Below are 60,948 nucleotides of genomic sequence, written 5' to 3'. Positions count from 1 at the left end.
TCAAATCATGCAGAGATTATTGCTCTACATGAAGCCGTACGTGAATGTATATGGCTAAGGTCTATAATTAGACATATCCGAGGAAGTTGTGGTTTGAAGTCTACCACAGATGAACCTACATGCATTTATGAGGATAATGCAGCTTATATTGAACAAATGAAGTTAGGTTTCATCAAGGGTGACAACACCAAGCATATATCGCCTAAGTTCTTCTATAATCAGCAACAACAATCACTTCTAAAGATTGAAGTGAATCAAATCCGATCAGAGGATAATGTAGCGGACTTATTCACTAAGTCGCTACCTAAATCCACCTTCGAGAAACATGTGAAGAGCATCGGATTGAGAAAGTTATCCGAACTCCCATGATTGTAGCAATCAGGGGGAGATATCAACATCAGGGGGAGTTATGATGTCTACATGTTCTATCTCGAAGAGTGAAGGACGTGTTGTGCTCTTTTTGTCCTTCGACCAGGGTTATTTTTGTCCCACAGGGTTTTTGTTACCTGGCAAGGTTTTTAACGAGGCAACGGATGAAGCGTCACCACCAAGTTTGAGCGGCACAAGGGGGAGTGTTGAAGGAATATCGATTTGGTGTGCCTTATCAAACTAGGAGTAGCAATAGGAGAGAAGGTTTTAGATTTCCCAATCCTACACGGATTGGTATTCCTTGTAACATTAGAACTAGTACTTTGTAATCCCTATATATAGGGCTCCTATTCTCAATAATATGACACACAATTCTCTCATCAATCTCTCTCAATACACATATCCTTAAACATGTTGAGATTTATGACAATCCCAGGTGCTTGTTCTTTATTTTATTATTTTTTTTTTTTATAGAGGCTGGAAGTCTGAAACTTCTTATTTCCAAAAGTGAGCCTCACTGATCTAGTCTCTTTGAATTTTACAGTGGTGCAGTTCACTTTACAGCCTCAAGTAATGATTGTGGAGTCAGAGACTTTGACATGGAGGCATTTCAGCTTTCTAACCATTTCCATTTTCCTTGGCCAGTGAATGTGTGTTTCCTACTTTCCTTCATGCTATTTCCGTTTGGTTAAAATTATTGGATGTCAAATTGTTATTTAGGATCAGCCTTTTTTCTTGAATTGCAAATCTCAAAATGCCTTTCTTCATTTCAACCAATGCTGATTTTTGGTTGGCCACATTGAACGTCTAGATACCTAGTGACTAATAGCTTCTTACATACTCTCAACTTTACTAAACTGCCATACACTATTATACATTGTAAGTGTGGAGACCTAGTCACTAGATGCTCATTATACTGAACTTTACTAAACTGAGATACGCTTTTTTGTTTTAGTAGCATACTTCTCTGAGTCCCGATGGTAAACTTCTTGTGGTAGTTGGTGACAATCCGGATGGGATGTTGGTCAATGCTCAAACTGGAAAGGTGGTATTTACTTCACAGTTTTGTAAACTGACTTTGGAGCCAGGAAATGAAGGTTTACTGATATGGATGAGATTCTTGTAGACGCTGACGCCTTTATGTGGACACCTGGATTCCTCATTTGCATCAGCGTGGCATGCATCCTGATGGTGTCACCTTTGCTACTGGGAACCAGAACAAAACCTGTCGGGTTTGAGATATTCGAAACCTATCCAAGTCATCAGTTGCTGTTTTAAAGGGCAACCGTGGAGCTATTAGGTCAATCCGTTATACTTCTGATGGTCAGTATTGATAAGCAATGAAACTGATGCAACTGATTTACCTTGATTTCTCCTTCTGTATTGATTACACATTCCTGATATCTGTTTATCTTGATGATTGCTTGATCTTAGCATGTCATGATCTAAACTGAAAATCTCTAGAATCTAAACTGATCAGCAGTACTTCAATTGTATTCATTGTAATGACTGATCTTTAGGAACAAAACTGATCAGCAACCATGTATATATGATTGACATACTTCAATGAGAAATCAAGGGAAAACACTTTACTCAAATCTGCTTCATGGTATCAGGAGCCTTTGTCTAAACGACATCTCCTAAACTTTCCTTACTCAATTTTTTTTTCTTCCCTCCTCTCTTCCTTCCCATGGCTACTCCCACCAACACCACCACCTCCACAACCACCTCAAACTTCCTCACCATCAAACTGGACCGTACCAATTACTCCTTATGGTTAGCCCAGATAACCCCCCTCCTCAAAAGCCGAAATCTCATGGGTTTTGTTGACGGAACAAAACCTTGTCCTCCTGCCTTTCTTCGGAATGCAGCTGGCGAATTGACTGAGAATGTGAATCCTGCCTATGAGGAATGGATAGCCACTGATCAAATGATCCTTGGCTGGATCAATGGCTCCCTTACACCTTCTGTCTTGGCCACCGTTTCACGCTCCATTTCTTCACACACTACTTGGACGTCTCTTGCACGTCGATATGCCTCACAGAATCACAATCACATTCTCCAACTTCGCAGCAACCTCCTCCGCACCACTAGGGGTAATCTTTCCATCTCTGATTACTTAGACAAGATTAATCAGGTTGCCGACACCCTTGCTTTATCTGGGCACCCGGTTGATGACTCCGACTTGATTTCAATCATCATGAATAATGTTGGCCCTCTCTATGAGAACACCATTAGCTCCGCTCAAGCCCGTGACACCCCACTCCGATATTGGGAACCATCATGAAGAGGAGTGCCATCGGTGAGACTCAAACGTTTGCCAGTAGCTGCTGGAGTTGAAACAGGTTTAGCATCTGTCATGTTGGTGCGGTGTAGAAGATCTAAAGTGTACTTCGTCTGAGTTAATGCAAGGCCATGAGAGGACCGCACAGCCTCAATGCCCAAGAAATAGTGTAATGGACCCAAATCTTTCATGGAGAAGAGTTTACTCAAATTGGTGATAAGAGTAGTGATGTGATCAGCATGTGTGCCAGTGACGAGGATATCATCCACATATATTAGTAAATAAAGCTTGATATTCCCTGAATGATAGACAAATAGAGAAGTGTCTGCTTGTGATGCTGTGAATCCTAAGTCCTCCAAATAAGTAGAAAAACAAGAAAACCAGGCCCTAGCAGCCAAGCAGCAGGAATGGCGTTCCGCCATGAGCACAGAATTCAATGCTCTCATTCAAGCAGGTACATGGCAACTCGTTCCCTATTCCCCTTCAATGAATGTCCTTCCCAACAAATGGGTCTTCCGCATCAAACGGAAACCAGATGGTTCAGTGGAACGATACAAAGCTCGCCTCGTTGCCAAATGCTTTCGGCAGCAAGAAGGCGTTGACTATGGTGAAACATTCAGTCCGGTAATTAAACACTCTTCTATCAGATTAATTTTAGCCATAGCAGTTTCTTTTGGATGGACCATTAGACAATTAGATGTTCAGAATGCATTTCTTCATGGATATTTGTCAGAGGATGTTTATATGCAGCAACCACAGGGCTTCATTGACCCTCAATTTCCTACCCACGTTTGTAAGCTCCAACGTTCCCTCTACGGCCTCAAACAAGCACCTAGGGCCTGGTTTTCTTGTTTTTCTACTTATTTGGAGGACTTAGGATTCACAGCATCACAAGTAGACACTTCTCTATTTGTCTATCATTCAGGGAATATCAAGCTTTATTTACTAATATATGTGGATGATATCCTCGTCACTGGCACACATGCTGATCACATCACTACTCTTATCACCAATTTGAGTAAACTCTTCTCCATGAAAGATTTGGGTCCATTACACTATTTCTTGGGCATTGAGGCTGTGCGGTCCTCTCATGGCCTTGCATTAACTCAGACGAAGTACACTTTAGATCTTCTACACCGCACCAACATGACAGATGCTAAACCTGTTTCAACTCCAGCAGCTACTGGCAAACGTTTGAGTCTCACCGATGGCACTCCTCTTCATGATGGTTCCCAATATCGGAGTGTTGTTGGCGCCTTACAGTACCTAACACTCACTCGCCCTGATATATCATTTGCAGTTAATCAGGTATGCCAGTTTCTGCATTCTCCAACAAATGTGCATTGGGTCGCTGTCAAACGGATTCTCCGTTATCTCAAACACACACCTACCTATGGCTTGTTCTACACCCCAAGCAACTTTAAATTGACAGGTTATAGTGATTCTGATTATGCCGGGGATCCAGACACACGAATCTCAACAGGTGGCACTTGCATCTACTTGGGTACAAACCTCATTTCATGGAGTTCAAAAAAGCAGAGTGGGGTATCTCGTTCTAGCACAGAAGCGGAGTATCGCCAATTGGCCTACACTGCTGCACATGTTTCTTGGTTTCGGACTCTATTTCGGGACCTATGCATTCCTCTTCAGTCCCCCACCTTATGGTGTGACAACATTAGTGCCATCTCTCTTGCTTCCAACCCGGTTTTCCATACGAGAACAAGACATGTTGAAGTTGATTATCATTACATTAGGGAAAAGGTTGTTCGCAAGGAAATTCAAGTTGCCTATGTATGCTCCCAAGATCAACTCGCAGATATCTTCACCAAGGGTCTGAGTTCATATCGCTTCCACTATCTTCTACCCAAGCTTCCTGTCCGTGCCCGGCCCATCAGCTTGCGGGGGGGGGGGGGGGGGGGGTGATAAGCAATGAAACTGATGCAACTGATTTACCTTGATTTCTCCTTCTGTATTGATTACACATTCCTGATATCTGTTTATCTTGATGATTGCTTGATCTTAGCATGTCATGATCTAAACTGAAAATCTCTAGAATCTAAACTGATCAGCAGTACTTCAATTGTATTCATTGTAATGACTGATCTTTAGGAACAAAACTGATCAGCAACCATGTATATATGATTGACATACTTCAATGAGAAATCAAGGGAAAACACTTTACTCAAATCTGCTTCAAGTATATGATGATGGCAGAGCCAGCAGACTTTATGCATGTCTATGATGTGAAGTGCGGGTACGAGATTTGGTGCGATATCCGGCATATCATTCAGTCCAGACACAGAGTCGCTTTTCATTGGAGTACGGGATCTTACGTATGGTGGTCTTCTCTAGTATGGAAGACAAAAGTGTGTTGCTTAAGAGATCCTGATATTTAACTGATCGTTTCTTACTTTCTTATCATATTTTTTTATCTTTTCGTTTTGTTAGCTCAATGTCATATTTGTTGGATGTAATTGTGTAAATAAGTGCTGTTTAGCTTGTTTGATTTGAGGTCTTTCTTTCATTGAAATTCTCTACCTGTTACTGTTACTGTTCCTTTTGGGGGTCCTTGCTGGTTAATCTTGGGTGACTAATAGGTGCTAGAGCATCATGTCGAGTGTAATATTTGGGAAAACTTTTCTTGCTACATCAAGAGAGGAATTTAGAATTATCTTTGAATCAGTTGTTTTCAGCTTCTAGTGTGGAAGAGGAAATTTGAAGACATGCTCTACATTTCAAACAAGACTAGCTGTTCATGGACTCTAATCACATATCTGGTGTTGGCTGTTCCAGTTTCTTATCACCAAAAAGGCACAGCCCTGAAATGGTGCCGGCAATTTGGTTAGGCAGCTTTTTGAATTGTAAAATGGAGTGTTTGAGTCTGTAATAATCAGATATTATGTGCCTTTTTTGGCTACTATATATATTGGGTACCTGCATACTAGCTAGTTATCAAATTCTACTCGAGATTTTTGCAATTGGTGTTTCCATGTTTTTGTTCTAGAACTTCAGAAGTTCACCAAGGTTATTCCATATATCGTTTCAAATATAGTTCAAGAGCAATGTTTTGGTACATCCTTTAAACGTTCTGAGCTCTAAATTACATAGTTTCATACAAAGTAAGATTCTAGCAAAGACAGTAGATAAGATGTTGGTTCTGGCATTTCAAGATGAAGCTTGTTCTGAGTGGCCCTGAAGTTCACGTGTCAGCTCCTTAAAACCTAATCAAGTGGCAGCTCTACTTGGTAGCACCTGAAGCAGCTCCAACGATTTACTTGAACTCCTACAGGTGGAATCTAGCTCTAATGTTGAAGAACCGGCTGGCCTATCATACCTATATAACTGGCCGCGGAGAACTGGCTGGTCACCCCCTCACCACCAGAGACAAGTTAGCCATGCATTTACAAGAATTAAACTTGACATCTGATAAGTCGAAGGCCAGATTGTTTTGAATTTGCCGGAGTCAACCTAAAACCGGCCTAATATATGCATATATCCGGTTGCAGGATAGCTTGCGGCCCAAGTCTTAAAGAAAAGAAAGCATCCAAAATTGAGATTGAGAAGAATGAAACAAAATCGACAAGAGACTATCTGCATCTTGATTATAATAGTGGACTCACTGGACTGTTTGCACAAGTCTCACATAAGAAATGATTTTCCTTTATTCCATTTGGTGTACAAATTAGTAAAAGTTGAAAGTAGATCCCTTGAATTAATCGGATTGGACTCGCAACCAAATTGGTTGATTTGTAGGACAACATGTCCCTCTCATAATCATGATAAAGACACATCCAGCCACTGCTTTCAAGCCTAAACAACAAAATATTCATCGTTTATGTTTACTTTTACCATCTTTGGTGAATGAAAAATATTAGTATCAATCGTTAATGCATTCATAATCATCAAAAATAGACTTTCCTAAACCGTGAAATTTCTCAGCATATCTCAAGTCTCGGCCCAAATCAATATCTCAAGGAGGAAAATTCTAGCACACATACTAACAACCTCGTATGTATATATGAAATTGCTCAACAATGCTTTATGCCCAAGTGTAGAAACAAATTGTTTGACTACTCGTTCTTTAAAGTAATTCAAAGCAAGTGAGTGTGAGCCTCTTCATCTCTGTTCCGTAAAGAAAAAAAAAACTTGAATCCGTTACCATAAATCAAGATAAAGTATGAAGACGTTACCTTCTACCTTATCGCTTGCCTAGCTAAAGTATGAAAGACGTTATCGCGACTTCTCACTCAAGGTGCATTCAATTCTCTCTACAAATGCCTAAACCCTATTGTATTCATTATTCACACAGCCTACGCACAACTTTTTCCGTCAACCAAAGTAGAAAATATTTGACAGGACTTGTCCCGAATTTCACCCTGAAATCGGGGACTAGTAAATTGGTAAATTTAGTTTCAGGACATTTACAATATTAGTGTTCTTATCGACAAAAATGGGCAAAGGAAAGAAACTAGGTAGATCTAGGGTGGACATATAATGTCTGTCCCAAAATAGAAAATCACCGAGGGAAAGGGCACAAAATATAATCGACTCTAAAATTGTAACCGACTCTCGTACAAATCCAAATACACAAAAAAAAAAAAAAACGAGATGATACGTATCCAATACATTCAACCAAAAATAAATTCACGTTCTTTTCGTAAGGTTCCCTTCCACCTTTCTCACTCGCACGACAATCCGAAAAAACCAGTGGATAGAAGATGGAGAGATAAAACAAATCCCCCAATTTCTCAATTTGGTTTTTCCCCAATTTCGGATTTTCAGATCCGGACTGCTGCTTGTTCAATTCCCATCAGAAAAAAAAAAAAAAAGGTGAATTCTTTGGTTCTATCTGGGGTTCCTCTTTTCAATTTTTTACTTATTTAACCCATTTCCCCAATTTCTGTTTACTTCTGGATTTGATTTTATTGACATGAGTTATTAGCCTTTTGATCTCTGTTTTTACACAACGTTGAGCATTGAGACTTCTCCAGTACTTTTGCTGCTTCATAATTCTGTGCATTTTGGTAAAAGCTTTATTCTTTATGGAATTGGGTCATGGTGGATTGTATTAGATAATGAGTGGAAGTAGTGTTATGAATCGATTAAAGCTTGTTACTTTTGCAAGAAATGTGGTTGCTTTATGTACTGCTGTTCTAAGCTTGGTTCTGGGTTTTTTGGATTTGATTCACTCTAGGCATACCAATAAGCTATGGCGCTGAGGAGAAAAGTGGGGGAGAGTTCGAATTTCAGTTGCAAAATGATGTTGAGCTTTTCGAGGTATTACAGCTCAAACAAAGTGGACTTAAAGAAGCTGAGGCCTATGATTCTGAAGAGAATCCAGGACCGAGCTAAGGACTATCCGGTGCAGAGCATGATACCAGTGGCCGAGGAGGTCCTTAATTCCCGGAGGCTTCTTATTCAAGGCGTCTCTACCCTCCTCAAAGTGATCCCAGTTGTGGCCTGCAAGTAAGCCCCTCACCTGCCAAGGGTAAGGGTGTTTTTTTCTTGAGCTGTGGGGATGGGAATCTGTACGACTTTTTAAGTTTTGAACTACTTGGCATTGAACTTTGACTATATTGCATTTTAACATGTTTATTTCATCGAAGAAGATCAATCAAGTCTCTGCATTTTTATACTCAATGCCGATGTTGTTTGGCAAGTCCTAGGAACTGTTGGATCATTGAATCAAGAAAATGGCTGTCGTTTAGTTGAATAAATACCTACAAGGGGCATGTCTGGGTGTTTTCGTTACCTTTTCAGTACTATATTCATTTTATTATCTTAAGTTTAAGCATTTGGTGATTGAAAAGCTCTAAACTTTGCAGATTCTGTCCAGAAGTACACATTAGCGATAAAGGTCACTTAATTCAGACTTGTTGTGGTTTCAAACGTCGTGGCAGAAATCGGGTTCATGAGTGGATGACTGGTAGTTTGAAAGATGTACTTCTTCCAGTAGAGGCATTTCACTTGAAGCACATGTTCCAGGGTGTTATCAAACATAACCAAAGGTTTGATTATGACCGTGTTCCTGCAGTTGTTGAGCTGTGCTGGCAAGCAGGGGCAAATGATGAAAATCTGTATTCTGGTACTTGGAACCCAGAAAGTGATTGTGTTGCTGTTGAAGGAGCTGAGTCATTGTCACCTGCTGAACTCACTCTGGTTGCCAATGGAACTTTGAGGGCCTGGGAAATACTTAGAAATGGCGTGAAGAAATTGTTGATGGTTTATCCAGCAAAAGTGTGTAAAGACTGTTCAGAAGTCCATGTTGGGCCATCTGGGCATAAGGCGAGGCTTTGTGGACTTTTTAAGTATGAGCATTGGCAAGGAACCCACTTTTGGAGAAAAGCATCTGTAAATGATCTTGTTCCTCCAAACATTGTATGGCGGAGGCGGCGTCAAGATCCTCCTGTGCTTTTGAATGAAGGAAGGGGCTATTATGGGCATGCTCCAGCAGTAGTAGAACTATGCGCACAGGCAGGTGCTATTGTGCCTTCAAAGTATCGTTGTATGATGAAAGTGGAGGGTTTAACTTCAGTTGTAAATCAAGGTTTACCCCCTCCGCCATTTAACCTGACAGAACCATACAGGTTACTCCATCCGAAAGATCATGTTTAAATGCAGTTGATACTGTCCGTGGGAAGTTGACACTAGCGGAAGCTCCCTTATGTAGAATTACATAACTGAGATGGATAGTAATCTAAAGTCGGAAGTTGAAGCCTCAAAGAAGCTCCATATGACATTCTGATATTGATTATTCACACTGATTGTAGCCATCAGATGAATGGGGATGGAGTCTGAAATATGATCCACATCTATATTGTTTTTGATTACCTTGATGATTGGTCCAGTCACCTTCTTGTGTTTAACACAGTTACATGAGCGAAGAATTGAAGATTCTATTAACAATCACATGAGTCATGAAGATAGCTCAGTGAAAATGGCCAATATTGCGCCATTCACTTGGAGCATGTAAGAGCTGAGAAACTTATAGTTCCGTTCTTTTTCTGAGGGATGGTTTTTTGTAGGCAAGTTGCTCCAGAAAACAATGAGCCGAGAGAAAGGAAGGCAGGCTATACATTGGAAATTAAAGTAAGCCTCTTGTACTTTGGTGAGATTATAGATGGTTAATACAAAATGATAATAACCGAAATACTTATTGCAGTTGATGTAATTTTTACTGTTCTGGTGGTTTTTAATTATAACTAGTCCCAAATTTTGATTTTTATCTTTTCCACTCTACTCTTCCTGAGTATTAGTATCCACTGCGATAGACAGTCCCTTTAAATACATATATAGAATCTCCATCTTCTACACCATGCCACTTGAGGCTACAATTGTCACGCATGGTCCTCTGCTTGTGTATGAACAAATAATCATCAGCAGGAAGAAATTTACTGCTCAAAAGTAACTGCATCAATTCATTAACTGTGCTTGCATCCTCCATTTTCAAAGGAATACTTGCTGAATTAAGTAAACTCAAGGAAGTTTGTACCACTATACTCAATCTTCTGGACGGAGGGCCGTCTTTGAGATAATTCATGGTCTTGAGGAACAAAGCGATCTCAGAAAATTCACATATCCCATACTCACTTAATTTGTGAAAATCTTCTTCCAACTCAATTCCAGAAAAGAAGAGAGACATTCTTTTGATCGTTGTACCGTCAATAGTGTGGATTTTTTCTTTTAGGCTACCAACTGTCTCTGTTCTGAATACCTCTAACTGATGCTGAAGATTTTACGATAATCTGAATCTGAGTGGACTGGTTTACATGAGGTTCCATGCATTTGATGGTGAGGTCAATTTTCGTACCTTCAGTGACAATTGGATAGTCTTCCATGTCTAGTGTCTCTTCTATAATGAGGTTTGGATACGATGGGTATATGTAACTAGTTCTCTGCAAGTGTGCATATAGAATTATTTTTTGGAGTTCTCTATACATTTGCTACTGTCATAATTCACTGGAGTTCTGCAGCAACTTTCAAGATACACTTCCAATGCTAGAGGCCACCATAGCAAAATAAAAGATTCACACGCACACATATTCGAAAACCAATTCACACATGAATAGAAATGACTACTGAAAAAGCTAAATCAATAACATCCACCTCACGCACATTTGTATACAATTAGTTCTCTTGAATAGTTGCGTCATAGCACTGGATACACTCGTTTGTATGTAAGAATTTCTCGTCAACGGGAATAAAAGTTGGGTCGTCCTCATTGTAGACCAAAGTTGAGACTTGAGATGGGAAAGTCCCCAGCATAATATAGCTACTTCTGAGTCCTAAATTTCCAGTATAACAAAAGGTGAGCTCTGATGGTTTTCTTTTTCTTCTTCTTTGCTTATGTATGTTCATACAGTACCTGATTGTTATGGTTACGCTTATGTTTTTGCTAGTATAATCATTGTCTCTCCATTTTCCGTTTTGTTATCTGCTTGATGTTATTGTCCAATGATTGAAAGTTTGAAACAATTTTGGCAATCAAGTTGGTCCAATCATGTGAAATGAATTGTATATGAATGTTTTATGTGCTGGTGAGAAATTGCAGAAGATTGCTTAACTCAGAAGGTAAATATGTGTGGTCTAGGGAAGAAATAAAAGTAAATAAAAAACAGCTAGGGTTTTTGTCAAGTTGCCTCCGTTAAAGTCTCAATCTTTGGATTTAAGAAACAACTCAGCTATTCTTGTTCTGGATTCCTTTGAGCTGCCTTTGATGGTGTCATGATGTGTGCTTTTGGTAACTCAGTGACTCGTGCATTATAGTGAAGGTAAAATGCACATTATAGATAAAGTACTTTTTAGTGATTTGTGAATTGCAGTCAAGTCCACAAGCTGATGATTACTGATATGTATCTCATAAATTATGTTTTGGTTATTTATGAGTGAAATTTGTTTCTAATTATTTTATGGATAGCTGTTCATACCTATTCACACCTTGTAGGTTGATTTGTTTCTTTGCTGATTGTTATGTAACTGACTTAAATACTTTTCGTGCTAGTTGTGGCATTGTTGATGAAATGGAAGATGTTCAAGATGATGTGGGTGGCGAACTTCGTGGTAGAGAATTGGCTAGCTTGGAGTCTGATGCTCATGAATCGGACTATGTGGTATGTGGATAATTTTATGTTCTGTGAGAACACATCAACTTAATATTGACTTTCATATGTTCAAATTTCTAGACTTTTGTATTAGCATTGAACCTTTGCTTGTTTCTCTCTGGTTATCTCATGCAGAATAGTGAAGTAGATGATACCACTGATGCTCAAGCAAGTAGAGCAGAAGACACCCAAGGTATTCCTTGGGATAGACTTAGCATTACTAGAGAGAAATACCGGCAAACTAGGTTAGAACAATACAAGAATTATGAAAACATCCCTAATTCCGGAGAAGGGACAGGGAAGGTAAAAACCGCTATTGTCTTCTTTTTGTTAGTTGTTTACTACAGTGAAAATTTCAACTGACTCGTAAGAGTATTGGATCATGATTTTCCTCTCTATGGTAAACAGGACTGCAACATTTCAGAAAAAGGATCTTTATATTATGAGTTTCAATGCAACACAAGATCAGTGAAACCAACTATCCTTCATTTTCAGGTGTGCTGAGATGAACATATATTGTTACTTACCGGCTAATGTTTTCTGCATATGTTGTGAATCCTGTCTCATGCACATACCATCTAATTATTAATTATGTTTTCATTGATATCTTATAAGTAGCTTAGTTGGCTCAAATGATTTAACCCTCATTATTGCCTTAATAACAAAAATTTATGGAAGTCTATAACAGTTGTTTTACATACTCCGGGTCTTTAGGTAACCTTAACTAACTAGCCATCCCCTCTAAAATGCAGAGAGTGCATTTTCAAAAGTTGCAAGAGGAATACCAAAATGCTTGAGTTGTAACCTGTTAGAGAGATTTCCTCTCCTATTCAAAACTGATTGCATAACTGCACATCAGTTTTGTAATCATAGCATTCAGTAGTGTTTATAGCATTTGTAACAGCTTGTAATCTTTACATTGAAAACTGTTATAACTCTTGTAACAGTCGGCCATATGTTAGCTATATATATCTGTAAATTGTAATCCTATTAAATCAATGAAAACCATTTTCTACATGGTATCAGAGCGGGTTATCCCACGTGTGCATGCCTCACGGCCACACGAGCTCCACGTCACCCAAAGTTGTCCACTTGTATGGCTTGAAAATTCGCCACACGTGCGGGGGCGTGTTGAGAGTACATACATCCCACATGGGAAAAATGGGACCTTGCTAGTGGGATAATCATGGCATTTTCTTTGGACCTCAGCGCCAACCTGCTTCTCTTGCTGCCTATGCTGATGCGGATTGGGCTGGCTGTCCCGATTCTCGTCGCTCTACATCCGGATATCTTGTCTGTCTTGGCACCAACTTGGTCTCTTGGTGTTCTAAAAAGCAGCCCACCGTTGCTCGTTCCAGTGCTGAGTCTGAGTATCGTTCCTTGTCTCATGCTAGTGCTGAGTCCACTTGGTTAGCTTTCTTGCTCTATGAGCTCGGTGCTCGCATTCAGTATCCTATCCTCTTGCATTGTGATAACCTTAGTGCTACATATATGGCCTCTAATCCCGTGTTTCATGCACGCACTAAGCATATTGAACTTGATTATCACTTTGTTAGTGAGAAAGTGGCTCTTGGAAGCCATCGTGTTTGCTTTGTTCCCTCTGTTGATCAACCTGCAGACCTTCTCACCAAACCTCTTCATAAGCACCGTCATGTCTTACTCACACGCAAACTTGTCGGTCCCGGACCGCCAAGTTTGAGGGAGGGTGTTAGAGAGATTTCCTCTCCTATTCAAAACTGATTGCATAACTGCACATCAGTTTTGTAATCATAGCATTCAGTAGTGTATATAGCATTTGTAACAGCTTGTAATCTTTACATTGAATACTGTTATAACTCTTGTAACAGTCGGCCATATATGTTAGGCTGTTAGTTATATATATCTGTAAATTGTAATCCTATTAAATCAATGAAAACCATTTTCTACATAACCAAATATTTTAGAATTATATAGTTTCATTGTTAAGATTCTGTCTACCCACAACAAGAAATTGACTTGAGCTAGGCTGGCGTTGTGGTAATGGAACCGCTTGATGTGGTTCTTTTGATTAATATCTCTCTTATTTGCTTGTTGTTGCAGTTGCGTAACTTATGTCACATTTTTCTGTCATTCCTGTCTTCATCAAGTTGCGAAGCATCTGAGGTTCTAAATGTTTCAGGACATGTCACACCATCAGAGGTGAGTGATTTTCAGATCACGTTTCTTTGACAAGAAAATTTAATTAGTCGGAATTGATGCTTTTATATATATATATATATATATATATATATATATATATTATCCCTTGTAGAAACATCCTGGAAGTCTCTTGGAAGGATTTACACAGACTCAAGTTAGTAGTCTTGCAGTGAAAGATAAGTTGCTAGTTGCCGGAGGATTCCAAGGAGAACTTATTTTCAAGGTGAGTTACAAATGGTTATATGAAGTATAGTAAATTAAATTATGAATGGATCATATAGAACAGGAGTGCTTATTCAGCAGTTGCAAACCTCTGGTATTCGGTATTCCCGAAGATTCCCTTTTACTTTTTCCTTTGGAAGAACAAATGAATTATATAATCTTTGACTTGCCTGCAGCATCTTGATCAACCTGGAGTTAGCTTTTGTTCGAGGACAACTGATGATGATAATGCCATTACAAATGCTATTGAGATTTATGACAATCCCAGGTGCTTGTTCTTTATTATTATTATTTTTTATTTTTATTTTTTAATAGAGGCTGGAAGTCTGAAACTTCTTATTTCCAAAAATGAGCTTAACTGATCTAGTCTCTTTGAATTTTACAGTGGTGCAGCTCACTTTACAGCCTCAAGTAATGATTGTGGAGTCAGAGACTTTGATATGGAGACACTTCAGCTTTCTAAGCATTTCCGTTTTCCTTAGCCAGCGAATTTGTGTTTCCTGCATTTTATTTCCGTTTGGTTAAAATTATTGGATGTCAAATTGTTATTTGATAATTGATAGTTATATTCCTTGCACTTCCTCCATGGGCGGTTGTGTTTTCATTTCTGCACTTGATATGTCATTCTTCTTGAACTGTGAATCTCAAAATGCCTTACTTTATTTCAACCAATGCTGTTTTTCGGTTGGCTACATTCTACGTGTAGAGACATGGTCACTAATAGCTTCCTACTCTCAACTTTGAAACAATGCTGAATTGCCATACAGTATTATGCATTGTACGTGTGGAGACCTAGTCACTAGATTCTCACTATACTGAACTTTAGTAAACTAAGATACGCTTTTATGCTGCTTCTTTTTTTGTAGCATACTTCTCTGAGTCGTGATGGTAAACTTTTTGTGATAGTTGGTGACAATCCAGATGGGATGTTGCCATGTTGGTCGACTCTCAAACTGGCAAGGTGGTATTTACTTTACGCTTTTGTAAACTTACTTTAGAGGCAGGAATTGAAGGTTTACTGATATGGATGAGATTCTTGTAGACGGTGACGCCTTTATGTGGACACTTGGATTTCTCGTTTGCATCAGCGTGGCATCCTGATGGTGTCACCTTTGCTACTGGGAAGCAGGACAAAACCTGTCGGGTTTGGGATGTTCGAAACCTATCCAAGTCAGTTGCTGTTTTAAAGGGAAACCTTGGAGCTATTCGGTCAATCCGTTATACTTCTGATGGTCAGTATATGATGATGGCAGAGCCAGCAGACTTTGTGCATGTCTATGATGTGAAAAGTGGGTATGAGAAGGAGCAGGAAATCTATTTCTTTGGTGAGATATCTGGCATATCATTCAGTCCAGACACAGAGTCGCTTTTCATTGGAGTGTGGGATCGTACATATGGTGGTCTTCTCGAGTATGGAAGACAGAAGTGTGTTGCTAAAGGGATCCTGATATTTAACTGATCAATTCGTATCATATTTTGTGATCTTTTCGTTTTGTTAGCTCAATTTCATATTTGTTGGATGTAATTGTGGGACTTCTATATCCTGTGATATCCTTGCAGATCAGTGAAGTGAAAACTATATCGTGTAGACAAGTGTTGTTTAACTTGTTTGATTTGAGGTCTTTCTTTCATTTGAAATTCTACCTGTTACTGTTACTGTTCCTGGTGAGGGTCCTTGTTGTTTAATCTTAGAGTGACTAATTGGTGCTAGATCATCATGTCGAAGGTACAATTTGGGAACCTTTTCTTGCTACATCAAGACAAGTTTTCGTTGAATAACTTGTTTTCAGCTTGTAGTGTGGAAAAGGAAATCTGAAGAGATATGCTCTGCATTTTGAACAAGACTCGTTGTTCATGGAGTCTCATCACATATCTAGTGTTAACTGTGCCAGTTTCTTATCACCAAAAAGGCACAGCCTAGCTGAAATGGTGCTGGCAATTGGGTTGAATTCCTAATCTGGAATGACCGAGTCAAGTAATAATCAGATGTGTGCCTTTTTTGGCTACTATATTGGGTTACCTGCATACTAGCTATATGTACCAAATTCTGCTTTAGATCGTTGCAATTGGTAATGTCCGTATCTTAGTTCAAGAGCATCAAATAGTAAATGAAGCAGCAATGTTTTGGAGCATCCTTTAAATGTTCTGATAGTAAAGTTCTTAAGGTTTTAAGGAGCTTGTCCAAAAAAAGGTTTTAACGAGCATCCTTATTATTTTTTTTTTTTGAAAATTTTAAGGGCATCCTTGAAACTTACATGGTTTCGTACAAAGTATAGTTCTTAGCAATGATGGTAAATAAGATGTTGGTTCTGGCATTTCAAGATGAAGCTTGTTCTGAGTGGCCCGGCCCTGAAGTTCATATGTCAGCTCCTTAAAACCTAATGAAGTAGCAGCTCTACCTGTTAGCACCCGGAGCAGCTCCAACGATTTACTAACTCCTACAGGTGGAATCTAGCTCTAACGTTGAAGAGCTGGCTGGCCTATATATCTCATAATATTGGATACCAGTTACCCTCGTTGTGGTGAACTGGCGGGTCACCCCCTCACGATCAGAGACAAGTTAGCCATGCATTTACAAGAACTAACTTGATATCTCATGATTGAAGGCCAGATTGTTTTGAATAGGCCGGAGTCAACCTAAAACCGGCCTAATCTTCATTTATACCTGGTTGCAGGAAAGCTTGCGGCCCAAGTTTTTAAAGGAAAGAACAATATATATAGGGGAATCAACATCCAAAATTGAGAATTGACAGGAATGAAACAGAATTGACAAGAGACTACCTACATCTTGATTATAATAGTGGACTGTTTACACAAGTCTCACATGAGAAATGATTGCCCTTTATTCCATCTGGTGTACAAATTAGTAAAAGTTGAAAGCAGATCCCTTGAATTAATCGGATATGACTCGCAGCCAAATTGTGGTTGATTTATAGGACAACATGTCCCTCTCATCATCATAATAAAGACTCTGATGTTGTAAAGGAGTTTCATACTAGTGGTTTGGTACATTGTTCAACTCTGATGTTGTTGTAACTTCTGTTTTTAGAATGGCCAACTGCAACTTGTGAGAGTGGCGAGTGCAAATTACCAGAGAGCTGGTATGTTTACTACCAACTTTGTAACTTGTTGCGAGCACTTTCCGAAATTCACCTATGAGACTCGAATATATCATTGGATCTTGTTGTCGGCGCGAACAGTTAAGTTGATCTTTTATATGGGACCAAGCTTCATTAGAGGTAACTACTTATGGTGGTGTTGTCGCAAACATTTTATCAATGGCATTAAGAAATCAATATTTATCAAAAGAAATTGATGTATTCATTTTCAACGTACAGTCATTGGGGATTGAAATCAATTTGCTAAATGGGACTTATGTTTATGTTTTGATCTATGTTTACGTACTGTCAATGGTAGTACTTTCAGATACAATGATGGATTTGTGTACGTGTCATATCTCTTTTGGTTGTAGTCTCGAAATTTGGCAAGAGGAGAAAATTCAAGCCAAGAGAAACAATAGGCCGGGTATTCAGAGCAAAGTTGGCCGGCGCATATTAGTTATATTAGCATGCAATTACATGAACAAAATAGTTTCCTAATATCCCAAGGAACAGTTGAGATTAGGCGATTGTGGGTTATCCTTGTGCAAAGATTAATAATTTGATCGACGGACAATGAGAAGTTATACTGTTGTTGAATCCCATAATACAATTAAATAAATCTGCCATTCACCCTTTACGTACAGCTCACGCCATTGTCATTCCAACAAAATCTGTTCAATTGATTTGAGTCATTTGACATAATAAAAGATTCTCAAGTTGAACGCTAGTCAGGTTCAGCTAAATTTCTTCGTACTAGTTGATCTGGTAGAGATTGATTCGTAGGAATAAGAGTTGAGCAGCACCACGTTTAGAAATTAAAAAAGAGAATAATAAATCTATAAAAGAGGAGTCAGCTTCAAATCACTTGAACAAAAGAAAGAGTTTGCTCTTCTCACCTTTCCCCAAAGTCTGTCGAACATGCAACAAGTAGAGCAAAAGCTCCGTCCATAATATCTGAAATTCCTTATGTATTAAAATTTGTTAATCTATAAATCCATACGAAAATGTCTCAAAAGTCTAATTCTCCCACATTTGTTCCTCCCAAGTGACAATTTTCCCAATAAGTCTGTGTTTCCCCCTTTTTATTTCCCAATTAAAAGTTTTTTTTTTTTTTTTCGTTTTTATTCCTCCTAACTAGAAGTTGGGTCATCCGCATTGAAGACCAAAGTTGAGACTGAGATGGGCAAAGTCCCAGCATATGAAGCTACTTCTGAGGGTCATTGTCTACCTGTTACTGTTACTGTTCCTTGTGAGGGTCATTGTTGGTTAATCTTGGGCGACTAATAGGTGCTAGAGCATCATGTCGAAGGTAAAATTTGGGAAACTTTTCTTGCTACATCAAGAGATGAACAGAGAGTTTCAGCGAATCAGTTGTTTTCAGCTTCTATGTGGAAAAGGAAATTTGAAGACAAGCTCTTCATTTCGAACAAGACTAGCTGTTCATGGACTCTAATCACGTCCAGTGTTGGCCGTTCCAGTTTCTTATCACCAAAAAGGTACAGCCCTGACGTGATGCTGGCAATTTGGTTAGGCAGCATTTTGAATTGTAAAATGAAGTGTTTGAGTCTGTAATAATCAGATATTATGTGCCTTTTTTGGCTACTATATTGGATACCTGCTTATTAGCTAGTTATCAAATTCTGCTTGAGATTTTTGCAATTGGTGTTTCCATGTTTTTTTTTTTTTTTTTTCTAGAACGTCAGAAGATCACCAAGGTTATTCCATCGATCGTTTCATATATAGTTCAAGAGCAATATTTTGGTACATCCTTTAAATGTTCTGAGCTCTAAATTACATAGTTTCATACAAAGTAAGATCCTAGCAAAGATGGTAAATAAGATGTTGGTTCTGGCATTTCAAGATGAAGCTTGTTCTGAGTGGCCCTGAAGTTCACGTGTCAGCTCCTTAAAACCTAATGAAGTAGCTGCTCTACATGGTAGCACCCGAAGCAGCTCCAACAATTTACTTGAACTCCTACAGGTGGAATCTAGCTCTAATGTTGAAGAACCGGCTGGCCTATCATACCAATATAACTGGCCGCGGAAAACTGGCTGGTCACCCGCTCACCAGCAGAGACAAGTTAGCCATGCATTTACAAGAATTAAACTTGATATCTCAAAAGTCGAAGGCCAGATTGTTTTGAATTTGCCGGAGTCAACCTAAAACAGGCCTAATCTTCACATATATCCGGTTGCAGGATAGCTTGCGGCCCAAGTCTTAAAGAAAAGAAAGCATCCAAAATTGAGAATTGAGAAGAATAAAACAGAATTGACAAGAGACTATCTACATCTTGATTATACTAGTGGACTCACTGGACTGTTTGCACAAGTCTCACATAAGAAATGATTTCCCTTTATTCCATTTGGTGTACAAATTAGTAAAAGTTGAAAGTAGATCCCTTGAATTAATCGGATTGGACTCGCAACCAAATTGGTTGATTTGTAGGACAACATGTCCCTCTCATAATCATGATAAAGACACATCAAGCCACTGCTTTCAAGCCCAAACAACAAAATATTAATTGTTTACGTTTACTTTTACCATCTCTCTGGTGAATGAAAAATGTTAGTGTCAATCGTTAATGCATTCATAATCATCATAAAATGGACTTTTCTAAACCGTGAAATTTCTCACAATGTCTAAAGTCTCGACCCAAATTAATATCTCAAGGAGGAAAATTCTAGCACACATACTAACAACCTCGTATGTATATATGGAAGTGCTAAACAATGCCTTATGTTTTGCCTTTTCTCTCCCCAGTGTAGAAACAAATTGTTGGACTACTTTTTCTTTAAAGTAATTCAAAGCAAGCAAGTGAGAGCCTCTTCATCTCTCTTCCGTAAAGAAAAAAAATTTGAATCCGTTACCATAAATCAAGATGAAGTATGAAAGTCGTTACCTTCTACCTTATCTCTTGCATAGCTAAAGTATGAAAAACGTTACCTCGACTTCGCACTCAAGATGCATTCAATTCTCTCTACAAATACCTAAACCCTATCGTATTCATTATTCACACAGCCTACGCACAACTTTTTCCGTCAACCAAAGTAGAAAGTATTAGTGTTCTTATCGACAAAAATGGGCGAAGGAAAGAAACTAGGTAGATCTAGGGTGGACATAGATGTGTGTCCCAAAATAGAAAATCACCGAGGGAACGGGCACACGTATAACCAAAACCCTAAAATTGTTACCGACTCTCGTACAAATTCAAATACACAAACAGATATAAAATACAAAAAAAAAAAAAAACGACATGATACGTATCCAATACATATGTATATCAGTATATATACACACAAACAAAAATAAAGTCACGTCCTTTTCGCAAGGTTCCCTTCCACCTTTCTCACTGGCACGACAATCCGAAAAAACCAGTGGATAGAAGGTGGAGAGATAAAACAAATCGCCCAATTTCCCATCCCATCCCATCTCTCTCTCTCTGGATCTCAATTTCTCAATTAGATTTTTCTCTTCGGATTTTCCCCAATTTCGGATTTTCAGATCCGGACTGCTGCTTGTTCAATTCCCATCAGAAAAAAAAAAAAAAGGTGAATTCTTTCGTTCTATCTGGGGTTCCTCTTTTCAATTTTTGCTTCCGAATTCGAACTTGAATTTTGGGGATTGGATTGTGGATGTGTTATCTGTTGTTTGAATTTGATTTTGGATTTTGGGGTTTGCTGGTTCAATTGTGTTCCCCGATATTGGTTTTTGATTTGTTGGGTAATTTTGATCGGCGGCGAGGGAAGCTTGTTAAACGTCGTCGTTTTCCCTGAAGTTGAACAAGTCGTTCGTATTTGTTTTGATAATTTTGGAGTGTTTAATTTTTTTTTTTTTTGTGTGGTGTTGTTTTGATTTTTGAGTGCAATTGTAAAATTGAGGAATTTTTTTTCCTGACTTTTGGATTAGGGTTTTGGTTTTCGGATTGATTTTGTTCTCTAATGGTTAAAGTTTGTGTGCAAATGAGTTGTTAGAACCATGTGAAGCAGTGAATTGTGTTTGCATGTTTTATGTGCTGGTGGGAAATTGCAGAGGATTGCTTAGGTCAGAAGGTTTATATGTGGTGAGGGAAGAAATGAAAATGAATAAAAATGGGGGCTTTGTTGAGTTGCCTCCATCAAAGTTTCCATCTTTGAAATTAACAAGTAATACAGCATTGCTGGTTAAGTGTTTATTTGAGCTACTTTTGATGGTGTCATCCTGTTTGTTTCATTCCGTAAGTATATCATGGATGAGATGCATGTTTGAGTGCTCGATTTTTCTTTTTTTTTTATAGAGAAGTTTTTGTCACTGTTGAACGTGGAAGAGCTTGTTTCTTTGTAGCTTGCGTAGTCCAGAAACTTCATTATAGATTGACTTGTGTGTTGCAGTCAATTGCACATTTAGAAAATTACCATTACATATGAATAAACTACTCCATTAGACATGTTTTGATTATTCAGTGGTGAAACTTATTTCTGAGTACCTTATGGATAGCTATTAGCAACATCACAACATGAGTAATGTAGTCATTAAGTTTAGCTATTAGCCAGTAAACCTTTTCACACCTTCCTGTTTATAATGTAGGTTGATTTATACTATTTCTTTCTTTGCTGATTGTCAAGTAACTGGCTTGAATATTTTTTGGTGCTAGTTGTGGGTTGTTGGGAAGAATATGTCCCACTACGCTGGTTACGTGGAAGATGAATATGAAATGGAAGATGTAGATGATGATATGGATGACGAATTTCGTGGAAGAGACCTGGCTGGCTCCGAGTCTGATGTTGATGAATTTGAATATGCGGTTAGTGATATATATTTATGTTCTATGTGATATATACAGATAATGACACTTTAAAAAAGTTTGCTATATATATCTTACTATTTTTGCAATACCCTTTTATATGGTCAAATTCGAATTTTGTATGAGCAGTGAATGTTTCTTGTTTCTTTGTGGTCACTTATCTATTTGGAAATATTTTTGTTGATCTTCTGCAGAATAGTAAAGTAGCTGATACAACTGCTGCTCAAGCAAGAAGAGGAAAAGACATCCAAGGTATTCCTTGGGATAGACTTAGCATTACTAGAGAAAAATACCGGCAAACTAGGTTAGAACAGTACAAGAATTATGAAAACATCCCTAATTCCGGAGAAGGGTCAGGGAAGGTAAAAACCATTTACCATTTTTCTATTGATTTATTTATTTTCAAAGTTCTTTGGTTATGTGGAAGTATCAACTTTGGCTCTTACGAGTAATTTGATCATGATTTTCTTCTCTTGGGTAACAGGATTGCAACATTACAAAGAAGGGATCTGTATATTATGAGTTTAGACGTAATGCAAGATCAGTGAAATCAACTATTCTTCATTTTCAGGTGTGCTGAGTTCAAGCATGTATTATTACTTGGGCTATGCTTGCTTTCTGGTAATGTAGCCTATTGATGTGGTTTGTTTGACTGAATGTTCTTTCACTCGCTTGTTGATACAGTTGCGGAACTTGGTCTGGGCTACATCAAAGCATGATGTCTACCTTATGTCACATTTTTCTGTCATTCATTGGTCGTCATTGAGTTGCAACAAGTCTGAGGTTCTAAATGTTTCAGGACATGTGGCACCATCAGAGGTGAGTGTTTTTTATGCAACTTTTTTATTATATCTTTTTATTACTTGACAATGTTTCACTGGTAATTGATCCATTTATACTCACCATGTAGAAACATCCCGGGAGTCTCTTGGAGGGATTTACGCAGACTCAAGTTAGTACTCTTGCAGTAAAAGATAAGTTGCTGGTTGCTGGAGGATTCCAGGGAGAACTTATTTGTAAGGTGAGTTACTAATAAATTTATTTATTACATCAGATAAGTTACTAAATCACTTCTCAAAATGTATTTATTGCATTAGAAAACCAGTATTGAATGATAATGGATGAGTGCTTATTTACTAATAATTTTATTTATTACAGTAGATAAGTTGCTAAGTCACTTCTCAAAATGTATTTATTGCATTAGAAAAACAGTATTGAATGATAATGGATGAGTGCCTATTTACTAATAATTTTATTTATTACAGTAGATAAGTTGCTAAGTCACTTCTCAAAATGTGTTTATTACATTAGAAAAAACAGTATCACTGAGAATGGATGAGTGGTTATTTGTAAGGTGAGTTACTAAATTTTTTATTTATTGCATGGGATAAGTTATTAAATTACTTCTTGTAATATATATATTACTTTAGAAAAGCAATATAACTAAGAATGGATGAGTGCTTATTCAGCAGTTGCATACCTCCAGTATACTCTTTTGGTCACTCCACTGTGCCAGATGATTCATTTTAGTTTAATGTTTTCCTTTCGAAGAACTAATGAACTATTTAACCTTTAACTGGAATGCAGCATCTTGATCGGCCTGGAGTTAGCTTTTGTTCAAGGACAACTTACGATGATAATGCCATTACAAATGCTGTTGAGATTTATGATGGTCCCAGGTGCTTGCTCTTTTCCTAGGGATTAGATTTTCTTAGTTCCAGACATGAGCTTAAACTGATCTAGTATCTACGAATTTCAGTGGTGCAGTTCACTTTACAGCATCAAATAATGATTGTGGAGTCAGAGACTTTGACATGGAGAAATTTCAGCTTTCTAAGCATTTCCGTTTTCCTTGGCCAGTGAATGTGAGCTTCCTGCATTCTGCATTCTTTTAGTGTTTGCTTAACATTGTTGGATGTTTAAGTTATTATTTATTGTTGCTTGCGCTTCATGGGCGGTTTTCTGTAATAATTTTTTTTTTCCCTCAAGTGTATTAGTTACTTTATTACGTGTGGTGACCTAGTTATTAAGTGCTTGCTACTTCCAACTTTAGTAAACTGTTGTTCACTAATTGCTTCCTACACTGAGTTTACTAAGCTACCTTGCGCTTTTATGCTTTCTTCTGTAGCATACTTCTTTGAGTCCCAATGGCAAATTTCTTGTGATTGTTGGTGACAATCCAGATGGGATGTTGGTGGACTCTCAGACTGGAAAGGTAATTTACTTTTCACTTGAAAACTGTGTATTAATGTTTATCCATTTGGAGCCTGGACTTGAATGTGTACTGATCTGGATGAGATTCTTGCAGACAGTGACGGCTTTATCTGGGCACTTGGATTTCTCATTTGCATCAGCGTGGCATCCTGATGGTATCACCTTTGCTACTGGGAACCAGGACAAAACTTGTCGGGTTTGGGATGTTCGAAACCTATCCAAGTCGGTTGCTGTTTTAAAGGGAAACCTTGGAGCTATTCGGTCAATCCGTTATACTTCTGATGGTCGGTATATGATGATGGCAGAGCCAGCAGACTTTGTGCATGTCTATGATGTGAAAAGTGGGTATGAGAAGGAGCAGGAAATCGACTTCTTTGGTGAGATATCTGGCATATCATTCAGTCCAGACACAGAGTCACTTTTCATTGGAGTGTGGGATCGTACGTATGGTAGTCTTCTCGAGTATGGACGACACCGGGATTACTCTTACCTAGATTCTCTTATTTAAGTTGAATGTGCAACCTGCGAATAAGTGTTTTGGTGTTGCTGATTCATGGGTGCAACTGTGAAAGCCTAGTAGCATAATTGACGCTGTTGAAGAAGAGGGTGTAGGTGTATATTAGTATCATTGTAATTCTAGTGTTGTTTGATGTTCCTATCCATAAAGTGTGTAAAAGGGAGGAATGTACAGAAGGCTGAGGCCAGAATATTCCAAACAAATAGGAAAGACCAGGGTGTCTTTAGGGTGCAAGGGTTGTCTGTTTACCTTTAGAAATTTTATCGTAATATAAGACTTGTTATGTGAGACCTGAGAACCTATCAATCATCCAGTTGGTTTCTTGGATCCTAAATGATGTGTTTCATGTCCCATGTAAATTTGAAATCTTTTTTTGCCTAACCTTTAACTTGTCGCACTACTATATCTCTTCGTTTGAATCCATGAAGCGCTCAATAATAAGCATTCAATCTCGGATGTCTACAATCTTGATTTCCCGTTACCTTTAGCTTTGTTTGTATGTAGTAAAGAGGAACAGAAAGAAGTGTTTTTGCCATGAAATTTCAGGTATGACCGTATGAGCTCCTTTTCACATGGTCAAAGTTTTAGTCATCTTACTATGGACAAACCGTTTATAGGCGTTGGCTAAATTTACTTGGTTGATACTCAGATATTCAGCCAACAATCTCTGATCCAGAAACTACCAATGAGAGAACGCCAACTCACCCTCCAAAATCTTTCTTCACTGGTTCACATCCTCACAATCCTTTGCTCCACCTCTACTCCAATCACAAATAGTCATCTTCACTTGTTTGCACTATTATACAAATCTCATCTCTTCCCAATCCAACTCCTACTTTTATCATCATCATAATTTCCATAGCCCCATACTTGCACCAACCATACCTCAACAATGGCAGCTTCTTCCTCCTCCACCTTGTTCCTCTCACCCTCCATCACAAGGCCACAACTCTCACCAACCCAAATCTCCTTCCAAGGCCTCAGACCCCTCACCAGGTCTGCAGCCCCAAGCACCAAGTTGAGCTTCACTGCACCAACCACCAAGAGATCAAGTGGTGTTGTGAGAGCTGAGCTGAGCCCACCTTTGGTCATAAGCCTCAGCACAGGTCTATCACTATTCTTGGGTAGGTTTGTGTTCTTCAACTTCCAGAGGGAGAATGTTGCCAAACAAGGCTTGCCTGAGCAGAATGGAGTGACTCATTTCGAGGCTGGTGACACCAGGGCTAAGGAGTATGTGAGCCTCCTCAAGTCAAATGACCCAGTTGGATTCAACATTGTGGATGTTCTGGCTTGGGGTTCAATTGGTCACATAGTGGCTTACTACATCTTGGCAACCTCCAGCAATGGCTATGATCCCAAGTTCTTTGACTGATGTGATTTCGTTTTGATCCACCATGTTGGTGTTCTTTTCTCTTGCTTGTAATTTGTATAGCCTATTAATGAATCACTAGTTGGAGAGCTTCTGTGTTGTGTTGCTTATTTACTTTTTAAAATTTAGCTCATTGTGTGGAGTTTGTTTGAATGCTGTGTTCTTGGAATTTAAAGAGCTTATTCCATGTGTTCTTATCTGATTGGAGTACCTTCTGCTTCTGCAGTTCTACCAATATATACAAACAACAAAAGAAACACAACACAATCAACAAAACTAAGATAGCTCATTAATTTGAATTTTCACTCTTTGGAGTCTATAGTTCTGTCTTTCCTCACTATGCTTCTAAGCTGTTATCAGAATGCCTAGAGTGTATTCATATGTTATATAATATAATATATCGTTTGATATCTTGTGTGAGCTTTTGAGTTTGTAGTAGAGAGGCCAATCAAAGATAGCTTGTATACCATTTTTGCGCTCCGCTCTAGATGGTCATAGTTGAAGCAACAACTCAACAAGTAAACCACCTACTTGAAAATAAAACTTCCAAATTTGTAGATTGAGAATGCTGAAGGACTGAAATTGCCATATTAATCCTAAAAGTCATTCATAGAGCAGCTCATTTAAGCAAGAGTAGTCATTCTGATGCTACATTAGTTACCTTGTGCTCCTGTTTGAATTTTTTTCTTCTTAAAATGTAATCTGGACGAGAATGTAGGACCAAATGATGTAAAGAAAACAAAAGCAATGCATCAAAAGAACACAAAAGACAATAGCCACAGAATATAAATCTCATAGTGGGACATTATGATTACCATTGTTTAGAGGTTCAATATATTGTCCAGCAGCCATCTCTCTGGTCTTCAGTAACAAAAATCCCAGCAACAGCTTTTACAACCACAACTGTTCCTTGTCTGCACAGCAACTCCAGAAGCCTCGAAAGCCAGAAGCTACTAACTCCAGAAACTCCAATGCACCAACACAGAACCAGAAACAAACGAGAAGAACAAGTCTTTTATGTTATACTACTCTAAGCTTTTAGAATGGGACTGAACTCAATGCTAAAAACATGTAGTTAACACAGGGACTTAATCTGCTATATATAGGGGCCAGCATCAATCTTGTGCTCATCCCATAAGGAGTCCAAGATTTCCTAAAGATTTCATCTGCAGATACTTGATGGTTATCATGTATATATCCTTAATGTTAATCAGGTTCATTAACAGATAAGTCTCCTACTTCAAATGAGACATAATTTCAAATTGATAACAGAATAGAGTTTTAGATATGTATTTCTGTTAATTAGTTTCTCATTAAATCAAAACTATTATCTGAATATATTTAGATAATGACAAGTTCAAATTATTTTCCAACACAGAAAGCTGAAACAAGTGGAAGAGTAATTGCGCACTCTCGTACTCACTTTCTAATAATAGCCAGGTTGAAATGCCTGCGTTCATATAATCAAAGTTGCATCAAGCACTTTTCACTTCTGCAGTTTTTTGAGATGGAATCAGATAGACAAGGATAGGGATTCAAGTCAGGACATGTTAAAGCTCTCGATGGATCATTTATTTGCTAGGCACGCCCTCAAGGCAATGGCTCCAAGGCATGTGAGCAGGGCCGGTCTTGAGGTTTTTGATGCCCCGGGCAAAAAAAAATTTGGTGCCTAACTACCCATATATATATATATATATATATATATATATATATATATATTCATATGTAAAACAGTACAACTTTAAACGATAAACATTCGAGTATAGAACAATAAAACAAGGATTGCGATGTAGCAATTGTAAATACGTATGCATCAACATATCAACCTGCAACTTTTGACTTCCAATTAATGCATCTAAAGATGCTATGTTTGTAGAGAAAGAGAGCAAAAAAAAAAAAAAAAAAAAAAAAATTCCATTGTAGGGGAAAAAAAAGTCGATCTTCTAGTGTTCAATATAGATTAAACCTGTAATTAACTGATTAAGGATGTTGAAAGCTGCAAATTGAACATCAGCGGTGACAGTATAGTCGAGATTTTGAGATTACAGGCACAAAAATTTATAATAGTTGTTAGAATAATCAACAAATACCACAAAATGCCTGTAATAGACCTTATAATGTCCAAAATTTCAACGAATTTAAAAATTGAAGAACACCCACCATAAAAAAATAATAATAATAATTTAAAGAACACCCAATTTAACTATACCTATTTTGATCGATCTCTATTGCAGCCTGAATCTATGGAATGCCAAAAATTGTGTCTGATCACCGTAGAAGAAGAGAAAAATATAGGAGAGAAAGATTGAGAGGAGGTGACAGATGATGAAAATAAATTGCTTAATTGAATAACCATTGAAACCCCAATATTTCAAGAGAAATTTGTTTGTTTTTAAAGTTTTAGAGAGAGTTAAGAGACTCTTGAAATTCGTCTGCTATAATTGTGTGTACAATTCTCAAAGTGAGGAGAAGAGAAAACCATTTTGAAGTGAGGAGAGGAGAAGAGAAGACACTGCGTTTGGGAACAAAGCAATTTTTTTTTTTTGTTTACTGTCGACATATACTATATATAAATATTTTATATATATATATATATAACCTTATTTAAAAAAAAAAAAATTGTGCCCCCCTCTCACTTGGGCCCTGGGCCATCGCCAAGCCCGCCCTTGGGCAAGGCCGGCCCTGCATGTGAGAACAAAATACTTCTGCGTTGTGGTTTCAAGAAGTTAGAAACGCAGCCACCCTAGAGCATAGTAATGCTCTCGATCATTATGTAACAACAAAATGGTATATAATTTCCCATACTGCATAGCTATCAACTAAAATGTAGACTGTCAACTAAGGAATGGAGCTCATTATGCTTGCACAAACTAAAACAGTTTATAAAAAAACTCCCATAGACCACAGAAATGGAGCTCGTTGGTAAGTTTTAATCACACGATCAACATCAACTGCCTCTAGGGTTAGCAAACATTCACCCCCAGATTTAAGAAATGCTGGAGATACCCCTCTCACATATTGCAGTGGGGCATTCTTAAAGATTAAACCAATTTAAAAAGAAACCAATTGTTAAAATAATACACACACACACTAACACACCTCTTCTTTGTTGAACTCTTCCACAGCAAAACCGGAATAAGCTACAATCTCAGACATATCGAGGGATATATAGACAAATTGTATAATCAAATACTTCACCTTCTGATTGAATTTAGCTTATCCTCTCTCTCTCTCTCTCTCTCTCTCTCTCTCTCAAAAGAAGAGGGCGGCAAGGGTTTCTTTGGGTAAGCTTGGAGGCTCTCGTCCGGCGGCTCCCGTGCCGTGCCAGGCTTTTAGCCTTGTTAGTGAGAGGTGAGTGCAGCCGGGCTGGGACGTTTTTTGATGGCCGTTTCTCAGCTTGTTGCTGTGGCAACGTGGCTCGAACCTTGACGAGCTTGCAAGCCTTGTGGTGGTCCTGCGTCTTCTGATCACTTAGAGGCTCTGGCAAGAGCAGTCTGGTGGTACCAGCATTCTGTCCCTTGATCGGCAGCGGCTGGCAGGATAGTGTGAGGTGGGGTTCTGACAGGCTCTTTTGGATCGAAGCCGATCTGATATCGGTACTTCAGAACCATGTGGGGAGAAGTTGTTTTGGGGGAGGTGGTGCTTCTTGTCGGCGTGCTGGCGATAATGGAGGAGTGGATGGTGGCCGACGGCTACTCGTGGCGGTGGCTAGAGTCTTGTAACTGGGGTGGAGGCGTGATGGCTGCTGCAGCTTGGAGTTGGCTAGGGTTTGAGTGCTTTTGGGTCTGGGCTTTGCTTTTGGGCCCAACTTCATTTTTTTGTTATCTCTTTTTGTCTAATAAGGCTCCCTCTTTTACGGGTGGGTGCAGTGGGCCTTGGCCTTGTATACCTTGTTTCTCTAGGACGTTACACTGTGCCCAAGGATCAGTACTGATGTACACCATGAAGGTCTTAGGCGGATGTACTGATTTTTTTGGTGTTGTAGCTTCTTAGTATTCAAGGCGCAGTAGTCTAGGCTAGCAGTCATTTTTTATGTGCAGTCAGTGCACTACTTGAGCAATTATTGTAATATGAGAGGTGTTTATACCATTCATACTTGACCGAGTGAGGTCGTATGATTTTATATCAATAGATCAGTCTTCCGTTCCCCTCAAAAAAAAAAAAACTTCACCTTTTGTTTTTGTAAAAGAAAAAAAAATTCTTAAGACACCATGGACTAAAACACAAGATTTTTTGTCAAGATTGCATGTTATTATTTTCTCATTAAAATTATATCACCCTCAAGTCATGATTTTTAAATACTTCAACGAATACAAAGAATTTTTGTTTTTTGTTAACAAATTTTAAAGTCAGAAAATAATATAATTCATAAAGAAAAATTGGTTTGGGGTCTCGGTGTTCCGTCAATTGGTCACATTCTAAAAATCATCCTCTACAAATGGCGAGCTTTTGGTACAGGAGAATTTCGAGATAAAAAAAATAGGGGTTTTTTACTTCAACAGTGTCTGAACTTTTCGAGGACTTTTGAAATGATACCTGAACTTTCAAATTTATCAATGTGATACCTGAACTCATTTTTTCGTATCAACGTCGTATCTGCGATCGATTTCCGTGACAGAACCGTTAACTATGACCACGTGCCCAGCACGTGAGGCACTTAATGAGGTTAAAAGACTAATTTACCCTCAAAAGTATATATTTCAACAGTGTCTGAACTCTTCGAGGACTTTTGAAATGATACCTGAACTTTCAAAGTTATCAATGTGATACCTGAACTCATTTTTTCGTATTAACGTCATACCTGCAGTCGATTTCCGTCACATAACCGTTAACTATGACCACGTGCCCAGCACGTGAGGCACAAAATACTGGTAAAAATGACATTTCCCACTTCCTTTAGTTTTTCTTCTCCATTTCTATTTCCTTTTTCATTTGCAAAATGCAATCAGATGGGATGATGACATTTTCTAGAAAAATGAAAAACCCAAAGCAAAACTTGAATCCAATTCTCTGATGGACCGACACCGCCGGGGACTCCATCTCATCGGAGTTCTCCAAGCACAACTTGCTTGATGGCTTTGCTTCTTTGAATTTATTGCAGGTCGGAGCGGTGTAGACGGTTTCACGACTCTTGGCCTCCAAATTTGAGACTTGGAATTTACCTGAGATTTCAGACAGAGGGATCAGAGAGAGAGAGAGAGAGAGAGAGAATATGGCCGGCGGCAATCCAGACCTTCTTGTGCAACTTGCCAGAGATATGACTGAGGCGGGCCACGCCGTCGTGGCACTCGGCTTCCTCACCGCAGCTAACATCACAGCATAAGTTCATGAATTTCAAAAATAGTCCGTGTCTTTGTAATTGAATCAAAATCTACAAAAGTGAAGGAGACTGAGACTCTCTCTCTTTCTCTCTCTGCAACTCTCTTTCTCTCTCTCAACAGAGTCGAAAAGGCGAAGGATGGTGATGATGGGAGAAAACCCAAAACTGATTTTTCCGCCACTGCGTGTTTGTGTATAACTATATCTATCTGTATATGATTTATCGAACAATGGGGCAATGATCATTTCACTGATTCCAGCTTCTAATCAATTTGTCCAAAAAAGAATTGACTATTGGTTATTCGCGACTGTAATATCAGTACTTAGTGGGAGCATCAGACGAGGTGCTCCAGCGAGGCAATCGGCGGCGGTTGGGGCGGGTGAAGAACAATCTGAGGGTTTTACGGTGGCAGAGGTGGATGACGGGGCTGGCGGATGGGCTACGCATGGGGCTTCAGGCGACAACTGGGCATTGAGTGGCGAGGAGCTTGAATTTTTGCAAGGTAGCCATATCGATCTAGCTGAGTTTAATGTGGTTGTAGTCAAGTAGTGCTTGGAAAAGGTTGGGTGGTTGAGAGAGAAGGTGAGATCTGATTTGCGGCCATGGCTTCCAATCGAAGGGGACAAATCAGAGGGAAGAAGACGTCGAAAAAGAAAAACAAGAAAGAAAGCAAAAAATAAAAAACAATACTTTTTAGGGTAAATTAGTCTTTTAACCTCATTAAGTGCCTCATGTGCTGGGCACGTGGTCATAGTTAACGATTCTGTGATGGAAATCGACCACAAGTATGACGTTGATACGAAAAAATGAGTCTAGGTATCACATTGATAATTTTGAAAGTTTAGGTATCATTTCAAAAGTCCTCAAAGAGTTCAGACACTGTTGAAGTAAAAAACCCTGTGAAGAACTAAAGGAAGTGGGAAATGTCATTTTTACCCTTATTTTGTGCCTCACGTGCTGGGCACGTGGTCATAGTTAACGGTTCTGTGACGGAAATCGACCGCAGGCATGACGTTGATACGAAAAAATGAGTTCAGGTATCACATTGATAACTTTGAAAGTTCAGGTATCATTTCAAAAGTCCTCGAAGAGTTCAGACACTGTTGAAGTAAAAAACCCAAAAAATAGTGTTACTAATGTTTAATACGTTTCAGCATTACCATTGCACCCCGCGGGTGTCCCTAATGACACCTCCTAATATGTCAAACCACACAAAGCTCCATGTTTATTCAGATTATTATGTTTTTTAATTTCACCATCAATAAAACATGGTCTTTAATTAGGATGTATTCTGATTGACGGAATCCCAAAATTTTTAACAGATACTTTTTATTTTATTTTATGATTTGTCAGAGCCAAAATAATAAAATTTTCATTCCAAAAAGGATATATTGAGATGCTTTTCTCTCAGACCCTCGTAAGAGGGGTTTCTCAACGGCGGCTTGCTTTGGTGGGTGGCGGTTCTGTACCTTCAACCAAGAAGGGGGCTCTTTCTCCCCTCTCTCGGCTGCTCCTTGGTGACGATGGGTTTGCTCAGCGCCACGTTGGGTCTATAGGCTGCGCTTTCTTGTTCGTTATTGTTTTCATGGTTTATGTTCGCACGGATGGTGGAGGTGTGGATGATCTAGAGTTGGGCTGGGTCCATTATGTGGATTCTTCACATGTGATACCTGCGAAGTCTAGAGCTATGGTTTTGGTCGGGGATTGGTTGACTGAGCCAGGAGATCTAGGTTATTTCTCCTCGTTTTTGGGCTCGACCGAGGACGATGGTATCTGTTTGGCCAGACTATCGTCGGTGGTGCCAATCATGGAAGATGAAAATATGGACTTTGGCTTTGGTGGAAATGTCGGCGACATGGCGGCATTCCTGGCTTCGGCGACGGTGGCGATTTGAAGGAGGCCAACAGAGTTGCTGCAATTGGGCTACGTGGCTTTGGATATCTACTAGCTAGGGTTTCTCAAAGCTGAGCCTGTTGGGCTCATTGGGCTTTGTTGGGATTTTAGGTTTTTCAAAATTTTATTTTATTATTTTAGTTTTGGGTCTCTATCCTTTGTTGCAAAAGGATGATGGGCCTATTTTTTTTTTTTTTTTTTCTAGTGGGGAAGATCGACAAGAAACAAGTGGTTTCATTCGTGATTTATTGATTTCTGAGTTTACTTAGTTTCTTGTCGAGTGCTTAATCAAAAATGTGGGTGTGCTAAAGGTATGCTAAGTAGCATACTCGTGTAAGGGGTGTGCTAGAGTTGTGTGCTCTATGTAATGGCTTCTACTTACGACCGTCTGGGCAAGTCGTTATTGTACTGCTTGCTAAAATGGTATAATGGGATTAACCTTTTCAACTCAAAAGGAAAATTTTCATTCCATATATCATTGTTCCACAAGTCTACACATATTCTAAAAGTCATGTCCTATGGATACTAAGTTCATGGCACATGTGAATTTCAAATGACACCTGAAATTCAAAAAATGACTCACACTCCAAACATGTCAAGTCTCGTCAATTCATATATTTATTCAAATTCTTCCATGCCATGAATTGGTCATAGGTATAACATGATTTAAAAAATGGTATTCCAACTGACAAACCAAAATATTGGCCCTTTTTCTATTTTTTTCAATTTTTGATTGAACTTGGTTTGGGCTTGGTCTTGAGCTCTTTAAATCCTTTATTTAGTTTTATTTTACTTTGCCTACCACTATGTCTTTGTTACGTAGTTCATAGACTCGTTTGAATAAGTGAGCATGAGTACCGTCAAATGATTGGACATAATCTATGTATCGCTATGGTTCTTACTACAAACTCTTTTTTTTTTTTTTGAAACTTACTACAAACTCTTTACCTACCTATAGATGATAGAGGGAAGATATGTAATGACTCTTTCTGGCTTGAGAATTAATATATCAATATGATATTTTCAAAAAAAAAAAGTAAATCAGACTGCTAAATTTAAATTGTTTTAGTTTTAGTTTTTAAATTTAATACATATGGTTAAGTTGCACTTTTACCTTTTATAAAGTGATTTTTATCGGGTCTCTTTACATGTACGTGCTCGTCTGCACATAAAAACACAAGAGAAGCTTGAAAAAGTACTCCATGAAATAAACTGTAATACGTGCCTCACGTGTCATCTACTCTTCTTCACCTCTGTTTTTTTTTTGCTCGTCTGACTGCGCCTTTATATCGAAGTGGGCCTCTTCGCTAGCTTGCGATTTGCTTGGTCGGATGGGACTAGATCGATTTCGATTAAGCAGTGAGGCTGTTGGCTTGAAGGAGACCGGAATCGGGTCGATGACCAGATCGATTTCGATATGGTTGTGAACTGGTGATGGGATCGGTAGCACTTGGCGGTTGGCGGTATTGTTTTGAGGGGATTAATCCGTCGTGACCTCTAAGTCTAGATGAGGATGTGGCTTAAATGCAGGTGAAGTGGTTACGAGAACCAATTATGGCATCTGGTGGAGGTTCTCTTAGTTTGCTACGGCCGGGACGGTGGTAGTGGTGCGTTGGCGAGGTGGTCACCAGGTGTTTTACGGCAGTAGCAACCAGGCCCGGCCCTAAGAAATTCAAGGCCCGGGGCGAAGAATAAAATTGGGCCCTTTATTAAAAAAAAAATTGGGCCCTTTATATAAAATTACTTGATTTGTTTCATGATTAATGAGACTTGGGAGTTGTGAATTGAGAGGAAGAAGAGAAGATTTAGAAGATGAAGAATATGCGGAATAAAAAGTGTTTAACCGGGCTAATCTCCCTTATTCTCTTTTATTGGCCCAATGTTGTATTCCTTCATTTTTGTCAAGTGACAGCAGCTCCCATGTGAAGTTGTGAACTGTTCTTTTGTCTAGTTACAGGGCCCCTATATGTTGCCACGCGTGAATTGCCCAAGAATGGACATTCCCTTTTGTCTAGTTGCAGCACCTTTTTGAATTCCTGCTTTTTCTCTTAATTTGATTCACAGCAAAAATAGACTAAGAGAGATTTGGGCCTTGGGCTATCGCTCTGCCTGCCCTGGGCCAGGCAGCAACTACGATAGCTGTCAGTGGTGGTGGCGATGACGTATGGTGTCGTGGTACTGATGTATGCTCGTTATCAGGGTTCTGGGCTGGTCCCTTATGGCTGGGCCTTTGGTGTTTGGGCTTCTCTTTGGCCCAGGTCTTTTGGTCATTTGAGTTGGGTCTTTGTCTTTTGTTTTCAATTTTGTATAGTTTTTTTTTTTTTTTTTTTAGTTTAGTCCCTACCATTTTCTGCTGGGATCTAGTGGGCTTCTTCATGATGTAGTCCTAGTTTTTTCTTTGTTTTAGCCTATCAAATGGACTTTGGTCATTGATCAACTTAATTCTTAGTTCTTCTAGTTATACACCAATTGAAGTTTCTAAATGATTAGTTTTACTATCACCACTTGAGGTTTCTAAGTGACTAGTTTTACTATTAGGAGGATTAGATTAGTTAGGATTTTAGTCATATGGTAGGCTCGTTTGTTATTGGATAAGCGAGCTAAACCTGTTTTATAGTAAGTGTATTTGTCAGTTTGTTCGGTAACTTGAGCCATTATATTTGGATCAAGACAAAAATTGATGCACTTGACTTTTGATTATATATAATTAATTGAAATTATCTATTTTTTTTTTAAATAATAAAGCGAATTTTATCTTTATTACGAAGGATATTATGGGTAATTGGGTACTTTAAATTTCGATAAAACCTGTGACTTGAGATCTAATGGATATGAATAGGGGAAAATAAATCTACCCCCAAAACCTATCTTTACCCTCTTTGTTTCTGACTAAACATGTCTGAGGTCCCAACAACACCAATTACAGGAAAGGAAGCTTCTTTGGCTATTGTTCCAGCTCCACAACACCAAGTGCTCACTCACAGCGCTAATGGGTCTTCTTCATCCCTCACCTCTACTTCAAAGGTGTACCCTCCAGCCTCGGCCAAGTTTGAGGATGTGGTTCAAAGCTCGGACCTTTTCTGGCAAAAGCTCAAGGAGTTTCACGATTCCCTAGGAACCAAAAAATTCATGTAAGTTCCTGGGTTTGCTCTTACAGCTTTGATTTGCTCTTGTTTTGTCATTTTGTTTATATGGGTTTGATTTGCTTTGATCTTTTGGTGTTAAGATGTTGGGCTAATTGGGAAATTCTATGGCCACTTGATGTATTGTAACTGTTTTTTTTTTTTTTTTTGGCATCTTGCATACTTCAATTTCACAACTGTGTTTTCCCTTGATTTGAATAAATTGGACTGTGAATGAATCCATACATTTGAATTAATTGCACAGCTGGGTTGTGTGTGTTGGCAAAGTTAGGATCTTTATTTAGGGTTGATTATGTTGGTTTCAATAACAACATCAACTAAACTGCATTGCATACTTTTATTAATGGGTTTTCAATTGCAACTGTGTTTGCCCTTTTTTTTGCGGTGAACGCGAATTTCAAACTGCATTGCACTGCAAGTTTGAGTGTCTTGGCAAGGTTAGGATCTTTATCTAGGGTTAATTGTGCTGGTTTCAGTAACACCATGAACTGCATTGCAGACTTCAATTAATGAGTTTTCAACTACGACTGTGTTTGCCCTTTCTTTCATTCGAAAAGTTGGCAGTGAATGCGTGAATTTTGAAAATCTTAAACTGCATTGCACAGCTGGTTTGAGTGTATTTGCAAAGTTAGGATCTTTATTAGGGCTAGTGATGTTGTTATTAAAACCAACATTTCAGTTAATGAGCGTACTTCAGGTAACTGAAATTTTCATTCACTAGAGATGATTCATTGGAGAGAGTGAATTTTCCTGTGCTTCTATTAATTTCTTATTTCCCTTGGATGGCTTCAATAAATTGTGATTTTAACTTTCTCAGATATCTACTATTCAGCTTAAAGTTTCCAGCTATGCAGTACTAATGGGTGCACATGATTAACTGTTTATCATCGTGCTATAATTTTTTATTTTTATTTTTTATTTTTTTACACCATAAATCTTTCCTAACCTGCTGACTGTCTAAATTGTTTCCGTTATGTGTTTTTGGTTAAGCATTTCATAAGAAATTAGGATAGCCTCATGGGAGTGCAGAAAAACAGAAAGTGCATGTGGATATACTTTGCCGGCATTCCTTTATATGCTAAAGGCTTCTTTTTTGTAGGATTCCTACTGTTGGAGGAAAAGCTCTGGATATGCATCTCCTTTTTGTAGAAGTCACATCTCGTGGTGGCATTGAAAAGGTTCTTTCATTTATCTTTCTATCTGGTTGTTCATATGTAAGGTTCTTGAAGCTAAAACTAAAATTCTATTGTCTGAAAAGTGTTTAATAGCCTTAGTAATTTATACTCAATGTGTTTTAAGAAATTGAAGCTATTACGAGTGGGGGATGTGGTCACAGTTGACTGAATGCCTGGCCGACTTATACCTATTAGTGTTTGAGTAGTCTCAGTTAAGACAAAAGTAATTTAGGCTTCTGAAAGGGTCCAACTTTACCTATGTTCTATCTACTCATATATTCCTTTTTCAGTTCTGTCTTGGAGTCACTCCACAGATTTTTTTTGTCTTTTATTTCCCTTAAGTTCTATTAAACTGGTTGCAGGTGATTAGAGATCGCCAATGGAAAGAAGTGATTATGGTCTTCAATTTCCCAACAACTATTACCAGTGCATCATTTGTCTTACGGAAGTACTACTTGTCTTTGCTCTATGACTTTGAGCAGGTCTATTATTTCCATAAAGAAGTTATTAGAATCCCAGTGCATGGTAAATGAAGACATGGTCCTTGTTGATTTAGTGGGTTCTTTTTTGTTGATTAAAATGATTATATGGTTTTATTATTTTATTTTTCAGATCCAGAAGGCAGGAGCCTTGACAATGGATCAGCACGGGAGCAAGGTACCATCCTGTTTCAAGGTCAGGGTAGGTGCAACCAACCTCCTTCTCAATGTGATAATTGTAATAGCGTGTTGATTTTGAACTTTTACAATAGTTGTGGAAGTTTCTAGTGTCTACTTCTTGAAGTTGGCATTGTTGAGTAAAGAAAGTTGACATTAGTTATCAAGTTTGTGTGACATCCCTTTTTAAATATATTGTGCTAGTTGCTATGAAGAAGGGTAAACAACATTGGAATTTTCATTAGGCAGTCTGTCTAGTAAAATAATGAATGGATTGCTTTAAGGAATTCAACTTTAAGCTCTCTAGTTCTTCATTATAACTCCCAAATTCCTTTAGTCTTACTTGTAGCATCTAGTTTTTCTGAGCAACTAATCATGAATATTTACAATATGAATCTGTTTTTCTATGTTCGACACAGCCACCCCGATAGTAATGCAACTGGGCGGTTCCATTATGGGAACCATTGACAGAAAATGTGAGGAGGGATATGTTATTACTGTAAACTTGGGTTCCGAGGTGCTGACTGGTATCTTGTACCATCATCCTGTGGCTGGGTCTCAGAATTTTTCTGAGATGCCTACTCAACGGAACCGAAAGAGATCTAGGTTGGCGACACGTGATCCCTCTCGGCCCAAGTCCAACAGGAGTGGCTATAATTTCTTCTTCGCTGAGCACTATGCCAGCTTAAAGCCTTTGTATTATGGCCAAGAGAGAGCCATTAGTAAGCAAATTGGGTATCTATGGAACAATCTTACAGAAGATGAGAAACAGGTACAGTGAGTTGGTGACCCATCCTTTTCCTATTACTACTCTTTCACTTTTAGCATTTTTAAGCTTTTCTTTTGATACCTGGGTTTTGGATAATGTTGTGACATGATTGAATTTTAAAGAAAGGTTTCACATTTTGATTTCCAGAATTACATATCGTCAAGCTTTTGTTTTCCTATGTGTGGGTTCAGTTGATTTTGTGACATACCATGGTTTAGATATGAGGTTATCAAGAGAAGTTTCCTATCCTTTGGTCTTGATTTTCAACCCTTCTGAGTGCCTCACTGTGTCAATTTTACATTATGATAAAGTTGGGGTACATTTGCTCATATTAACTGTCATACGTATATGGTATACCATTCAACTTAAACTAAGTTTTTTATCAGCTCAAATTAAGGTTTGATTGTTTAGCTTGCTTGATTCAAGGTTAACCATGTGTTCTATTCATATAATATATGATGATTAGTTTACCCATTTCTGGATATTTCTTATAAAAAATAACACTCCACCTCCTCCATTGTTGGTTTGCAGGTTTATCAGGAAAAGGGGTTGCAGGACAAGGAGCGATACAAGTCCGAGATGATGGAATATAGAGCACAGCAATAGTAGGCTCTGGTTTAGGTAGACACATGTTTCCCTTTGTATGCTCTTGTTGTAGCATTAGCTGGGAACAATGGTTCAAGTTCATTTCTCTTTGCGAAGGCTGTACCCCCGGTGTGCCCCTTTTGCTAAACTGTGGAAGAGGTGAAAAGCGTAGCTTTGCGACATAACAGTTGAATTTGTGTAGCATTTGGGATTTCAAACAAATAACTTTATTGTAGTAATCCGTTGGTGTATTTAGTTGTAGCACAAAATCTAGGTAATGAATCCAAGTTCGTTTATATAACCAAAGCCAAATTACATTTCCTGAACCAGTCTTGATTAGATGATAATGAGAATTTATGAGTGTATGAAGTAGAGGTGGCGAACGGGTTGCTAAGCACGAGCACGGCACGGGCCCGGCACTCTTAAAAGCGGCCCAGCACAGCCCAAACCCGTTAGTGGCCTGGCACGATCTGAGCACGTTAGAATAAAGGACCGGGTTGGGCCTAGGAATATTAGTCCATTGGCCTGGCCCGAGCACGACATATTTGGGCCGGCCCGTTTCAAACACAAAATTTCATATTGTTTTTAAAAATTTAAAAAACCACAATGATGAGATTTGAATATTAGACTTCCTTATTTAAAATCTTATAACAATTCTACCAATGCTATTTCTTTTATGTTGTCAAAATAGTGAAAAAAAACATTATATCCTTGTTTTGACATAAAGTATTTTTTCTAAATATTAAATATATGTTTATGAATAAAGACTAATCTCATAATAATACAACTATAGAATGAAAGAAAGAATAATATGATACTAAATCTTTATTATATTAATAAAGATTAATCTCACAATAATATACTAAAAGCAATATATTTTGAGTTATTTTTTCCTTCTTTCTTTCTTTCTTGTAGTGGAATATAAAAAATTATTAGAAAACTAATCTTAAAAAGCTAAGATTGAGAAAAACATTGTAGAACTTAATTTATTTGAATTTTCTAAATAATTAAATAAAATTATCTTTTATTTATTCAAATTAAGATTTTAAAATCGTGCTTTATAGTGGATAGGCACGAGCACGGCCTGGCACGATATGAGCTCGGGCCATGGGCCGAACCGGGCTTAATGTTTAAGTAAATGGGCCGGCCCAAGCACGACACGAAGCACGACTAGGCCCGCTTAAAATGGGCCGGGTCGGCCCGTTTGCCACCTCTAGTATGAAGTCTAGTCACTAAATTAGAATGGGGCCAATGATGTTGCAAGTGTTACAATCTCTGCAATCCCGTGACTGACAATCTTTAATGCATTCTGATAGCACAACTGTTACAATTGGCATATAGCAATTAGAAGTTAGTGTATGGAATAGATAAAAGAAACTTTAAACTAAACTATCTATTTGACATATAATCGATCATATCACAAGTTTCTGTAATCCACTGGAAAGAAATCCACTTGCTTAAGAAATACATTGTAAGGCCATATTAAAAAAAGGAAAAGAAAAAAAAAAGAAGGTTGTGGTCCAATCGGCTTACTCTAACCAAAACCCTAGCTCAAAAAAGAGTAGGGAATTATTAAACACTCAACGAACCTGTTAATGTTTAAGATTTGAGCGGCAGCCCAAGCTTTTGTTAACGCTGGTTCGATGGGCGGACCGCTACTTGAAATGTTCTCAGAGCTTCCGCTACCTGTCAAGTGAAATACAGAGCGACGTCAGAGGGAGACCGCGTTGGGCGGTCTTCTCTTCTCTGATGCCTAAGTTAGTCAATGTATTTATGTTGACAGAATAACAGTAGGTAAGTAGTAAATGCGTAATTAATGAGGAGAGAGGAGATAACCTTTTATAGGTGAGGAATAAGTGAGGAAGAGGCTAACCTCTTCCTTGTTTTCGATGTGAGACTGATATGCATTAGTTCCCAGTGTCTGGAGCTTCTGATGCCATCTTGACGCGGCGCGTCGGCGGTTATCTGGGGGTGAGCCGGGGCTCAGGCGGTAGCCTGCTTGGCTGTGTTTCCTTAGGTCACCCTGCTGGCGGGAATTAGTACCGCTGGCGGTAGCATGAGCGTGGCTCATTATAGATAATTATGCTTGGCAAATGCTTATGTAAGTACGTGTAGGTACAAGTCCCCCAAGTCCCCCAAGTCCCCAGTCAAGGAGGGCAATCTTGGTTGGGGAGTTGCCTAGCGGTTGAAGCGTTACTTCAGCTAGACTTGCAAAAGCATAATTAGTGTCAGTGCGTTGTCAACCATGGATTTACTGAGCAAACGCTTTATACTCCTTCGGGTGGGCCCTGCTAGGCCCCCTAGGGAGTCCCCCACTCCCCGGGTAAGATAGACCTCCGTTTTGGCTGGTACCTTGTTTGTTGAGGGGAAGCTGCGCTGAGGCCACAACGCGGTGTTGGGTAGCGAGCCCAATCTTTGGTACTCTAGTGTCAGGGTTCAACGTGCCTGATCAGGGCTGTCGAAGACTGTTGACATGTCCCCTTATTTGTCCCGGAGTGACATTGCTTGACTGCAACGCCGCGTGGCGGTTGTTGTTAGAGTGAGGCGTTGCCTTGGGAAGCGCCGTTGGCGGACATCCCTACGCTGATTGAGAGCTGTTAGAAGCGTCACGGGGATCTATGAACTCGACCAGCGGTGTTGAGGTCAGCGGAGAGTATTCTGCCTGATGTACGACAGGGAGAAGTTCTGCTAGCGGTGTTGTGCTTAGCGGAGACTGTCTTGCTTGCAAGATGACAAGGGAGAAGTTCCGCTAGAGATGTTGCGCTTAGCGGAGACTGTCTCACTTGCAAGATGACAAGGGAGAAGTTCCGCTAGAGGTGTTGCGCTTAGCGGAGACTGTCTCTTACAAAACGAAAAGGGAGAAGTTCCGCTAGCGGTGTTGAGCTTAGCGGAGACTGTCTCGCTTGTAAGATGAAGAGAGAGAAGTTCCGCTAGCGGTGTTGCACTTAGCGGAGGCTGTCTCGCTTGCAAAACGAAAAGGGAGAAGTTCCGCTAGCGGTGTTGCGCTTAGCAGAGACTGTCGCTTTTCACGATTTGCTACTTGCCTTTTCGATTGTTGCTTTGGCTAGATGCTTCGTCTGACTATGCCCTACACATGGCCAACATGTATTAGGCTAGCATGTGGAATAACGTCTCTACAGCACGCCCGTCTCCTCGCCATTAATGAGAGTGATCATGGACTTTGTAACCGAGGCGACGCCTCGGTTAATCTGGAGAGTAAGTATGATTGTGGGCCACGTGTACGGTTGTCGTTTGATGTCGTTTTTCAGCGGACAGTGGAGATTTGTTTGATGTTGACATAAAAGAGAGGGAAACCGAGTGGTTCACCACTGCACTTTGAACTGATATCATTGCCTTCAAGCTACCCTCTGTTATTCGAGAAGAAGATTTTGCGATTCTGTGAAGTTGTCGATCTCCGGAGGACGAAGACCTCCTTCAGCAAAGACGAGTGCCCTCGAGCATGCTAGAATTTTCATCTTCGAGGTTGGTATTCTGAACCCATCCCTGTTTTATTGGGTTTTTCGTTTGTCAGTTTCTGTGTTTGCTATTTGTATTGAGTTGTAGCAGTCCCTGTTGTGTTTGAGGGTCTAGACTGGGTTTTTGGGGGTGGGTGTATGTGTTTGATCGGGGTTTGGGATTCATCTGTTAGCTAGATGGTCAGATCTGGGTTTTGGATGTGGATGTGTTTTGTTCTTGTTTTGGCGTTTTCTGGGTAAATGTTCTTGGTATTCTTGACTGAAAATTGCTATGGGGTTAGTGTAGATCGGTTTGGGACTAACTTACCTGGGTTTTAGGGTTTGTGATGGCTAGCGTCATAGAAATCTCGAGTAGTGAGGCTTCCGGGTCTGATTTGTCGCTCAGCGTGGCGGATAGGGTGTTTATTGATTCGTTGCGTTCGTCTGCCCCTGCAGGAACCTCACTGTCCAATCCGCTAGACATCGAACCGCTACAGACCATACCCGCGGATGTTGCTATGGGTCGTGCCGGGCATCCAGAGAGTTCTAGGGCGTGTGAGGACGTTGCCGCCCGCAAAAGGTGTGAGGAGAGGCTAGCGAGTAATAGCGCTGCTAGCGGTTTTGCCGGCAGGGAGGAGGCTGGCCTGGAGGAAGTCGAGTTAGCCTAGGTCCTTAGTGACGGTACCCGAGTGGACGAGGCCGATAGGCCGATGACTGTGGCTGCTGTGAATCGAATTAAGCGGGTGTTCCGCCTTCCTGGCGTAGTGAAGCTGCGGGTGCCGGCGAGGGAGGAGAGGGCATCCATTCTGCCGGCTGGGTACACCGCCATACACGAGGCTATCTTCCGCCACGGTGTTACCTTTCCGCTGCTGCCCAACCTTCAGATCCTGGTGTGTGAGTTCGGCCTCGCCTTTGGGCAGATTTGCCCTAACATGTGGCGGCTACTTATGGCACTTAATTCCCTGTGGCGGTTGTCCGGATGTGAGGTTCCGATCGTGGCGGAGGTGCTACACTTTTACGAGCTGGTGTACGTGAGGCGGCAGGGGTGCAGCGGTCAAGTTAATCTAACTCGCCGCCAGGGGGCTCCCAAGCTGATCGAGAATATGAAGGATTCCATGTCCGCCTGGCGGGGCACCTATTGTGTTGCAACGGCGGGGTGGGAATACAATGTGGGGGCGAACGAGGGTCCGCCGACGCATAGGATTAAGTCGGAGTTTCAACCCTTCCGAGGTTGCCACCGATCTTCGCTGCCCAAAGTTGGCAGATTTTGTTTGTATTGTGCTTCATTTTCTAATCATTAACTCCCCTTCCTTTTTTTTTTGTAGCGGGCTTGCGGTATATTTTGACGCGCGAGGAAAAGTGTCGCGCGGCGAGGATTAGAGGTTGTTGGCGGAATCGCAATCTGCTTGACCTGCGGTTGCTTACAGGCTGGGAGTTGCTAGTCGACCTATTTGACACGTTCCGTTGGTAAGTGTCGTCCGCCAACAGGTGGTAATTTTTTTTTTATTATTAATTTTTTGTGTGTGTGTGTGCTAACTTGGTGGTTTGCCCAGATTCTCCGCCGGGAAACAAATCCAGTCGCGACGCATTTGACAATGCCATGTATCGGCAGAGATGCAGGATTTCCTGGAGGGTATGTATGCCGCCGGGCTTGCCGCGTAGCAGACCACTGTCGATCCCCAAAAACTGGCGGTGAGTTCGTCAGAAGCTCCGGTGGTGCTGTCGATACCGAACCACTCGCATCTTGGTGCTGATGGCTTGCCCCAAGCGTCAGCCGGAGGTGATGGCAGGGCAGTCGGTCTGAGTAAGGGCCTTGCTGCTTTAGTTCAGCAGAAAGAGAAAGCGCCCGCCACTCGCCGTGGGCCGCAGCAGGAGAAGGCGGCGCCCACAAAGGCGCTAGTGGCCACTGCAAGGCTGGAGCCGCAGAAAAGATCGAGGCCCATCGCTGCTGCTACCACCCGGGCAGTGCTCCAAACAAAGAGGTGACAAAACGTAGCCGATGGAGAAGAAGAAGAAAATGTGGAGGTCGTCGAGGCTCGCTATCCCAAGAAGGCGAGGAAAGAGGCGCCGCAGGTGACCGTGGCTGTTGCCCGGGAGGTGTCGCCTGGCGGGCTTGATTCATTTGCAGCCTATGCCGAGTTCCTGACCGACTCGGAGCGAGAGTTCTTCTTCCACCTCTGCGAGAGGCTTGGCTTTGGTGGTTTAGATGGGACGGTCCTCTTGACGGCCGTCCAACAGTCGGCGTTTAGCTCAGCGTTTGGACACCTGTCCGTAGGGCTGCATGAGCTGTTCCTCGCCGTGTCAGGCCACCCTCGGGTCGAGCGGCAGCTGAGGGAGGAGATCAAGGGTCTCCAGGAGGAGCTGCAGAATGCCAAGGACAAGTTGGCGGATGTCGAGCGGCGCCTGACCAAGGCGGAGTGCGATGCCCTAGATGCTCGTGGCAAGCTATCTGTCGCAGTTGCGCAGGACGTCGAGTGGAATGAGCAAGTCTCCAAGCTGGAACAGGATGTAGCCCTGCTGAAGGATCAACTAGCGGCTAAGGAGAAGAGAGTTGAGATCCTGCAGCGGGAGTCCGCCGCCAACGACTCGGAGGGGGCGAGGGTGGAGGGCGAGCTAAAGGGGCTGGGAGATGAGAAGAGCCATGCTGTGGCCTCCGCCAAGGGCTCGAAGGTGGCTAGGGTGGATGGTAAGCTTAAGGGGTTGGGAGCTGAGAAGAGCCATGCTGCGGCCGCCGCCGTGGGCTCATTTAAGCAGTCTGCCGAGTACAAACGGGCATTGATGGAGGCCGCGAAGGCTGGTGTCGCCGCCAATCTGGAAATGCTGAACCAGCTGGGCGCCATTGACTGGGTGAAAGCGTCCCAATCCGCCGAGTCGCCAGTCCAGCGGGATCTTGGGGGTAGTGCGGTTGTTGCTCGACCTCAGGGTGCCCGCTCGGGTAGCGGAGAGAGTGGCGCGCCCTTGACGGATGATTTGCAGCGGACTCCACCACCTACTCGGTTTGAGATCTCCCATGCTGACTTCATGGCCGCCCACACCCGAGCGGATGGTACAATGGTGACTCCGAGCCCTACTGCTCATGGGTCGGACCAGACTAGCCACCTGGCCGAGCAACAACAGCCGCCGGAGGGTGAGAATGTTGCTGCTGCTTCCGAGAACCCGTGAAGGCCACTGCACCTTTGTAGTGCCGCTGAGGACTGGGGGTTTTTTTTTTTTTTTGGTGCCGCTGAGGCCTTTTGTATATGTGCTTGAAAATATCTTTGGGCGGGGACTCCCGACCCTTAATATGAAGTATTTCTGTTTGAACCTTTTGCAAATGTGATTGTTGGTGGAATTACTATTGTTATGAATGTGTTTGTTCCGCTAGAGTTTTGACTTGAGCTTTTGTTGATGAATGAAACATTAAAGGAATTAAAATTGTTCCAAGTGCACGATGTAGCGGACTTGGTCTGCCGAATATTGTTGGCGTTGCCAGTTAATTCTTGTGCATGGACTTGGCGATAATGGTTTGAATAATTCCTCGTTTCATTGATAGCTGATAGATCAGCGTTTACAAAAGCGGGGTTGTACCCATTGGGTAGCTTCCCTTAGCTAAATATTGAGCAAAAATTTAGCTAAGTCAAGATGCTCTTGGGTAGTGGCATGACTATTTGTAATAGTACCGAGGGTGTTCGGTATTCCAAGGGTGGGTCGTTGTGACACCATTCTTGTCCATTAAGTAGAAGGTGCCGGGGCTAACGACTTCCACAATTTTGTATGGTCCTTCCCAAGTTGGGCGGAGTGCCGTTGCCGTTGGAGGTACCTGGCTTTTACTCTGGCGTTATAAAAACGTGATACTCGTTGCTTGTTTTGCAAGTTGTGTAGATGGGCTCTGTGGAGTTTCTCCTCGAGGAGGTCCCTGTAGAGGTTGATGCCTTCGCTGTTGGTCTCGGAGTGGTAGCCCTTGACTCTGGCGGTAGGTTGTGTGACCTCAATGGGTAGGACGGCCTCAGTGCCGAACATCATACAGAATGGTGTTTCGCCAGTGGCGGAAGTTAGGGTAGTTCTAATGGCCCAGAAAACTTCTGGGAGTTTTTCCGCCCATAAGCCCTTGGCGTCGTCGAGCTTCTTTTTGAGCAGCCTCTTGATTATCTTGTTTGCTACTTCGACTTGGCCATTGGTTTGGGGGTGAGCGATGGATGAGAAGCTCATCTTAGTGTCCAGGTTGGCGATGAAGGATATGAGTTCCTTGTTGTTGAACTGTGTGCCATTGTCTGTGATGATTGTGTGAGGGATGTCGTAGCGGCAGTAGATGTTCTTCTAGAGGAAGTGGGTTACCTTGGCGGTAGTTATTGCCGTTAGCGGTTCCGCCTCTATCCAATTGTTGTTGTAGTCGATGGCGACAATGATGTATTTGAATTGACCTTTGGCGGTTGGAAACTTGCCCAGTAGGTCGAGGTCCCATGGACCGATTATGATGGATAGGGGCTCCGTTGGGGCGTGGGGTAGGTCGGCGTATTGTTGACACTTGTGGCACGACTGTGAGACTTGTCTGGCGTTGTCGCCTAGTGTGGGCCAAAAATATCCCTGTCGCATTGTGCGATTTGCCAATGATCTGGCTCCCGAGTGGTTGCCGCACTCTCCAGCGTGTATCATTGATAGAACAACCTTGCCTTCCCCAGGGGTCAGACATCGAAGGTTGGGATGGGTGAACCCTTGGCGGTAAAGTTTTCCATTCTGGATGTTGTAATGGGTTGCCCTTCGCTTAAGTTGTCGTGCTTCGACTTTATCGGTTGGTAGCGTTCCATTGACCTTGTACTTAATTATCTCGTCCATCCAGCTGGGATTGATCTCAATGTTGAAAATTTCTGCCAGACTCCTGGTGATACTTGGCTTATCGAAGACCTCTACTCTTGTATCCGCTGGACTCTGGTGCGGTTGAGCGGTCGCCAACCTTGCCAGGGAATCAGCCCTGGCGTTCTTCTTTCTAGGGATCTATGTGATGGTGTGAAACTTGAACTTCTTGAGAAGTGTCTTGACGTATCCCAAGTATACTGCCAACTGTTTGTCTTTGGCTTGGAAAGTGTCGTTGACCTGGTTGACGACTAGCTGGGAGTCGCTGAATATGTTGACGCTGTCAGCCCCTGAGTCGATGGCAAGGAGTAATCCTGCAATAAGCGCTTCATACTCCGCCATGTTGTTTGAGGCTGTGAAATTAAATTTTAATGCGTATTCCACTTCGAGTCCCCCTGGTCCCATCAAGATAACTCCGGCGCCGCAAGCCTTGGCGCAAGCAGAGCCGTCTACGTGGAGGTTCCAGTCTGACTGCTGCTGAGGGGCTGGTTCCTCAGCGTTTATTATTTATGTGTTGGCCTCTGCCCTTGAGTTAGGTTCATCATGCCGCTTGGTGAGCTCAGCGATGAAATCTGTTACTGCTTGGATTTTCATGGCAGTCATTGTCTTGTAGTCAAAGTCGAACTCGTTGAGCTCAATGGCCCATTTGCTGAGGCGGCCAGAATGTTCAGGGTTTTGCATTACCTGCTTCAGCGGTTGATTGGTTAGGACATGAATTGTGTGGGCCTGGAAGTACTGGCGGAGCCGCCTGGCGGAGACAATGAGTGCGAGAGCGAGTTGCTCCAGCGGGGGATACCTTGTCTCTGCCCCGTTCATGCCTCTGCCGGCATAGAAGACTGGGAGCTCCACGTGGTTCTCTCGTCGTACAATGGCATAGCTTACCGCCGTTGGTGATACCGTCAGATATATGTACAGTATTTCACCCTGAATAGGAATGGAGAGGAGTGGAACTGCCGCCAAGTATTCTTTCAGGCCCTGGAATGCCGCCTCACAATCTGGGGTCCAGTTGATTACTTTCTTGTCGGTCCTTTTCAACAGCTTGAAAAATAGGAGACATTTGTTGGTGAGTCTGGATATAAACCGAGAAAGGGCAGTCAGCTTTCCTTGTAGGCTCTGAACGTGCACCTTCCATTCAGGAGCCTTTAGGTTGAGGATAACCTGAACTTTGTCAGGGTTTACCTCTATGCCCCGTTCACTAACGATGTAGCCCAGAAATTTGCTAGCGGTGACGCCAAAGAAACATTTTTCTGAGTTGAGACACATACCATAAGCCAGTAGAATGGCGAATATGATTCTGAGATTTGCCACGTGTCCGCTGGCCTTGATGCTTTTGACCAACATGTCGTCCACGTATACCTCTATGATTTTTCCGAGATGCTCAGCGAACATGGCATTCATCAACCGCTGATAAGTTGCACCGGCGTTCTTCAAACCGAAGGGCATGACATTGTAACAGTACAGGCCATTGTCGGTGGTGAAGGTAGTGCATTCCTGGTCGTCGTGGTGCATCTTGATCTGGTTACAACCAAAGAAGGCGTCCATCATGTTGAGTAACTCGTGACCAGCGGTTGCATCGACCAGTTGATTAATGCGCGGTAGTGGGAAGCTATCCTTGGGGCATGCCTTGTTAAGAGCCTTGTTGTCTACACACATTTGCCACTTTCCGTTGGGTTTCTTGACCATGATCAGGTTGGAGATCCATCGAGGATAGTTGACCTTGTGGATAAATTCGATGCCCTGGAGCTTGGCGACCTCTTCCCCTATAGCACAATACCTTTCTTCATCGAAGGCATTCCGCCACTGTTTCACAAGGTAGAAGGATGGTTTGATGCTCAACTTGTGTGTGATGATCTTAGGGGAGATGCCGAGCATATCAGCGTAGGACCATGCGAAGACGGTGGAGTTGTCACGGAGAAATTGAGTGAGTTCCGTCGCTATCTCTGAGGCTAGCTGAGCGCCGATACGGACTGTCCGCTCTAGATGTTCGGCGGAGATGCTGATAACCCTCAAAGATGTTTATGGGTCTACAGGCTCCTTTCTTATGCATTTCTCCTCGTCATCCCTGGGATCCTCAAAGATGTTTGCCGGTGGCGTATGATTTCCCACTGTTAGGATTTCATGGCGGCGTGTCGACCGTGCGATAGTTGTTGAGTAACATTCTCATGCCAACTGTTGGCTTCCTTTCACACATCCTGTCCTGTTGGGTGTGGGGAACTTCATGAGAAGCATGTACCCGGCTATAATGCACTTGGGCTTGTTAAGTGCTGGTCGACCGATGATGGCGTTATATGAACTGAAGCAATCGACCACGATGAACTCCGTATGAATCTCTGCCGTACACGGACTAGCGCCGATAACTAGTCGCATGTAGTCAGAACCCAACGGTTGCATGACGTCACCAGAGAAGCTGAGCAGCAGCTCGTGGTCCTGAAGCAATTTTCTGTTCCGCTGGAGCTGGTTGTAGCAGCCATTGAAATTGACATTTACAGCGGATCCGCTGTCAACAAGGACTCTCCCTACTGACAATTTGTCGAGTATGGCATCGATCAAGAATGGATCGTCATGGGGCAGATATACTCCGCGCTCCTCCTCTTCTGAGAAGGTGATGGGTTCCCAGCCAGATTTTGGGAGTTTAGCGGATCTCTCATAGCGGATGTTGCAAACTTCTTTGGGGTGGTTAGTGCGTGTATAACGCTTTCTTGCCCTATGAGACATGTTGGTGATTGGAGCTCCGCCGTCGATGATGTTGATTCGGTGCATGGGTTCGATGTTGGCAACCACAGGTGGCGGTTGGCGCACTTTGAATTGTTCCAGCTTACCATCACTGTATGGAGTCTCAATAGCTGTTTTGAGGGCATTGCAATTGTTAGTGTTGTGACTGCTGTCCTCGTGGTATTTGCACCACTTGCCAATGTTCTCGGGCTTCCCCACCCTTGGGTATTTTCTTGGTGGTGATGGAGGAATCTGGTCCTTGCACTGGTCGTATATCTCCTCATATGAGGCTGTGATGACTGTGAACACTGCGTACCACTGAGAATACTCTGTCGGTTTGTTACGGTTATCCCTATGGGATGAGCGGTTGCCCTTATTGTAGTGTTGGTCCTTCTGCCGCTTGCTCTGGTAGTTGCTATGTTGCCACTCTCTCTTCCTGTCTGTTGGTGGCGTAGCAGATGTTTTGATAGCGGTTTCCTGTTGGCTGGAGGTGGATTGAACGGGTTTTGCTAGTGTTGGCGGAGGTGGAGGGGTCTCTCCATATGTAATGAACTCCGCCTGCGCGTGGAGGACGGCCTCGCTCATGACATGGTCATATGAGGCACTTGGATGGTTGTAGTTTAGATGATAGAGAAATGGTCCCCTTAGGAACCCCTGCTTGAAGGCAGCCAAAGCCATTTTCCGGTCGAGGTCGAGGCACCTGGATGCTGCCGCCCTCCACCTGGTGATGAAGGCCTTTAGCGTTTCGTCAGTGTTCTGCTTGATGTTGAATAGCTGACTTGTGTTGTGATGTCCGGCGGCCAACATGATGAATGTTGACAAGAAAGCGTTTGATAATGCATGGAATGAGTCTATGGATCCTGGTGGGCACTCCAAAAACCAGCTCATTGCCTCACTATCCAATGTTTTGCTGAACAAGTGGCAGAAGGTGGCGTCATCAAATCCCTTGTTGTTAGTAACCTTCTTGAAGGTGTCCATGTGAACGAAGGGGTCGGTTATGCCGTTGTAATGTGGCATCTTTGGTGTCTTTGCATATGCTGGTCTGACGGCCTGCAAGATCCTGGCGGTGAATGGTCCCGGTCTAGACGCAAAGAGCGGATTTGTTATTGGCGCTGGGGCGCCTGCCTTTGCTCGGATTATCCTTTGCTCTAATCGCTGCACTCTTTCTGGGATTAAGGCGGTTGTGTCACCAGCGGGCCCTGCCTGGAGATTCTGCTGAACTATCTCCCGCCTGGATTGCCCTCGGTCCTAGCCCTAGCTGCCGAGCTGTTTGTGTGCGGCTGTGACTCTGCTTCCTGTTCCATCATTAGGCGGGGTAGGGGAGGTGGGCCCATTCCCAATAGCTCTGGTGGGTTCGGTGGTACCTGCATTTGTATGATTGGTACGGGTACCAATCCGCTGGTATTGGGTTGACTACGTCTGGTGCTCCGTGATTGCTCGCTCTCTGCTGGGTTAGCGTTTGCCTCCAGCGCCCTTTTCAGCTGTCGAATTTTGACATCAGCGTGGCCACCTGTTTGTGAGCCTCGGCCTTCTCTCTACGCTCTTGTTCGCGCTCTCCATTTGCCTTGTAGAGGTCCACCAATGCCAGCTCATACATAGCGGCGAGATCCCGGCCGGATGGGTGACTGCTGCCTGGTCGTGCCTCCGCTGCAGTCTGGGTCATCAGGACCTGGGATGAGCCCTGGGGTTCCACGCTAGGGTTGATCGGTGTGTTGAATATTGCTCGATTAACGTTAGCCGCTGGGTTGGTGGGATGAGGGTTGGCAGATTGATCCGCTTGCTCCTCAACGTTTCCCCTGCTACCGTTAGTCATGGTGTTTGTTGTGGTGGGATGGCCTTTTGTTCAAGGATTTCCACAGACGGCGCCAATGTTAATGTTTAAGATTTGAGCGGCAGCCCAAGCTTTTGTTAACGCTGGTCCGATGGGCGGACCGCTACTTGAAATGTTCTCAGAGCTTTCGCTACTTGTCAAGTGAAATACAAAGTGGTGTCAGAGGGAGACCGCGTTGGGCGGTCTTCTCTTCTCTGATGCCTAAGTTAGTTAATGTATTTATGTTGACAGAATAACAGTAGGTAAGTAGTAAATGTGTAATTAATGAGGAGAGAGGAGAGAACATTTTATAGGTGAGGAAGAGGCTGACCTCTTCCTTGTTTTCGATGTGGGACTGATATGCATCAGTTCCCAGTGTCTGGAGCTTCTGATGCCATCTTGACGCGGCGCATCGGCGGTTATCTGGGGGTGAGCCGGGGCTTAAGCGGTAGCCTGCTGGGCTGTGTTTCGGTAGGTCACCATGCTGGCGGTAGCATGAGCTTGGCTCATTATAGCTAATTATGCTTGACAAATGCTTATGTAAGTACGTGTAAGTACAAAACCAAACAAAATAAAAAAGGGAAAATGCCATTCCCTCCCCTAAGTAATTCTATTAAGACTTTATAAGGGAGTCAATTTCCAATCAGATCTTATTTTTTATTTCATTTCTAATATCTAATTACAACCAAACAACACCTCTAAATCAGAAAAGAACAACAGAAAAATCACTAATCTATACTTACTATTGAGAGAATAGACTTTGTTATCCAAAATTGAAAACATGTATTAACCCTGAAATATTAATAGATTTTAGTGTTAATTACATATAAGTGCATCTTTAAATGTTTTTTTTAGCCATAAGGCCACCAACTAATTTTTTCCCTTATAAGGCCACTAAATTAAAAATGGTGTTATATTTTGGATATAAAAACTAACATATTTACATAAATGTCACTAGAGTAAAAAGTCAACAACCATTCTCTCTCTCCTCTCCGGCCAACTCCGGCGGGTCTCCGGTCAACCTCCAGCCAACTTCCGGCGACCACAAAAGCTACTCTGATGAAATTTCCGGCAACCTCCGGCGAGGTCATAAAAACTACTATCATTAGCAATAAAAGTTACTGTCACTAGCAACAAAAGCTACGCTGGTGAGATTTTCAGCAAAGTCACAAAAACTACTATTACCATTAATAAAAGCTACTATCACTAATAAAAGATATGCTCCTAAAAATCAAAAGGTACTAACACCATTACCAAAAGCTCCTGTCACCAACACAAAAAGATACTCTCACCAGCAACAAATGGCTACTGTCACCACCACCAGTAACAAAAGCTACTCTCATCATCACCAAAAGCTACTATCAAGCAAAACAAAAACTACACTAACCAACACCAAGACCTACTCTCACAAAAAAAAAAACTACTACCAAGTAGAAAAAAACTACTCTCATAGACTGAGAAAGCTATTCTCAAAGTCTAACGAAGATATGAAAATAAAAGCTACTTCCATAGTTTTAAAAATCTACTACCATAGTTGTGAAAATCTATTACAATAAATGTCGAAAACTACTGTCAATGTGCTAAAAAGCCATTATAACAAAAGCTACTAACATCAGCTTGAAAAGATACTAACAGAGACATAGAAAGCTACTATCACCTTGTTGAAAAACCACTGTAACAGTTATAAAGAGCTACTAACGTGAAATCTATCAAAATGAAACGGACTTGATAAAAACACTCCAAACACTCCAATCAAAACATCAAAACAACTATAAATTTACAATATCAAATACTCCAATCAAAACACTCCGATTTCAACCAAACACAACAATTGCCTACAAGAATCATGCCACCATACATATTCAGGGTGAGAATAAAAACAAAAAATTGCATCGGATCATAATATGTTTTATTTGCAATCGACCTAACTAAATTGACAACAAAAATTAGCACATCAAAAAAAAAAGTTCACAGTTCTTCCACCTCAATTGTTCCTTATGCAACATTATCTCAATTTGAACTGAAATTTAGCTAAAGAAAACATGCAATAAAAAAGCTTCCTAAAAGCGATCGACATGCAGCTCGGGCGGTCAATGAGTCAGGGGAGAAGTCGTTGTCGCCGGTGAAGATCTGAGTTTTCGTCTTGGATGGCTTTGATAGCACACCGGATCGATCGGGTCTCATCGAGTTCGACATTTCATATCGGAGTTCTAGTTCGGCGATGCTGGAGAGAGGCAAAATTTCGCCGGGATCGTCGCCGGGTTGGAGTTTCCTTCGAAGGCCGAGACAATGTCGTCGCTGTCTATATGTGGGAAAAGCAAGGGAAACCGTCGGCGGCGATAGTGATCTCTGGGAGACAAGAGTCGGCAAAAGGAGACAACGACGGAGTCGAACAGCTATGGGAGATCCAGTTGATTCTATGAGATCTGGAGTTGTTGATTCCCTAGTCTCTGATTTGGGCTAGGGCTCTGGTATTAGGTACTTGAGGAACAACTCAGACCGGTTCGGCGAGGACTGGTGGGTGGTTTAGTGCATGGAGGTTCATGGCTGAGAGAGTGAGGGAGGGAGAGCATTGTAGTTGGATTTTACAGAGAGCGAGAGAGATACGGTTTTGATTTAAGAGAGAGAGAGAGTGAGAGACTGTTTGTTTCGTTTGTAGAGGGGTAAAATAGTCAAGACAAAAATAAATTGGAGATGAAAGACATGTACAAGAAATACTTATACATAGAGTTATGGCTAATTAAAGTCTCAAAATGACACTTATGTATAATTTTCTAATATATATATAGAGTTCATGTGTGTGTATATATATATATTTATATATACAGATTTTATCTAGAGCGGAGCTCCACTTTGAAATTAACTTGTGAAGTTTGAGTTTTTGGTCACTTTTCGGCTGCATATCCACATCTCGACCGTTCAGTTTTCAGGTACTTGTGTATAGATCATCTCTGCAAATTTTCAGTCAAATTGATGATCGGTAAGGTATCTAACTTGCTTAAACCAATGGACGGACTGAATATGTCAACATGAACCGTACTAGCTTGAAGGAAATTATCAATGCCTTAACGATCATCATTTTGGCTGAAAATTTACAGAGACGATCTATACACTAGTACCTAAAAACTGAATAGTCAAGATATGGATATGTGACCGAAAAGTGACCCAAAACTTGAACTTCACACGTTAATTTTTAAAGCGGAGCTCCGCTCTGGATAGGATCTGTTTATATATATATATATATATATATATATATATATATATATGCGCAAGAGATATTCACCACAAATTCACTTCTAAGAACTTTCTAAAAAGTAAAAACATTTGGGTATTTTTATTGGATATCCCCAAAGGGACAAAAACATTTTGGATATTGATTTTGGGATTAATTTCAATTTGCCTCCTTCAACTTAGGGTTGAAAATCATGTTAGTCCCTGATCTTTTTTTTTTTATCAAGTGTACCCCTACACTTCCCAAATTCATCTTCTGTGTCCAATTCTTTGAACTCCATCCAATTGTGCCGTCAAGTGGTGACGTGGCACCGACAACCTGACACTTTTTTTGCGTCAGGATCCACATAAATGACAAAATTCCCAAAATAACCTTTGGGGCTTAATTCACAAAAAAAAAAAAAAGGGAAGAAATTCATAATCTTCTTCTTCCTCTTCTACTAACTGCAGATACATGGTGGCTCTCACCCACTGAACTGAATTCATGAGTCCATCTCCCATCTTGAAAGAACTCTTATGAGTTCTTCCCTAGCCGTCAGCAAACCAACCAAAACAACAGGTGACAACATTAGACCACCCAAATTCAGGTTCCAAGAACATGGACCTACCCACCATCGTGTCAAACTCCTCCATCCCCACTGTCCTCATTTGTCTAAAACCCAGATTCCGGCGAGCCTCACCAACACGCCTCTATCTGCCCAAACCAGCTTATTTTATGTAACCCCATCAAGAAAACCATTGCGTAGCAACTTGCCGTCGTTCGATGGGTGAGGGCCGCTATTATCCACCAGAATCCTTTGCTAAGCTGTACCAAGGAGATGCTCGCCATTACCCGCCTTTATGCTCAATACCAAGGTTTGAAGAATCCACAGCAGTAAAATACAAAAATCAAAACCAAATTCAGAGATGCTCGCAGAGTTTGGTGTGCACATAACTCTTCGGGTTCGAAATTATCGGAGCCCAGTTGAAATTACCGAAGCCCAGTTGCTGCGAGTTTGAAATTACTGTAGCCCAATCGCAGTTCTTTTCCTCCAAGGAGACTCCTGTAACAGTCCAAATAGCTGACCTCCAACTCCTAAATAGATCTAGCAAGAAATGCCACCGATCAGATATATGAGCTTTGGGATTGGGGGAATTTGAACCGTTTAATCACCGCAGCAACGACCTCCGCTGCGTCCTCACCACCACCTTCCCCGACCTCAAGTTCCGCCTCTTCCACTTCAAAATTTCAGTCAAGCGCGTGCTTTTTCATCACGGAAGTGATGGTGATCGATCTGTGGAAGTGGAGAGAAGGCAAGTACGTGCACCGAGAAACTGGAGCAGTAGATGAGCGTGCAGAAATGGCGCCGTATTTACGAGCTGGTGCATCAGAGGGGATATGTCCATTTTGCCCTTCTTATGGGTTGAAATGCTGAAAAGTGGGCCATGTTGTCGATGCCACATCACTATTTGACTGCACAATTGGATGGAGTTCAGAAAATTGGACACAGAAGATGAATTTGGGAAGTGCAGGGGTACACTTGATTAAAAAAAAAGATCAGGGACTAACATGATTTTCAACCCAAAGTTGAAGGAGGTAAACTGAAATTAATCCTTGATTTTGTAATCTAGTCAACACTCTTTCTTATTATAGTTTTTCAGTACACATTTCTTAATAATCATTCATAGAGTATTTCGGATAGCTATTAGGCAAGTGACAATTGAAATTGATATGTAAGATTGTAAGGCAAGTGACTCTTCTTATTGAAATCAAAAGAACTTTTTTTTTTTAGAAGAAAAAGAACTACAACATGAAACCCCTTGGACACCCAAGGCTAGCAGAATCCAGAAGCAATGCTGTCGAGGCCACAGTCGGAATGGAATTGATCCAAATCTTGGGATTGGAAAGATCATGACCGATTGTGGTGATAAGATCCGCAACGAAATTGGCCTCACGAAACACATGAGAGAAGGAAAGAGCCTCAAATTTCGCAGTAAGGCAGGTAATGTCGGGGATCAAGGATCTGATTCTCCAAGGAGTGGCACAAACTTTATTAATGCAGTTGATAATAAGAAGCGAGTCACCTTCCACCTGAATTTTTGTGATGTTATGACGAAGCGCCTGGAGAAGGCCATCTTTGAGAGCAGAACCTTCCGCAATAGGAACTGATGTGACACCAAGCTTACAGGCACCCGCTAGGATAGGCCTACCATTAGAGTCCCTGATAATGAATCCCGCAGCAGCCCTGCCGTGAGCTTTAACGGAACCATCAAAGTTGAGTTTAAAGAAACTAACAGGAGGAGGCTTCCACCTAATAGGAATGATTGAAGAAGAAGCTGTCTTTGAAGCAGGCAGATTGTTTCTTCTGTAGTTGTAGCCAACTGAGGCAGCTGAAAGAGTGATGCTATTTGGGGAAGGAAGAGAATTGTTGAAAATGAAGTTGTTCCTTGCCCTCCAAATTTGCCAACACAACAAAATACAATCTTCAATAGTGGTACAAGACTCTTTATCGAACAAATGTAAAATCCAGTCCGAGAGATTGGAAAATCTTGTAGGAGAGGGTAACTTGGGCACCAAACTCCAGATTTGACTAGCAAAAGAACAGGAATGGAAAAGATGGTTACAGTCTTCCAAACCTGTTCCACAAAAAGCACAAGAAGATACCGTAGCATGATTATAACGAGCAATGTAAGCCCTGGTTTTCAGTCTTCCTCTAAAAAACAACCAAGCAAAAATTTTAACTTTCGGGGGAAGGTTAAGCTTCCACATTTTGTTCAGAATAGAAGTCTGACTATGAGAATTAGAATTGCATTGGAGCCAAGTAGCAGATTTAATGGAGAAGGATCCATTTGCTGCAGGACCCCAAACAAAATGGTCTTTCAACTCCGAAACTGGAATAGGAATGCCAACAATATGGTCAATAATATGCTGATCCAAAACCGAAGCCAATTTTTGAACATTCCAGTTCCCAAAAGTGATATAGTCACTAACAGATTCATTTAAATCAACAGTAGCCTTAGTAGCATCATCCAAAAGATTAAATAAAGGAAAGTCAAAAACCCAGTTAAAGGTCCAAAACTTAACATCCTTACCAGAACCAATTATCCATCTCATTCCTTGGAGGATAAGGTCACGAGAATCAAGAATGCCCTTCTAGGCCATCGAATGATTAGGCTGTTTCTTAAGATAAAAAAAAGAATGCTTTCTTAAATATTTATTCCTCACCAACTGAACCCACCAGTTATCTTCATCTATTAAGAGCTTCCAACCAAGTTTAGCTAAAGCTGCATTATTAAAAAAAGCAGAGGGCCTAACACCGAGACCACCCTGATTCTTAGGTAAACAAACCTGATTCCAAGCAATAGGGGGGCTGCTCGAGTCATTTCCCCAAAAAAAGTTCCTCATTTCTCTGTCAATGGAATTAGTCACCTTGGGAGGACACCTGAAACAAGACATAATATGGTTAGGTATACTGGATAAATTTGATTTAATCAAAGTAATTTTTCTAGCTCTAGACAAAGTGTTGCTTTTCCAGCCACTAAGCTTCTTGGAAATTCTAATAAGAAGCTCTTTAGCATTCATTGGGTCCTTCCAAAAAACTATATTTTGAATTCCTAAGTATCTGCCAATAGAACATCTATGGTTTATCCCAAGAATAGCAGAAATATTCTCTTTGACATTGGAAGGGGTTTTAGTAGAAAAATAAATAGAGGATTTATTAAAATTAATCTTTTGGCCTGACACGTTAGCAAAATTGCGAAGGATAGCAGCTATATTCCTAGCTGCCGTAGGAGAAGCCCTGCCAAAAATTAAACAATCGTCAGCAAACATAAGATTTGAAACTCTGATCCCTTTAGGGGAAGATAACAGGCCAACATGATTTTTAGAACGAATAGCAGACTGATTCAAATGTCTGATCAAAGGTTCCATACATAAAATGAACAAGTAGGGGGATAAAAGATCCCCTTGACGAATTCCCCTAGAAGGGGAAAAATTACCTTCCTGATTGCCATTAATTAAAAGAGAAAAGAAAACTGACGAAATGCATTCCATGATTAGGGAAATCCAACGAGGGCTAAAACCAAATTTGGACAGAACTTTTTGGACGTAATTCCAGTCCAGATAGTCGTATGCTTTTTCAAGATCTAGCTTTAAGGCCATAGCACCTTGTCTAGCCCTAGACTTATTAAAACTGGAAAAGAGTTCATGAGCTATAAGGATGTTGTCAACAATTGATCTCCCAGGAGCAAAAGCACCCTGGTTCTGAGAGATACATTTTTTCAAAAGAGGTTTAATTCTAGAGACAAGGATTTTCGAAATAACTTTATAGGCTACATTACAAAGACTGATAGGTCTAAAATGAGAAACAAGTTCAGGAGAATCTACTTTAGGGATTAAAGCTATATTAGTATGATTAAAATACCTTAAGGAAGAAACATTGGTAAAAAAATCGAAAACTAAATTTGAGAGACTTCCCTTTATGACTTCCCAATGCTTCTGAAAAAATAAAGCATTTAAACCATCAGGTCCAGGAGCTTTTAGGCCACCAATTGAGTGAACAGCACAATGAATCTCATCAATAGTAACCGGTTGAAGTAATAGATTGTTATCAGCCTCAGAAATTACAGGGTCTATAATGTCAATAAAATCTGACAATGCGTTTCCATCAGGAACTCCACGGCTCCTGAACCTATTCATAAAGTCCTGCAAAAAACAGTCCCTGATGTCAGCTTGATCAAACAACCAAAAGCCAATATCATTTTTTATTTTACTAATTCTATTTTTTTTTCTTTCTAATCGTAGCTTGAGTCTGAAAAAATCTAGTGTTTTTATCCCCAAGAGCAAGCCAATTAGCCTTGGCTCGTTGAAATCAAAAGAACTTGATAGCTTGAAAAGTCATTATCTATAGAAAGTCAGAAACACACAAAATTTTGTAGACCTATACAGTATTATCAAATCCCATACCGTAATAATTCTTTTAAAACTTAAAATTCTTTTTCTTTACTGGGATCTTACAAACTATATCCTGAGAAATTGAGTAACAAACATGGATTTTCTCGTATCAATCTCAATGTGGAGAAAACAACAAGAAAAGATGTGGTGTCAAAGACAAAAAGAGATCGACACATCCCTTCAAAAAATTTACGCCTGAGCAGAAACTCTGTAAAATTTTCTTGGTCATCATGTTGATCCAACTGTCCAATAATAATACGTTTTCGTGCTGAGGTTTTGGGGCTTCAGGTACATAAATGCT

At 41.0% G+C, this 60,948-nt stretch overlaps 4 protein-coding genes and 1 pseudogene across 7 annotated transcripts; all 5 read left to right on the top strand.

Annotated features, from left to right (window-relative positions):
• Window positions 1-7,348: 7,348 nt before the first annotated feature.
• LOC112165515 (APO protein 4, mitochondrial) lies at window positions 7,349-9,876 on the top strand. The gene is made up of 3 exons (XM_040506637.1): window positions 7,349-7,482; window positions 7,846-8,119; window positions 8,479-9,876. The coding sequence occupies exons 2-3, from the start codon at window positions 7,863-7,865 to the stop codon at window positions 9,266-9,268; spliced, it is 1,047 nt and encodes a 348-aa protein (XP_040362571.1). The 5' UTR covers window positions 7,349-7,482; window positions 7,846-7,862; the 3' UTR covers window positions 9,269-9,876.
• On the top strand, window positions 7,383-25,100 carry LOC112165513 (uncharacterized WD repeat-containing protein C2A9.03). Of its 3 annotated transcripts, none has more exons than XM_024302059.2 (10): window positions 7,383-7,483; window positions 21,886-22,035; window positions 22,230-22,397; window positions 22,520-22,606; window positions 22,720-22,854; window positions 22,946-23,056; window positions 23,623-23,714; window positions 23,795-23,900; window positions 24,164-24,250; window positions 24,344-25,100. In XM_024302059.2, the coding sequence occupies exons 2-10, from the start codon at window positions 21,907-21,909 to the stop codon at window positions 24,755-24,757; spliced, it is 1,329 nt and encodes a 442-aa protein (XP_024157827.1). In that variant the 5' UTR covers window positions 7,383-7,483; window positions 21,886-21,906; the 3' UTR covers window positions 24,758-25,100. The 3 variants fall into 3 exon arrangements, with proteins under 3 accessions (XP_024157827.1, XP_024157829.1, XP_024157828.1); XM_024302061.2 differs by having other exon boundaries at window positions 7,462-7,480; window positions 21,884-22,035; XM_024302060.2 differs by lacking the exon at window positions 7,383-7,483 and adding an exon at window positions 20,667-20,802 and having other exon boundaries at window positions 21,884-22,035.
• On the top strand, window positions 9,604-15,758 carry LOC112165519 (annotated as a pseudogene).
• A 450-nt stretch (window positions 25,101-25,550) lies between the features above and the next one.
• LOC112165518 (photosystem I reaction center subunit V, chloroplastic) lies at window positions 25,551-26,332 on the top strand. Its single transcript, XM_024302066.2, has one exon. It carries the CDS (start codon window positions 25,659-25,661, stop codon window positions 26,136-26,138), a length of 480 nt encoding a protein of 159 aa, XP_024157834.1. The 5' UTR covers window positions 25,551-25,658; the 3' UTR covers window positions 26,139-26,332.
• A 9,860-nt stretch (window positions 26,333-36,192) lies between these two features.
• Window positions 36,193-40,002, top strand: LOC112201534 (high mobility group B protein 10). Of its 2 annotated transcripts, none has more exons than XM_024342435.2 (6): window positions 36,193-36,479; window positions 37,591-37,669; window positions 38,029-38,191; window positions 38,279-38,341; window positions 38,742-39,094; window positions 39,623-40,002. In XM_024342435.2, exons 1-6 carry the CDS (start codon window positions 36,244-36,246, stop codon window positions 39,695-39,697), a joined length of 969 nt encoding a protein of 322 aa, XP_024198203.1. In that variant the 5' UTR covers window positions 36,193-36,243; the 3' UTR covers window positions 39,698-40,002. The 2 variants fall into 2 exon arrangements, with proteins under 2 accessions (XP_024198203.1, XP_024198202.1); XM_024342434.2 differs by having other exon boundaries at window positions 38,279-38,347; window positions 39,623-39,927.
• Window positions 40,003-60,948: the final 20,946 nt, after the last annotated feature.

This window comes from Rosa chinensis, chromosome 5 (assembly GCF_002994745.2).
Source record: "Rosa chinensis cultivar Old Blush chromosome 5, RchiOBHm-V2, whole genome shotgun sequence".
Lineage (NCBI taxonomy): Eukaryota > Viridiplantae > Streptophyta > Magnoliopsida > Rosales > Rosaceae > Rosa > Rosa chinensis.
Note: the sequence above shows the minus strand (reverse complement) of the source record. Positions and strands in the feature narration are given on the sequence as shown.

Bases quoted from the DNA above. Each gene is read 5' to 3' on its own strand.
- LOC112165518 (XM_024302066.2), top strand. From the start codon at position 25,659: ATGGCAGCTTCTTCCTCCTCCACCTTGTTCCTCTCACCCTCCATCACA.
- LOC112165515 (XM_040506637.1), top strand. From the start codon at position 7,863: ATGGCGCTGAGGAGAAAAGTGGGGGAGAGTTCGAATTTCAGTTGCAAA. The intron at 8,120-8,478 runs GTAAGCCCCTCA...TAAACTTTGCAG, and splicing joins ATCCCAGTTGTGGCCTGCAA to ATTCTGTCCAGAAGTACACA.
- LOC112201534 (XM_024342434.2), top strand. From the start codon at position 36,244: ATGTCTGAGGTCCCAACAACACCAATTACAGGAAAGGAAGCTTCTTTG. The intron at 37,670-38,028 runs GTTCTTTCATTT...AACTGGTTGCAG, and splicing joins CTCGTGGTGGCATTGAAAAG to GTGATTAGAGATCGCCAATG. The intron at 38,348-38,741 runs GTAGGTGCAACC...TGTTCGACACAG, and splicing joins CATCCTGTTTCAAGGTCAGG to CCACCCCGATAGTAATGCAA.
- LOC112165513 (XM_024302059.2), top strand. From the start codon at position 21,907: ATGTCCCACTACGCTGGTTACGTGGAAGATGAATATGAAATGGAAGAT. The intron at 23,057-23,622 runs GTGAGTTACTAA...ACTGGAATGCAG, and splicing joins AGGGAGAACTTATTTGTAAG to CATCTTGATCGGCCTGGAGT. The intron at 23,715-23,794 runs GTGCTTGCTCTT...TACGAATTTCAG, and splicing joins GAGATTTATGATGGTCCCAG to TGGTGCAGTTCACTTTACAG.